At 38.5% G+C, this 72089-nt stretch overlaps 1 long non-coding RNA gene across 1 annotated transcript; it reads right to left on the bottom strand.

Moving 5' to 3' along the window:
* Positions 1–32483: 32483 nt before the first annotated feature.
* On the bottom strand, positions 32484–33294 carry LOC119765685. The gene is made up of 2 exons (XR_005276902.1): positions 32908–33294; positions 32484–32846 (listed from the first exon to the last, which is right to left on the bottom strand). It is a non-coding gene; the product is annotated as an uncharacterized LOC119765685 (long non-coding RNA).
* Positions 33295–72089: the final 38795 nt, after the last annotated feature.

Raw genomic sequence — 72089 nt, forward strand, 5'->3', positions numbered from 1 at the left:
TTGTAGGTTGGAAGAATATTCCCAAAGTTAATAATTTAAATTGTGAAAATTACTTTGCAAAAAATCATAAAAATATTTAAATGGCTGGCTATAAAAATTTATTTAAAAAATTGGTTCGGTTTATCTCCCCCACACTTATCAGCTAGATGATCGTCTGAAAGAATTGATCATCTATGGAAAGAATATTTTCGGGTGTAGTGATCGTGCGGTTTACAATTTGTTCTTCTTGTGCTTGTAAATTGTTTTATAATTATAATTGCTCTTTTGATTTTTCTACTGTAAAATTATTTTCATTACTCTTTTGATCTTCTGTCCTGTTAAATTACCTGAATTACCGTTTTGAACTTCTATATTAAAAATATTTTCGTTGAAACTGATTTAAATAAACTTGCATTTGAAATTAATTTTCATTATCTATCCTAAAAAAATCATTGCATTTTTCTCACTGTATGCAAAATTTGTTGTTGTTGTAGAGCTGTGTTGATCGGCTGGTTGTTATCGTCGTCGTCTTCCATCAAAATCGTCTTTATCGTGAGGCTATTCATTCCACAGTGACTTGGTCAATTGATCAGTTTTCGAGGCTAAGGTGTTGAATTTCGTCGATTAATGCAATTGTCGTTTCCATCATGAATTATGCTTCATAACCCAGCTGTGAGTTGACTATGGTCAGTTTTGAGAGTGCATTGACTTCTCATTTGCTGAGTAATGTGGAATTGATCGTAAATCCAATATTTTTTCAAAATTGGACTTTTCAAGTTAATTTGCACATTTGACTTTCTCGAATAATTTACATCGGTTGATGTAATTTTTTTTTCAAATGTTTAGAACATGTTGTTTGTCCAAAATTGTCTTTTCGTGTAATTTGCAACTTTGGCTTTTGTAAATTAATGACATCGGATGATGTTATCATTTGTTTATCATGATCTTCTCCTTTTCAATAGTTTCAGACGTGCAGTATGATCTCAACTTGCATTTTTTTGTTCCATAATTGATGTTTCGCATTTCAATCATCTTTACTTCGCTTAATTCCACATTTCGATTTAGTAATTTGTTTTACGTGAATGTTTCGTTACTAAACTTGCGTTTTAATTCGACTTGATCCTCATTGATATGACCTTTTACAACAACATCAACACCGTTACCTATTCAACTTCCCGCATGACTTTGCCACTCACCATCTTGCCATCACAAACTTCTGCATACGAACGCGTAGAACTTCTCAGCATACGAACGCGTCGATCATCCTTGTGTCTCTGCCATACTTCAGTTTTTTAGTTTTGTTTCTCCCACACAAATTTCTTACTTGTTCTCTTCGCATGAATATCATTTAATTTATGTGCAAAATTGAATTTAAAATTTACTTACAATTTTATAAATCTTGTTGATATTTTTATATGAAATCAGTTCTATTATTTTCAATACTAAAAAAAATCAGTTCTAATTGACTATTATTTTTATACTTGAATAAAAAATTACTCTATAAAGTTTTTAATTGATCTATACATCCTATCATCTTGTCATTGCAATACTGCGCATGTTAGAATATCCTTTCTGTTATATCAACTTTTATGAAACTTGTCTGTCACTTTGTGTTTTCAAATTTGTCAAATCCATTCAATCAATTTGTTTATTTGAGCAATTCGCAATAAAATGCTGAATCATTATGATTTTTTTATCCCTCTGAATTTTATCAGTTTAAAGGTGTTTTTCCCTTGAAGCATTTTTTTTATCCCTTGAAAATCCCTTGAAGCATTATTTATCCCTTGATTTTCCCTTGAAGCATTATTTATCCATTCCCTTTAATAATCATTTGACTATCCCCGTAAAGTGCAAATGTTTTGAAATGTTTTTAACATATTGAATCCCCCCATGGATTACAACTGTTTTGAAGCTTTATTCGACAAAAAAAACTCTCCCCATAGAGTACAATTGTCTACTTTTTAATCCCTTTGGCGTTGCTTTATCAGTTTATGTATCCCTAGATCGGAACTTTTACCGTCCTTTCCGATTCCCCACGATGTACTCACAAATTTTACCTTTCCTTGAGCTGTAGTTCATATTCGTCCTTGTTGAAATTGTTGTCTTCTTGATCGTCTTCCAATGGTTTCCTGTAAATCCTTCGTATTAGCGTATAAAAATCTGAAAATATATTCTTAATCCATTGTTAAGTAAATTATAAAACACAAGTTTACATTCAACATTCATTCTGGTTGGCCTTCCCTTGTCCAATTATTCTCACACACATTCTTACTTGCATACATGTTGTTTTGGAACATTTAATAATCACACCATCTCCATTTGCTTGTCGTTGAAATTTCATTATTGTTCAGTCCGTTTGATTTGTTTTTATTTGTAGTTAAAAATTGCGTAATTGTTTTTCTAAAACCCTGTTAACCCATTTAAGCTCAATTAAGTATATTCCCAAAATTGCAACCCAACAGCTTCTTAATTGTTTTAACGTGTTTCATCACTGCTTCATTATTATGTTTATATTTGATCATTATCGCTTCACGTGTTTTTCAAAAAAAAAATGTATAAACTCAGTACTGGTATTTTCTTAATCTGTTTCTTTTTTAAACCCCATCAATTCAATCATATAAAAATTATCTTTCATCCCCAATTCATAACATTCTTGTTTGCGCATTTTTTTGATAATAATCATTCATATTTTGTTTAACTCAACATTAATTCATTTATCATATCAAATCAATCATATATTCTTTTTTTTCATGTTTATTTTTCTATATAAAAAAATCGGTATTTGTAACACATTTGTTTTGATTCATTTAGTTCTCTTGATAACAATCGTTTTTTCTAATTCATCAATCATATCAATTCAATAAGTTTTATATTATTATTTTTTTGTTCAATATACATAAATAATCCCGTGTGTTAAAAATAAATATTTTCCTTCATTGTAGTCTTTTGATATTAATCGTTTATGATACTATGTCATTCATTGCATAAATCGCTTATTTATTTTTTTAATTGTACTGTAATAGTCATTTCAAAATATTTTTCTTGTATTAGAGCATTTGATTTTAAATTATGTTAAATGTATGTTAATACGGGTACATTGTGAACTATCATTTAGTGTTATGTTAATCATTATATTTTCTTAGTCTATTATTATGTACATCTTCAAATTTGTTTCCATTTTTAATAGTGGTCGTTTGATCGCTGTTAAATTTAACGATATCATAAGGGCCTCGCCACTTATTTTGTAACTTTTGACCAATTCCTGTCTGTACCATTTGTACCAAAACTCTATCTCCCCACATTGGTACCCAATCATTTGTCTTTTTGTCATAAATTTCCTTTCTTTTTCTTTTGACAATATTAAGTTGTTTCTAGCAGTTTCATGAGCATCCTTGAATATATTTTTCATTGAACAAATATAGTCGTCATAATTTAAATCTGAATCATTGATTTTATAAATTGTGCTTGGTATAGTAGCTTTTCTTCCATACAAAAGTTCATAGGAGAATATCCAGTTGATGAATTTTCTGTAGTGTTGTATTCAAACATAAAATATGGTATTAATTCATCCCAACATTGTGGATCTTTGCCAATAAAATTTCGTAAATAAACTTTCAACTCTCTATTTGATCTCTCTACTAAATTAGCTTGAGGATGATATGCACTTGTAACAATCTTTTTAATGTGTAATATTTTGCATGTGTGTTGCAATAATTTGCTTACAAAGTTTGTACCTCGATCGGTTACAACTTCTTTAGGAGCACCAAATTTACAAACAAAGTTTTCGACAAAAGTTCTAGCAACTGTAGTACTTTCTTGGTTTTCCATGGGAGCTACAATCAAAAATCTTGTTAAATCATCTTGTATCACAAGTCCACAATTGTTTCCATTATTAGAAATTGGTAACATAACCACATCCATATAAATTTTATCAAAGGGTTCATACGATGTTGTCGTAATTTTCATTGGCATCTTATTTGCTGGCCATATTTTATTCTTTTGACAAGAATCACATTGCTTTACATAATTCAAAACATCTCTTCGCATATTTTCCCATGTAAATAGAGGACTCATTCTTTTATCATTCGTTTACCTCCGACGTGACCACCCAACGGTGCGTCGTGAAAATCGTTAAGCACTTGATCTCTGTCTTCTGGCTTTACATAAATTCGTTCATTTTCTGTTGCATATAGTGTAAATGACTTTGAAAGTTTCATTGCAAAAATCGTAATAAGTTTAGTTCCAACTCTGTTTTAAATATTCTATGAGAAATAATTTGTATAACTGATGCATCTTTAGCAAAATCAGGATAATCTTTAAAGCTTTCAAATAAACCATCGAAAAATTCTTCATTCTTAACTGCTGAACGATATGTTCCATTCAAAATTAAACCCCAAATTTTCTTTTGCGGGAATACAAATATATTTTCTTTGGTGTAATCCTTAATACCATGTGGAAGGTCAATGTATTTACTCAATTCTTTGTGTACCGTAACACTGTTTAATATCATAAATGTAGCTTCGGCTTGTTCAAATGGTATAATATTTTTAGAAAATTTTAAAACGTTAAAATCGATATCTGTATCTTGGAAATCCTTGTAGGTAAATGTTTTATCGTTGCTATCATCGTCATTATCTAAATTTATGTCAATTTGTTGAAGTCCATTCATATTATTATTCCAATTAGTATTGTTTCTAGATGAATTCTGTCTGTTTGGAGTATTTGTTGAGTTTTGATTATCTGAAATATTTTGTCTATTTTGTTTTGCTTGTTGACGAGTTGTAATTGCTACTAATTTTGATGCTTGTTTATCATCTGCATGATCTTCATCATTATTTAAACGTGAGAGAAAATCCGCAACCACATTTTCCTTTCCTTGCTTGTAACGAATTTCACATCCAATGCCTTGGATTTTCAAACGAAGCTTTGTCAAAGTTGGTGATGTTTCCTTCAAATGCCATAGAGCTACCAATGGTCTATGATCTGTGTAAACGATAAAATCTTGGTTATAAATAAAATGTTTGAAGTGGTCTACTGCCCAAACAATAGCTAGTAGTTCTTTCTCGATAGTAAAATAATTTCTTTCAGCCCCGATAAGCGCACGACTTGCGTAAGCGATGGGGTGATCATTTGATTTCTCATTAGTAAGAACTGCCCCGATAGCATAATCGCTAGCATCAGTTGTCAAAACAAATTTGTCATTGTAGTTCGGTCTAACTAAAACTGGTTCTGAAATTAAATAGTTTTTTAATTCTTCAAAAGCATTTTCGCATTCTTCTGTCCAAATAAATTTCACATTTTTCTTTAATAATGCATTAAGTGGCTTACGTTTATCTGCAATGTTTGGAATAAATTTTCCATAAAAATTAACAGTTCCCAAAAATGATCTCACATTTTTAATCGTCTGCGGCCTTTTCATGTTTTTGATTGTATCTATATTTTCACTAGTTGGTCGAATACCTTCTTCATTAATAATATGACCCAAATATCTGACTTCTTTGCGTAAAATTTTACATTTTGATGGTTCAACTTTTAAATTATGTTCATGCAATGCATTCAAAACTTTATATAAATTTTCATTGTGTTCTTTGATAGTTCTACCGAATATAATAATATCATCCAAATATACAAACGCATTAACTGGTTGTATTTCATAAATAAGTGTGAATGTAAACTTCTGGAATGTTGCTGGACTATTTTTCAGTCCCATTGGCATTCTTAAAAATTCATAATGTCCTAGAAATGTTGAAAAAGCGGTTTTCGCAGCATCCTTCGGGTTAATTGGGATTTGATAAAATCCTGATTTCAAGTCAATGGTTGAGAAATATCGAGCTTCTCCAATACTGTCCAAAATTTCGCTAATAAGCGGTATAGGATACACAAATGGTTTAGTAATTGTATTTAGGTCTCGAAAATCCACTACAATTCTGTAGCGTTTGTTGCCTTCGGCGTCTAAGTCTTTCTTTGGGATGCATAATACCGGTGCATTCCACGGACTTTTACTTGGGCGTATTATCCCTAATTTTAGCATTTCTTCCACTTGCTCTTCAACGTGTTTCTTGGTGGCTTCAGGAAATCTATATTGTCTTTTGTTAATTGGAATTTCAGTTGTTGTCTCAATATCATGCATGGTTAAATTGGTATAAGTCAACTCGTCACCCTCTAAATAAAATATTTCATTAAAATCATGTAAAATATTATTAATTTCTTGATTGATATCACCTTTCAAGTGGTCTGTTTTAACCAATTCATAAATTTTTCTCATTCTTTCGTTGCCTGTAAGTTTCTCATGCTTCATGTTTTCAATCACATCATAATCCCGATCATTTTCTAAATTCATCTCTTTTGGGTAATCTTGGTTATCATCATCAATTTCAATTTGATCGTCATAATACTCTTCAATGCACGGTTGGATTCTGCCATTGTAGCGATTGTCATTATCATAATTATTTCCATTATTTTCATCATAATTTGTATTAAAATTTTCATAACTATTTGCTTCAATACCTGCCATATTTACTTTGTTTATATTTTCAATGTCATTGATTCTATATAAATTGGTCATTTCATGATTATTATATTGCATATTATTTGTATCAGGCGTTCGTAAAACTATGTTGTCGAAACTTTGACTAATATATAAGGTGTATTTCTTTAGAAAATGTGCTCCAAGAATTGCATCATCAGCGAAATGCTTCAAAATGTAGAACTTTTCCTCGTATTTTGAATTTCCTATAATTAAAATCATATTTACAGATCCAACTGTATCTTCTGCTATTCCATGAACTCCTCTAATGGAAATTCTATCGTTGAAATCAATGTTAGTTAAACGCATATTACTAACCACATCCCATCTTACAAAATTGTTACATGATGCGGAGTCAATTATAAATTTGTGAAATTTTGTTGGCCTTGCCAAGGTAGCAATATTTGCATAAAATATTGAATCATTATTGAAATTGATTTTTAATGTTTCATGTGGTGGAATGTATTCGTTAAATTGCATTTTAAAATTATTTGGAATTTGATTTTTATTGCGTCGACTATTTGTATAAGTTCGTTTAAAAGTGTTCTTTGCAGTATTCGTTTTATAACATTCATAAAATTTGTTAGCTTGATAATTATTTCTTTGATAAAAATTTTTATTTTTATTGTTCCAGAAATTTCTGAATTTTCTGTCAAAATTAAGGTTTGAATTTTCAGTACTAGCAAGTAACCTTTGTTCGAGAGTTCTTAAAGACTCTCTGTCCATTCGTTCATTTTCTAAAAATTCTAGCAAATTTTCCAACTTCATATGACGGTTATTAGTGGCAATTGCTTTGATTTCATTATTTATGATTCCAACTATAAAGTGGCTTTTAAGCAATAAGCTGTAAATGAATTTTCGTTGTAACTTTGATCAATTTTTATGATTTCGTATTTTATGTCAAGAACTCTTCCTGCATATGATTTAAATGATTCATCCCGTCCTTGTTTCAGAGTTTCAATTTGTTCAATTATACTACCAAAAGTAGTTTTGATACCAAACTCTCTAATTAAATTTGCCTTGGTTTCTTCCCAAGTACTTGCATAAATTCGGTTAATACGTGCTGCTGCTTTAAATTTTAGTTTCATAAAAACAATATTTAAAAATTTTCTCTGATCTTCGCCTTCAGGAATTTGATCAGCATAATAATCTATTAACATTAAAAATTGGTCCAGTGAGTCTAATGACCCATCAAATTCTGGAATAAGCTGGATTAAATCCGTCATCTCCAAATTCGCCATCTTTAACGGTGCACATCAACAAGAGCTTTTGCACCAAGATTTTTGTTACAGATATTTTAGTATTTTCGAAACTACGGGAACTATCGATATAATGTTTTATTCATCCCCTAAAGTACTGTCTACTAAGTGATTTACAACAAAATTTCCCTGTTTTTACAATCAGATTTGTGCAGGATGGGGTCCGTAAGTTTGTCAATTTTGGCATAAGAAGACAACAACTTCCTTGGTTGCTGTGCACCCTTTTAAGCGTGTTTTTAACTATTTACAACAAATTTCGGTATAACTTTTGTTTACTCACCCTAAACTGCCAGATTTCCATGGTCGTCTTCTTGGGTGTTCGATGCGGCTGAATTTCGTCTCCAGTTGATCCAGATGATCTCGTCATTGTTGAATCCCTAGTGTTGTCCATCGTTGGCCGGTTTTGAAATTTTCGATGCTTCTGCCATTGGTCGAGCCCGTTTTGATTCCATCTCGTACTGCTGCACATTTGCTTCCATCTTAGAACTCCTCACATAACATTTTCTTCAATTTAACGTTTTTTTACACTATTTTAACTGTTTGTTACTTCGCGAAATCATTTTGTTCATTAGCTTTCACACATAGTCACATTTTCAACTCTCGGTTCTGTCCAATCATAATGGCGATTCCAAACACACACAGCGTTGCTTTCCGCTAGTCACCACCTGAACGGCCCGAGCGGTTTAGGCTTTCAGGATTTTGTGATATTTACTTGTAGAGTCAAAACAGATCAGTAAACATCACTTATCTGTATATTACACTTTTGAAGATTACATTTTTGCGGTAACACTTTCAACTTCTACGCGCACGATCACATCACTTTGTATTAAAATTTTCGTCGAGCCAGTTCTCTATGTTGAAGCCAGACTTGTCCTCCAGACCTCTACGCCGAGCCATGCCAGACCCCCGAACTCCTAAGTCCCGGGTGGACTCTTCACGGCGGCTAAGTCCCGGCGGACTCTTCACGGCGGCTAAGTCCCGGCGGACTCTTCACGGCGGCTAAGTCCCGGCGGACTTCTCAAACAGCTAAGTCCCGGCGGACCGCGGCCTCCACCGCTAAGTCCGGCTGGACTGGGGCGTCTTCTGGAACTGGAACTGGACTGGAGTTGAGCTGGCTGGAACTGACTGGAACTAATTCTGGAACTAACTGCCCTCCTCAAGAATTTTGGGGTTTTTATAGTCAGTCCCCGAAAACTCTACTAAATTTTGTTCTACTAAAAGTTGTCCGTTCCGATGAGAAGCATCGATGAACCTCATGAATTAAATTGTGCAGACCTCTGCAATTCTTCATGACTTTCCGTATGGTGTAGTGAGTTCACCTCAAAATCGGAAGTCATGGGTTCGAACCATTGTCGTGAAACTTTAAATTATGTTATTGGAATATCAAAATAATGTTCCTCAAATATTCTCAAAAATGTAAGTCAATAATGAGAAGGTCGAATTCTCCATTGAACAAACATGCCAATGAATTTGGTTAAGCCACACCTTCAATTTCCCTATGGAATAACATCGCACATTCATAATTGAAAGCTTAACCATTTTTGTGATTGCCTAATAATTGGCGAAAATTAATAAAGGGCTTTTCAGGTGAGGATGACTCATGATCCACACCTGTACATAAGCTTAATTATTTGTCGCGCAACGCGAGTCGACGGGTAAAATTATTTATGCTTGCGTAAGCGCGCATGGTCAGAACTGTGGTGAGGTTCGAAAAATGGACAAATTTAATGATTTAAATTTGAGGTCGCTGCAACGGGTTAGATCCCATTTGAATTTCAAAGTCAAAGCGCCAGGTCCTGTCGCATTTAATTTCCAATGAGAATCTCACTTTTGGGAATATTTGGATCGAAGTTGCGCTGCCTGCAAACATTCATTTCATTCTTTTCCGATTTTTTTCCATACAAACATCATACTATAGATCTTCAAGTATCAGTGGGTTATTGATGATTGATTTTGCTCATATTTGGCCCATAGTCCTAAAATAGCACTAGAAAAAATATTCAGCTAGTGAAGCGAGGTATTGGAGAAATGTGCCATATTCTGGGCTGCCGATCCCTAAGTTGCTATGGGGCGCGGGATCGATTCCCGCCTTATCCTCCTGGCCTTCTATCGTATGGGGAAGTAAAACGTCGGTGCATTTGCGTAAAAGAGGTTTTGGGTGACTCATCACACATAACCTTCGGATACCTAGAAATAAGCAGAAACTTGCACAGAGCCCACAAAAGACCCGGGGGTCATTAAAGTGGATTGCTTTGCTTTTTTGCCATATTTTGGGCACCCTACTGTGCCCTGATATTTGTAAGTAGTTTATGAACATGATAGACGGCTTCAATTTAAAAGTTTTCCTAAACATTACATAGTTATTGGGCTTATCCTCTTAATAAATAGTGGTTATTTGAAAATTCAAGAGTTTTTCTTTTGAATAGGTCATATAATCATATGTAACACAATAGCTTATAGGACCTTTTCAAAAGAAAAACTCTAGAAATAAACTGCAAGAACAAAATGTTCCCCAAAAATAAAAATACATATTTTTTATTGATTGAATAATCAATACCGCGAGTTACAGCCTCAAAAAAAGAATCCTTTTTTCAGCCTGATGGAGGGAGGACAGCATCCGATACAGTACGATAGTTGTGTGGTGGGGTATGATAATCTCCTTCCTTCTTTTTACCAAATAACATCATCTTTTGCTAATGATTATATCCCGAGCAATATTCCCAGTCAAGCTGAGACGTTTCCCTGAAAAGACGAAATATCTAGTTCTTCCACCCTTAACAGCAGGTTCATTTTGCTTCAAGTGGCATAAAAAAGAAATCAATACGAATTATAATCTGTTTTTTTTTTCTCCCTTTAAACCGTGTAGTAATATACACTTGCCGTTCTATTATAAGTCGTCTAACAAATACAACTGCAAAACCCGTTGCAGCACAGGCAGTTAAAATACAACGAGATGATCTCAAACACAACCATACACTTCCGTCGTTACTGAAATTTTTATAATTCTAAACTACATTAAAAACTACCCTTATTTTTTAAATTCTCGCGCACCCTCTAATACTATGTACTTGATGGGAAATATAAAACGAAGCACCAACAAAAAAGATGCTATAACACAGTTCTATTGGAATGAGAAGCGCGGAAAATCACCCAAGCAATATAACAAAACGTGCTCACCCCTATGTACATAGTTTTCGTTATGTATTAAAAAATCTCTCTTCGAACTCTCTCATTTTTTCTACGGCTGCTGCCTTGTAAAAATTATCATCAGCGCAGGGTAAGAAAATTGAGAGAAAATAATAAAACTGTAAGAAACTACTAAAATCAAGACTAAAACTCGTAATTCTCTTGCCAAGACAAGAAGAGTTAAGAAGGGGGGCAAAAAAAACGAAAGGATCCGCGAAGGAGTCGTAGCAGGCGGGAAGAAGTAAATAGTAACCATGGTTATTTCTCGCATCCTACCGCAGTATTTTTTATCAGTTTTATTTCTCGATATGGTTACGTGTAAGCATGGTACAAGGATAGAAGTTTTAAAAATGTTTTATTATGTAATATTTCTCCAAATTATTGCGGAACATCACATCGCGAAATGGCAACGAAGGCAACGTTCCTTTCCGTTTTATTGCGTTTGAAGCTTTTTAGGAGAATATTATCTTATATTTGGTGCTGGCTTATGGGTGCCTTTTTTATACCTAAGAATTATCTCGGTAGGTTAGAAAAAAAGGATGGGAGAAAATGACATCCTCATTTTTTTATGTTTTTTTTGCATTTTGTTTAACTATATAGTATAAAAATAGATAGTGACCACAATATTATTATTTCATCTATTCAATTAGTCCTCATAAAACAATAAATAAACATACAAAGTATATCACGAACTATCCGAGATTACAACAGTTATTAGAAATGAGATTCAGTCCAGCCTACATGGAAAACTTCAAATGATCTTCGATTTTTAACTGACTATTTACGATTAAGCAAGCTGACACTAAACATAAATAAATCCAACATAATCAATACTAAAAATTCGAATCGCTCGACGGTGAATCCATTAACTTTAACTAGAACTAATTGTGCTGATATAAAAATAGTAGACGAATGTATATATCTTGGTGTCATTATAGACAATAAATTAAATTGGGCGTCACATATTAATAATTTATTGAGCAAAAACTCAACAAGATTATTGAAATTATCTAGAAAAAAAAACAAACAAATTAACTGCTAATGTACTTTTGATAATGTTTCATTCATTATTTAATTCTCACTTATCTTACATAACTTCAGTTTGGGGAAACTTCTGTAATATTTTGATTAACAAACTTCAAATAGCCCAAAATAAAATCTTAAGAATAATTTATAAAAAAGCCACCACCACCATTAACAAAAACGTCATTCCTGTCAGAGCTATTTACGTAATTCAAACATGTTGCTTCTTTTATTTATGTTTACGTGAACAAACTCACAGTAATACTAAATTCAAATTATCTAACCATCGACACTTTACCAGAAGCCATAATTTATTAGAACGACCCAATATTTCAACATTAGCCGGCGAAAGATGCATATCCTTCAAAGGGGCTCAATTATATAATTATTTTTGGAATAGATTTGGTGATTGTCAAAGCGTATCAATATTTAAAAACAAATTGCTCTCTTTTTTGAATGAACCTTCTGTTTTTGAACACATCCTTTAATCCTTTGATTTTGTTGTTACATAGTAGACTTTTTTGTTTTCTAATCTTTTTTTTTCTCTTTTTACCCCTGTAAAACTCAGTTTAAAATGTTAGTTTTCCGACACAATTATCTTTATTCTATATTTTGCTTTATCGCCATAATCTATGCACTTTCTTTTATATCATTTCAGATTTCTCTTGCCAGGATCAACCAAACTCCTTCACAGGTGGAAACCAATGGAGTTTGACCGGATATTTAAAAATTGTATTTTGTATTAAAATGATGTAGTTTTTGGTGCTACTGCTTTGGTGGCTTTTCCTACCGAATAAAAAATCAATCAATCAATCAAATCAACCCTAAATTTACATTAGACACTATTTGATCGATTACTGACTTAAATTTCTGTAATTCATTATATGGGAGCATCATGCAATTCCATCCATCCATAATGTTGTCATACCATCACTTAAACGTGCAATTACAGCTCTATAACAACCCATGTTCGCATAAATGTCCTGTATGCAAAATCAGCAAGCTGAGAAAAACGCATTTGAAGTTTGTCTCACACATAAGGTGCCCTTGATTTTTTTAAAAGCCATTTTTGGACAAAAACGTACCTCAATTTTAGACAGCTGCCAAAATGACAGGATTTATTCTAGGAACGAGACAACCCTTTTAACAGAATTTAGTTCTATTGAAAAGAACCTGAGAAATGGTAAAATCTGTAAAAAATCACTTTGACCCAATCTCACCCCCCAGACCCAATGTCACCCCCAATGACGATAGTAGAAGGTTTCTTAAGAATGAGTCGTACATTTATCCATCGATATTTACCAAGTTAAAAAAAGACAAGTCGTCTGTTGTGTGCTATCTTGTGACAACGAACATTTCGGCGCTGTCGTGCTATCTTGTCGTACGTCGATTTTGGACGTTCCGAGAAAAATGCGTTTTAAATGATTGACCTTGAATAAACCAAAACGAGACCACGCAATGTAAGCAATAACAAATATGTTTTGTTTGGTTGACCATTGTGGGAATTGCCCCGAAGCTTGATTGAATTTGTTTGCCTGAGTCTTGAAATATAATTGAAAATGTTTACGGTAGTCTAACTTGTACGTGCGTCAAACGCGTTCTGACCTGAAATCCCTTTGGCCAATTGTCGCACTTACACCAATTTTCAGGCTATGTTATTATAGCACGACAAGATTGAAACTTCTTCCATATGAAATGTGACAAAATGCACAGAGTTTTTTCGGGTTTCATTGAATATCTCAGGATTGAAATCAAATTTTGGGGATCTATGAAGGTAAAAATGGGAGGCATTGTGGGGCTGCACACAATGACGTTCTTAACTCAATTTGGTCCAAAATTTACGTACGACAAGTTAGCACGACGGCGACGACTCAGTATCTTTCGAGAAAATCGATTTTTAAAGTTTGATGGTAAATAATTTCAAAACAGAATTATGGAGTCAAACTTTTTGAAGCAACTTGTATACTATCGCTTTAAAAACTCTCCAAGTTTCAACTAATTTGGTTAAACCAGTTAAAAGATACAGTAAATTATGTAAACAAAAATCTGAAAAACATGTGTTACAAGTGTGTTTTGATTGTGAAATTGTACTATGTGTAAAAATTTTACAAGTGCACAGAAAAAAAATCTATTCTTGTAATCGTGAATCAAGTTCACGAATGTGGGAACCACGAAGGAATTAATTCATGAGTATGGTGCATTTGCACTATAAACGTGCATATATTTCTTCGTGGTTCTCGCATTCGTGAAATTAATTCACGATTTTGAGAATTGAGTTTTTTTTTCGTGTGTACACTGAATTCCCATACAAACTGAAATATGCTTAGATCAATAGTTTTACCGAGTTAATCAGTATATTTTCAAAAACAATAGATGGAATTGCTTTTAAAAAATATGTATCAACACAAATTTGTGAAAAACAAGAAAAAAAAATCCAAATTTTCCTACAACATGTATGACGTGTCACAAGTGTGCACGATCACTTAAGGAGTTTTTTGTTATTTTGAAAAGGTTCAATAAACTAATTGTCCAATTTTTGCTTTATGATGGAATTGTACAAAAATTTCATCTCTTTTTTTAGATCCGGAATAAAAAAGTACATCAATATCACTTAGGTGTACATATCTCGAGACAGGGTTGCCAGATCTTCAAAGTTTTGAACTCGTTGGAAAAGTTTTTTGATAACTAACCAACGATGGGTCGGATGGTGGAACCGGACATAGTTTACATACATTTAAGTGAGATCCGGCTTCCAAAAAGTACATCAATATCACTTAAGTGGGCATATCTCGAGACAGAGTTGCCAGATCTTCAATATTTTAGGCTCGTTGGAAAGGTCTTTTGATAAACTAACCAACGATGAATCGGATGGTGGATCCGGATATAGTTTACAAACATTTAAGTGAGATCCGGCTTCCAAAAAGTACATCAATATCACTTAAGTGGCCATATCTCGAGGCAGGGTTGCCAGATCTCCAATGATTTGAACTCGTTGGAACGGTCTTTTGATAACATAACCAACGATGTGTCGGATGATGGACCCGGACATATTCTTAACTTACTTTCAATAGGTCCTTTTAGGTGCTGTGACCAGGTAAGAACCGAGGATCGGTCAACAACTAATATATAATAATAAAAAAACTCCTTACAATCGTTAGAGATCATGTAACTGACAAGGATTACTTGGTCCAAGCGGGTCTTGCAGGTCTAGAACCTGGAGATGTACTTGGAGAAAATGCCCCACAGCTCAGCCGAACTGTAAATCACCTCCCCAGCTTCCTCCTTCGTGGCTCTACCGTCTCGGGAGCCACTGCTTCCTGCGGGTCGAGGGCAGTCCGTCGGTTTTCCGTCCGGGAATGCGCCCGGTTGTGGAGGGAACTCCGCCGGCGTGAATACCGGAACTGTGTAACCAGTGTGTCTGTAGTGTTCGATATCGTGCCATATCCGGCCCGGCAGACCAACCCCGAAACCACCAACCGTCAACCCGTTGGTCGGTACGTCGCCAAGCCGCTGCATAACCTCCGTGTCCCAAACCCGGACAATCCCGACGGAGGCGCTGCCTCGTCGAAGCCTGCAGCACCGTTACACGCGCAGGAAGGACAACCCGGCAGGCGATAGGTCCGAGATGCAGCAGCAAAAGTCGGAGGGTCCATCCGACGACCGAGAAGCCACCCCCGTTGGCGTACTGCAGGAGAAGCTCAACGGTCATCCGAACGGAACAACGAGGACCGCAGTGCAGATCGGGGCCCCGCAGCACATCATCGGTGCACAAGGAAATAGGAAAAAGGATCGTGTGAGGTAGGATCTAGGAAGTAAGGAAGTGGGAAGGGAGACGTGCTAGTGAGGAGGAAGGAAGTGCCCAACAAACTGTCGACGAACCGCGTGAAATAAAGGAGGTTTTTCTTTAGTTGATCGCGTATGTTTTCTTGGCCTAGCGTAACTTCGAGCGTCATGCCGATCATGGGTTTTTAAGGAGAGTCCCAACGGTATTTGGCTCTACCAAGCACAGCTCAGCAACCCCAAGTTGTTATAACTGCAGAACTCCACCTGTTGGCGCCTCCGGATGCAGTCCGCACGCTTGGGGCAGCTTTGGTTCGTGGCTTCGTGGGCTCCAGAGCAGACTGGCACACCATTTCGGCTGGGCTTCCTGCTGGACCCCACAGCTGTTGCACCTCCCCTTGAGGTGACAGTTCCTGGTTCCATGACTAAGCTGCAAGCAGTTCCTGCACTGAGTACGTTCGGCCGTTTGTTCCAGTAGGCCTCCCACCGGATGTGAAATGCTTTCAAGAGCTTGATTTCACTCAGCTTCTTGAGGTTGGTGTACCCCTTGGGGAACGTAACAATGTACGGGGTTCCCACCCATGAGGCGAACTCTTCTTTTCTCTTGATGGCACACACCTCCACAGCATCCAGGTTGTGCGATACCTTGAGATTCTTCTTGACGGAATCAGGTGAAGCCGGTAGAAGTCCTCTGACCTCGACGCGGAGTTGCCACTCGCTTCGTTTCTCGTGGGTATAGAAATCCACTTAGTTCGCAAACGCGGTTTCGCGGTTTCGAAACGGTCTTCTGAGATAACCCAATCAAATCGTTTTCCGCATGACGGGTTCATTCCGCTTCGAAAATTGCTTCGAAATTTTCTAAACGGAATCTCCGGTTGGACTCCGTTTGGATTCCGTTGAGCCATTTTAGCACATTAGCGACACCTGCTGGTGTACGGCAGAACCTTGATGACATTTCGCCGGAGTTCGCCGAAACGAAACGGCGTGGGTCAAACGTCAAAGTGTTGAAAAAAGGAATGCGCCAAAACTTGTTCATTCCTGTTTTGTTTTAAAACGTGCCGCGTTTTCTGGGAAAAAATCTCTGATAGATAAGGGAGCGTTCTTTTATTACGTAACGCAGTAGGGGGGGAGGGGGGTCGGAGGCCGTGTTACGCTCCATACAAAATTTTTAAAATTTGTATGGAAATTTTGTTACGAGGGGGGGGGGGGGGGGGGGTGGTCTATAAGTCCGATTTTTCGCGTTACGTAATAAAAGAACGCTCCCTAAGAGTCAATAGAGCAAGAGTCCGGAAATGGAAGTGAGATTTGCTGTGCGGGAAGTGTCAGCAGTAGTACCGGAAGGCAGACGAAGAGCTCGGTGGTGGCGTCCCGTTCCCGTCGACGTCGATGGCCTGTGTAGGAAGTACGAGCATCACGCGTGTCAATTCTAGAAGAAGCGCCATCTAGCTTTAGCCTTGAAGTCTTCTAGCGTCGTCGTCATCCTCCAGGACGGACCACGTGCCCAAGCAGGAACCGACCTAGTTAGTGCACTATTCCAGTTGCCACAAGCGGGAATCGTCCGCCGTGTACTTGCCTTCGTCATCCTCTACCGCAGCCGATCTGAGCATGATGGGAAGCGGCGGTAGCATGTCAGGAGCAACCGTAGTAGCCACCCCGGTCCTTGGAGTTTGTACTCGCCATTGCTTCCATGTGCTAGACGAAGGAGTCGAAGGGTACGGCGGAGCAGATCCCGGAAAAGGCGACGGCAGCACCGTTGTTCACCTTTATCAGCTCCCGCCCGGAGGTCCTGATTCCTCCCATCTATCATCCTGGAAACAACTCGCAGCAAGTGTCAAGCTTCTTGTACTTTCGTCTTCCAATGGCGTACGGTTCGGACGAGCAGTTCCAGTGTCGAATGTTCCGTAAACAGCCCCGAGCAGCTGAACCTGCCGACTTGGTTAATTTATGATCCATGTACGCATCCGCCCGCTTTGTAAGCGGATGATTCTGGGTTCGATTCCCATCTGCTGCAACCTTCCATCGGATGAGGAAGTAAAATGTCGGTCCCGGCCTTGGTTGTTAGGCCGTTAAGTCATTCCAGGTGTAGGAGTCGTTTCCATGCCATAAGTACAAACAACAAACCAAACCAAGCCTACTCCGGTGGAATCGCTGGCGGCGGTTGGACTCGTGTTTTTTATGAATAATTCTCGGAATAATTAATAAATTTAATCTCAAAGTTTAACAAAATCCAGTTTGTTTTTTTTTCTGGTTGAATTTCAATTCAACAAACACAAAAAAGAAACCACTATAATAAAAACAAGAAGAAGAAGCAGCTGTCAAAACTAACCCGTCCATTCCGTTTCGATTCCGTTTGAATTCCACTTGAACCGATTTGCGGCGAAAACTCAAACGGAACCGGTTGTTGCGTTTGAAACGGAATGCGTTTTAGAATCTAAAACGAACACTGTTTAGAATTCGAATCGAACTTTTTTCGCTCAAGCGGAATTCTAAACGGAATTTAAACGGAACGCGCTGAGTGGGAAACAGCATTTTGATTCCTAACGCACGGAGAAAAAAGAGTTCCCAAAATCGTGAGCAAGCGTTCATGAATGTGGGAACCACGAAGTGTTCAAATTCCATGTTACGATTTTGAAAAACGTACCATGAAATTTGAAAACTTTGTTCGTGGTTCCCATTTTCATAAACGCTTGTTCACGATTTTTGGGACTCTTTTTTCTCCGTGCGGAGTCAGCTTGTAACTTGGCTTGCTTGTGCACGATAACATTACGCTCCTCAGCTTGCGAAGCTCATATTCTTTACCACCAGAGGAGGTGGTTTCTTGGCCACTGGAACCGATGGGACGCTTCCTTTCCCAACTGGGTTACCATTGTTGTTGTTGTTGTTCCCAAGTAACTTTTTTAAACCAACTAGCCACCATTTAGTTTTATTAAGGTTCTATGGTAGCATCTTGATTGCTTAATAGTTTTATTTGGGCATTCACCGCAACCAATAAGCAAGAGCTAATGAAAAGGTTCTAACAGGGTTTTATGCCTTGGCCATAAAACCTTGTGACAATAAAAGCCAAATGGCTTTCAATAAGGTTTTATGAAAGTTTTAAGAGAGTCTCGAAAACCCAATGTCATCATGCCAACCGGTTTTATCGCATGCTTCTTTAAATCCAAGGGTGTTTTAGATGTCAAGTGCCATTAGGCAAGCAAAAAGCTAACTTAAAACCACAAGCTCCTGCGAAAGCTTTTAACGTGGCCAATAAGCAGTGCATAAATATGGCGCTAAAAAACCTGTTCTGATTGAACGTGATTGTCCACCATCTTGGTTGAAAATATAGAGAACTGAGAATGTTACGAAGGGGTCGTCAAAACGCGGAATATCGGTGGCTAACGAACACTTCTTCGATAGAAGAGTCGAGAATCAAAAAAACGCGTGAGGCTGGTTTGAACTCTATATTTCAACTTAACTTGTGAGTGGCGATCACCACGAACTTGACCTTGTCGCAAAGTAGGTAGCCAAACTCTCTCGTGATCGGGCTCGCTGGCCGAGCGTTGTGATAATGTGATAGTGTGCTAATACTAATGTAACCGAATTCAAATTCTCTCTTATCTATTCGGGCTTCGTGTTTGGGCACTAGCGTGTCCCAACATGCCGGCCCCGTTGAAAGGGTCAGCTTTCAACCAATACACGCGATCGCACCCTTCTGCCTCGTCGCAGAAGGCCAAGGTCAACTTTGTTGATGTTGTCCACAGCAGCTCTGCTTCGACTATCGACCGCTCTCCTCTCCTTACAAATTGCTGCTCCTGGTGACGTCACGGGCGATCCTCTGTGCGTTCTCGGTTGATGCTCGGTGATCGTCCGCGTTGGGCGCGCTCATGGTTGTGGGTTGGAGTCGCCATCGATGAGCCAAAAACATGCCGGGGGACAAAAAATTCATGAGCTTTTTGCAAATTCAATATTAAAACAACTTACAGGGGTCGGAGGCCCGTAGGCCTCCCGGTGCGCAATGCCGTAGCGTTGCGATGGAAGGCTCAGTCCTTTGAGCTTAATTACGAATGACGACGATTATCGGGCAGCGCCTCCTCGTCCGATTGGGTCGAAGTAACTGCTGGACTCGCCACGACGCATAGCTACGTGGTGTCGCATGTCAGCGGCAGCGATCCACCTTGATGATTCGAGTTGTGTATTTTGCTGATGATAGACACATGGGCAAGCTTCGGAGCCCTTTCCGGTCGGCCAGAACGGATTTTCCCTGATGCAACCCAACCAAAAACGGTGTTCTGAAGGATCGGCTTCTCAGATCCCAGTTTGATGAATCCATCAAGCAGTAGGTCAAAGTAGAGTTCCATGCCGATAAGTAGATCTACTGATCTGGGTTCAGCAAGCCTTGGGTCTGCTAAGTTGACGTTAGTTGGTAGTTTCCACGAAGAGGTGTCGATAATTCTAGATGGAAGATCTTGGGTAATCTTCTCCAGAATGTGGAAGGTTTGTACAGCCCTGAAGTTCGTGTTCGTGTAAGATCCCAGTGCAATGTGAACAGCGTGAGACGAAATGACGGTTGAGTTACCGACTCCACCAATCGGCTGGTGGCACGGGTAGCGGCGCAGCTTTAATTTCTGGACTAGATCTTCAGAAATTAGGTTTAATTGCGATGCTGGATCTAGGAGGGCTCGAGCCGACTGATGTTGGGATCGAGAATTTAGCACCTTGACGATAGCCGTCTGCAGCAGCACAGTGGCAGGAATCTTCCGAGCTCCAACAACGTTGGTGGACACGAGGCTAGTGGCTAGTGGATGCTGGGACTCAGGCGGTGGCGGTGATGACGAGTAAGGTTGTGGGTAGGACTGGTGGGGCGAATTCGAGCGAGAATTTGCTGGGCTGGTTGAAGTGGACGATCGTTCGTTTGAAGATAGGTGGAGCATAGTGTGATGCATGCGGTGACATCCTTCGACCCTGCATGTACCGGAGGGACATTTACGCACCATGTGTTCTGGAGATAAGCAATTTAGGCAGAGATTCCTCGTCCTCACCAAGTCAAGGCGTTGCGAAACTGACAAGCCTTGAAAGTAGTCACATTTGAAAGGCGAGTGGGATGGCTGCGAACAAAACGGACACAAGCTGGTCGCTGGACTAGTGACAGCGTAGGTGGTCTTTGGGATCAGCGATCGGTGTTCGTGTTTGTGAGACTCCGATTTCGACGATGGCAATGACTGCAGGACGGAAAGTTGACCACGTAGGAACGCCATCAGGTCATTGTATTCAGGAACTTCAGTGGAACGATAGTGTGACTCCCACTGCTTCAATGTAGAATGATCAAGTCGACAGCATACCATGTGACTCAGAACCGCACCCCAACCGTCCGTTGAGATGTCCAACTTCTTTATCATGTTCAGGTTACGCTCAAAGCCGTCGACTAGCTGCGCCAGGCACTCGTAACATTCCTTGCGCATCGGCTCGATCGCAAAGAGAGCATCCATGTACGCCTTAAAAATAAGCTTCTTGTTTTCAAATAACTCTTCCAGTGCCTGCCAGGCGATAGGATAGTTAGCAGCACTAACATCGATGTTGTCAATCCTCTCCCTCGCCTTCGGCGTCATCGATCCTATCAAATACATGAATTTGTCGAAAGGCGACAGCTCGACGTTAGAGTGAATCAGTGATTTGAATGAATCACGAAATGTGATCCATTCCAAGATCGAACCATCAAACATGGGAAGTGTGACGTCAGGAAGCTTGACTCGCGAGCGCCCAGGTGAGACAGGGTCGACGTTCGCTTGGGGGACTATGGTTTGTTTCTGGATCTCGTTGACCAGAAAGCTATACACAAGAACATAGTCCAGTTCGAATTTCTTGCGTATAAGTCGATTGCTTTCTTCAGAAGCATCCTTGTCGGCTTCCTCTGTAGCTTGCGCAGCAGCATCATCGGTCTTCTTCGTCGCCTTGTCCGTATCATCGTCCAGCGATAGTTCGATGGCAAGACGGTTAGCATGGAATTTGTCATCAAGACCGTCGATTCGCTGCTTCCATCCCGCTAGTTGTCCACTATGCTGAGCCTCTTTGTAGGCCTCCACAAACTGCTTGGCGTTGGTAAGTGTGTTCAGATAAAACCGCTCTTGGTGGAACAACGCACGTAATCCAGGAGCCATGTCCCAAAGCGACTAGCAGTGCTCAATCAAGCCCAAAAAAATGCGGAAATTCCAACCACGCTGCACACACTACCAACCAGCCCGAGATTTGCAGTATTGACGATCGCACGCAAAGACCAATCCAGTTAAACCACCACAACACACATGTCGTACTCACGTGTGCAACGATGACCTTTGATCTAGTCCAGGCCCTTTATCCTCCTCGCACAATACAGCCCAAGCCACGTCGTGCCACGCGGTGACCTCGCGGTGCTTGATGCGGTAGATCGAAGAAATTCGGCAGGCAATCAGCAGCAATTTTTGTAGCACTTATCACTGTTCATCGAGCATAGGGCACAAGTTTCTTCAGCGCATGGTTTGCCGCGACAGTACAGTCAGCGCAATATTATTTTTTCACTTTTCACCCACTACACACGCGGCGTGGTTCTCGAGAGCCACACAATCCGAAAAGTCCACTTTTGACGCCAGCGACAAGTTCAGCGAGAAATGTCCGCGATTGTCCGTGATAAATCGCGCACATCCGGCAATCGAAGGACCAAATGTTACGAAGGGGTCGTCAAAACGCGGAATATCGGTGGCTAACGAACACTTCTTCGATAGAAGAGTCGAGAATCAAAAAAACGCGTGAGGCTGGTTTGAACTCTATATTTCAACTCAACTTGTGAGTGGCGATCACCACGAACTTGACCTTGTCGCAAAGTAGGTAGCCAAATTCTCTCGTGATCGGGCCGCTGGCCGAGCGTTGTGATAATGTGATAGTGTGCTAATACTAATGTAACCGAATTCAAATTCTCTCTTATCTATTCGGGCTTCGTGTTTGGGCACTAGCGTGTCCCAACAGAGAATTTTGATTTAAATTTGACTAAAACACTCTGTAAAGAATTGGTCTGCCACTCGAAGCTAGTCCGTCCCATATGTAATTTCATCAATTTTGAGGTAATGATGCAGTTTGGTTCAAAATCATGTAAACTATCAGAAAAACCAATAAAATGTAGTACTTTGTTCTCGAAAGCCGGAAAAAAATCCACTTTTTCGTGAAATTCTAACACGTAGCTTTATGGGCGGGACAAATTTGACACGCGTTTTTCTCGGCTTGCTGTTTTGCCTTCCTCACCTTACTGAGGAAAGGCTATAAAATCACTCGAAAACTGAACTTCTCAATTAGACCTCCTAGACCCACCTTCATGTATACCTATCGACTCAGAATCGAATTCTGAGCAAATGTCTGTGTGTGTGTGTGTGTGTGTGTGTGTGCACCAAAAAATATGCACTCGATTATCTCAGCACTGGCTTAACCGATTTGGACCGTTTTGGTCTCATTCGATTCGTCTTGGGGTCCCATAAGTCCCTATTGAAAATTATGAAGTTTAGTAAAGCACTTCAAAAGTTATGCTAAAAAAACGATTTTGACTAAAGTCCGGAAGATTGTAAAAAGGGTGGTTTTTGTAAGAAACCCCAGCATGTTATACATTTTTAGAAAAGTATTTAAAAGACCTTTCCAACGCGACCAATACATTGAAGATCTGACAACCCTATCAAAAGTTATTAGCAATTAAGTGTTATTTATGCACTTTTTGGAAGCCGGATCTCAGATATCACGATGAAAACGTTGTCCGGATCTATCAAGCAACCCGTCGTTGAATAGGTAATCAAAAGACCTTTCCAACGCGTCCAAAACATTGAAAATCTGACAACCCTATCAAAAGTTATAAGCACTTAAGAGTTATTTATACACTTTTTGGAGGCTAGTTCTCAGATATTTAGATGAAAACGTATTCCAAATATATCATGCGACCTATCTTTGGATAGGTAATTTAAAGACCTTCCCACGAGCGTGTCTATTTTGGATAGCATTACCCTTTGAATGAGAGGAAGGCACCAACCACCTAAGGGTGGATTAAGTTACGTTTTTACATATAAGACGGACACTATTAGAGCGGCAGTGGTAGAGGTAAGCAAAAGAGACGACTAATGATGTACTGTGGTACGCGCGGCTGCTGGTGCTACTTCGCGCAGTACTTATCCTCGCCTGTTTAGGTGGCAGTTCTGAAGGCGCTCTTTCTCTCTAATTTTATTTTCTCTGTGGTCCCACTCTAACCAAATTAACCCTCCCAGCTTACTGCGATCGGTGGCGCGAAGATGGATGGATGGATCAGATGGATAGATCAGATCGGTGCATCCATATATGTTCCATGTAATTTGTAATTAGATCCCAATAAAGTGTCCGTTGGAGAAGTTCGTTGTGTTCGAGTAGAGCAAATAAAGTTCGTTTTGTTTCTACGCTCCGCGGTTTTAATTTGTCCGGAACGATCCAGAGTGATCCGGCCCCCATCCGGTTCTGTACACACTCATTTAGGCTGAATTTCTGATATAATTAATATAGGTGTTTTAAAATCCCTGAAGGTGAGGTCAAATACATCGAAACGTCGGAAGTACACCCAAAGGAAAAATATATCTCAAAATCTGCAACATTGGATTTGCTGTAGAAAATGTCATATTTTATAACATTTTTTGCAGCAAGCCCGTAGATCATTTTTGCCCGCGTGTAAAAATTTCAGCGATCTGCAGTTCTCACCAACACATATAATGCTGGCCTGTCCCCGAGCAACACTCCAAAGAGAAGCATATGTTGGTGCTCTTTCACTCAGCGTCCATGGCGCGGTGGTAGCGTGTCGGATCAATATCCAAGAAGTTGGTGGTTCAATCCTCGTTCTGCTTAGTGTTTTTTTTTGTGAAATTAAACCAAAAAGTCATCGGTAATGTCGATAATTGTCGGTAACGGGCAAAAATGTCATACTCCTATATCGCAAAAAATGCATGAGGACAGATTTCATGCAGATTCTGATATACTTTCATGCCGCCATGCATCACAATCACCGCGCCATGGACGCTTGGTGAAAAGCAGGGTTGCGAATGAGCGAGCGAGCCAGAATCCGTGCTCGCTCATTCATGAGCATGAGGACTTAACAGGTAGCTCGTGCTCGCTCATGCTCAACGCATGCGCTCGCGCTCAATGAGCGCTCATCAGCAAATCAGGTAGATTTTTAGTATTGTTTATGAATCTGGCACAGGCCAAATGGATTGCCACTTTTGAAGATAATTTCATCGCGAAAAAGGGACATGAACTCATCAAAATTGCATTGGTAATTTAATTTTGGTTAACCGCGGTAAATTCATCAAATTATTCGTTGGCGTCGAACTGTCAAAAATTGATCGCGGTGGATTGCGGGGGATGTGGTAATGGTAAATTTATGAAACTTTAATGTTGTCAGCCTATATATTTTTTTCAGAGTTTGATAATTTAGAAAACTAGTTTTGATTAATTTCCCGATAAATGAAAAATTGCTGACACGCAAGTAAAGTGTCTTAATTTGCTAAGAATCCCAGACACTCTTTTTAGCTTATTTCACTTTCAAATTTAGTGTAAACTGTCAAGGAACGGAATTTTTAGGTCTTAAATAAGCTGTAAATAGGATGGTAATCGATTTTTTTATATTAAAACATGTTTTTACTTGTGAGCAAACTCATTTCTCATTTATTTATTTGGATCGACTCTAGCATATGAATAAGATAATTGATGTGAAAATTATCTAAGACACAGATTTGACATTTATTATGCAAAATAATTTATAAATAATTGACTAAACAAGATGAGGTGCCCAGGAATTAAAACATGACTAAACGAATTACCAAGAAAACATATTTATATTCCTTAAAAGATACTTTTCAGCTTTATTTAATAGTTCACTATCACATATTATCAACTTTTTTTTTTATTAATCGAAATATTTCTACACAGTAAAAAAGTGTACATTTGGAAGTTGTAATTTTGTAAGGTTGAATATTACCTTTTGAATGTTATAATTTTACCTCGATTTACCTTGCATTACACCAGAAAAGTGGCAAAATTACACATTTTCAGAAGTAAAATTACGCATTTTTCTAACATAAAAGACGTACTTCCCAGATGTAACATTTCTATGTTTTTTTTTATGTGTACAGATCTTAATGAAACACTTTTACCCCTTAACTCTGACTCCAAAACAAGTTTCAAAACAAAAAAAAATACAAATAACTTCATCCAATATTATTAAGATAAGCCTATTCAAGTCTCCATTAAAAAAAACAACCTCGAAGCTCTGCTGAAAAAAAAGTTATTATCGTTTACCAGTTACAGGTAAAAAATACCGCTCATTTTGCTCAATGAGCAAAAATGAGTGCGAGCGCGAGCAATGAGCATTTTCGCTCATAAAATAAATGAGCAAACACGAGCACGAGCAAACGTGAGATAGCTCGCGTCGCGCTCCTCCTCACGAATGAGCGAAAAATGCTCGCTCATGAGCGGATGAGCGCTCAAAATCGCAACACTGGTGAAAAGTGAGTGAAAGAGCACCAACATATTCTTCTCTTTTGAGTGTTGCTTGGGGACGGGTCAGCATAGGGGGATGGCGTCGCTATTTTTAGACCACGTTTTCCACTTTTTCTCCATCGAAACCGACTACTTTATCGACTTCATTTTGCTGGGCGAGATAGGACGCCGTCTATTTTTAGACGATGACTGAGCACTTTTCCACTCTAACACTTCAAAAAACCAGATGGCAGCACGATGTAACGCCACGTCCCTATTATATGTGTTGGTGAGAACTGCAGATCGCTGAAATGTTTACACGCGGGCAAAAATGATCTACGAGCTTGCTGCAAAAAAAGTTATAAAATGTGACATTTTCTGCAGCAAATCCACTGTTGCAAATTTTGCGATATATTTTCCTTTGGGTGCATTTTATCATTTGGCAAGACAAAACTTTTTTTGCCAGAATAAAACCTAGGGGAACTTTACCCTTTTTCAGCGTATTTCTATTATCTGATCATAAATTACAGCCTTCATAAAGTGTTTTTGACTGTTCCAAAGTAATAAATAGCTCAAATAAAAGTGAGCAAGCAACTCTCCATTGTTGATACATCTGAAAATGTTGATTTAATATCGGAAAACGGCAAAAGTGATGAGAATTGGTCGAACGGCTTAGAGTGATTAAAATTGGTATATTTCCCCTATTTGGCATAAGACGTTTGAAGACGAATGAAATGTCATTTTTCCTTAACTCCTGACTAGGTTTTAACAAAGGTTTTATCAAGGCTTTGAGGATGTTGTTAGGATTCAGTTGTAAAGCCTTGAACTCCTATGTAGGTTTTATAAATAGGCCGTGACAACCTTCGGCGGAGGTCCTTTTGGGTTTTAGGTGAGGTTTATCGGGGTTCTAGGAAGGCTGTTACGACTTGTTGGTTTTGACTGATAGGTTTTACAGCGGTTGTGACAGCTTTGATATAGCCTAAATTGTCACTTGGGTTGTTCGCCACCAGCGGGCTAAACTTGTTGTTGTTGAGAAGCTGTTCCTCGTTGCCATTTCCAACGTCGGCTCCGTCGTCACTTGTCTTCTTCCGCTTCCGCGTTCCAACAACGGGAAGAAAATCGTCGTCGGAGGAATCTTCTACCTCCAAACAACAACAGACGAAGTGCGGAAAAAACATGCGAAATCAAGTTTTGCAAAATGTTGATAACAACATTATTTTTAATTCAGGAAAAGGCCCTTTGAATTTGCTTTTTAGGAAAACGTTTGTTTTCCCGCTTAAATATTTATTTCCATCAAGATAAGTGTCAAATCCCAATATAGTATCGAAAGGTGTAAATATTTAGCACTTGTATCGAAAAATACTCTGCAGAGCCTAATTTTATAAATGTACGATCATTAATAATGACGTTTCGTCAAACTCAACAAACTTAACAAGATGGTGTCTTTCCCTTTTGTGGCAATGACTGTTTCAGTTCCCGGATGTCTTAAAATACACCTATAGGTCTATAGATGATATTTTTGTTTGGTTTGAGAACATTGTGAAAATGACTTTGATCAATTGCAGTATACCCATATTATCAAAGATTTCAAAACATTATCATTTAGAGTAGCGGTCTTTGCCAGACTTTTCAGTATGCCCCAATCAGGTATGATTCCTAGAATGAAATCAACAACCTTACTGGGGTTTTTTTGCCACATCTCTTTAGGGCTTAAAATGACTTGTTGAGACTCTACCTTCGTTTTGTAGATAGTGCGCTGTAGTCACATAATAAATGTTTTGATATTTCAGTTCCACAGTCACAGAACCGACAGTCGACTCCGGGAATCGAACCAGAGACCTTTGACAGACTAACCCAATGATTTAACTGCCTCGGCCACTACAGCTTGGTAACTCAGAAGTGGTCAGATGTCAATGTATGACACGTACTGGAGATTAACGGTTTCAATTGACGAATGAACACATTTGTTATGATGGTGTGAGTGGGTAGCATTATTCTTTCGATTTTGACACCGAGCCCTCAATCAATTTTGAGGGAACGATTCTAGCGACTCTAAATTTTGGGTGCAGCAATTTTAGAAAAAAAAAATCTATGAAAAAGGAACTCTAGCCTGGTTGGTTTTTTGTTAGCTTAAAAGGATTGATACTCCATATTTTCATAATTGAGCCAATGCTAAAATTCAGTTTTCGAGTTAAAAAAACTTAATCGTTAAATAAAATAAATCCTCTCTGGAAACATTATCAAAATTTTGGCAAGCACACATGAGCACAAAATTTGAATGGTAAATGTTCGTTTTGCTCTTAAAACAACCCACACCCATCTGAATGCGCACAGCATCCATCCTTATATGAGCGTGTGTAAGTGTGTATTCAAATATCCTAGCTAACTCGGTTATATCAGACTTTTTCCTCGCTGTTTAATTGTGCTCTTGATTCTAAGCCAAAACCATTCTAACGTTAGCGATTTTTCGCTGTGTGTTTTTCCGAGGGGGGTGATGCTGGATGCTGGAGAGGCCTGGAGATGCCTTTTTTATGTGCTCGTCGTGCCCGAAAAAAGTACCGCGCCGCGGCGCGTGTATGTATATAATTTCCGAACGCTGCCTGCGCGGACTATAATGTATGTACGACAAATACATTTTCATGTGGCAAGCGAAAAAAAAAAGTCTGCATAAAAACTACCCTCTAAAATGTAATAAAATAAACATAAAAAATCTAACTACCTCCATAAAGAGTGAAGAGCTATTCGTGTACAGTGTAATAATGTATTACAGGGTGGCGCGCGAATGGAGCATAAAGTGACGCGAAATGTTGTGGGGAAGGGGGGAGTAGGTGGGGGTGGTATTCAAGTGGTGGGGAGAGGAAATGGAAATTTTTTATATAATATATAAATAATAATATGAGGCAGCGAAAAATGACGAAAAATAAAGCATGCTGCGGGGAAACGAAAAAACACATTTTTGCGCATCACCAAAAAAGTCTATTACATATATATCACTCTTTTTTTTTCAAATTATTAACATTAAAAAAAACTAGTGAAGGAGGTGGGTAATGAAAGTTATTATAATGATTTATACATATGCTGCTCGGTTCGAGTCTAATTTCCCTGACAGGATCGACATACGGCCATACTTCACCTTCTAAGGATGCTTCAGTCAGTTTGTGTTGGGTTAACGACAAGTGCTTTTTTACTTCGCGGGCACCCTGGGAAGAATCTAATGACAACGTGTGTGTAATTTCATTTGTATGAATATTAAAACAAAATTTGTACATAAATTAAGATTCCGCTACATATATGCCCGAATAAATACATCAACATGGTTTGAAATGGGGGGATTTCAGGGGAATTTTTAATATCAAGCATAAAAAAATCAAAGGGGGGGTAGTTTGGGGTGCAATATTTTTGTATGTGCCCTCTCGTGTACACACTTTTTTTATTATTTAAAATTAAAAATCTATCTCTACACAAACGTGATGTGAGTGTGCGCCCGCTTTTATGTGTACTCACATCATCAGCGTTATTACTTTATTTTAATTTTTCTCATTCGACTTTTTTCATTTAGAATATGCATGAGCGTTAAATTTCTATACATTTGAAACTGAATTTTCGGCATCCATACCCACCGAAAACATCAACCGTGCTGGACCAATCGTCGACCAGGACATTCGTAAATACATATTGTTGTAGGTGCAACACACCACGGTAATTCTTTTCCCGGGCTCCGGCATCCGTTCCGGTTTAGATAGTTGAACGGCGGTAATAATAGATGATGGGACACAGCCGCTATCATTGTACCGTTAATTGATATAGTTCCAGTAGTGAACAAAAGCATTTATATCGTATTTTTCCAAGTGTTGAAATTTTTGCAAATTTGTTTGAAATGCAAAAAGCAAACATCATAGTTATGTTAATTTGTTAAAAATCAGTAAGACGTCCATAAAGTATGTCACGTCAAAATTAGCCAGCTTTGTCAAGTCCTAAAACCTCCCCAAAACCCATCACATCCAATCTCTCGGACGATCTGTTGGCGACTGAGTCTGAGCGTTAAAGAACCCTGCAACAATAAACAGAGAAGAGCTTCAAATGCTACTTTCGACTCGGTCACATGCTATCAGGCAAAATTCGAGTTGATGATTGGGCTATATGATCGGTAATGATCTCTAGATGGGTCAAAAATATATAAGGTTTTCCTTCAATCTCGCTCATCTCCACATCCGCGGATTGGTTTTGATTGGAAAAAATATGAGTTAAGTTTATCAAAGATTACATTTTTAAAATGTTCAGGGTAGGATAGTCATCAATGAGACACTTTTGGTTTTCAACTTTCAACGAATTTTCTAATTTTTTCATCAGCATGTCTTAATGAGCTTTTTGTTGCATTATCTTTCTTTTAATGTGTTCTATCATTGACCAAAATATGAGATCGATTCGACATCTACAACCAGAGTTATTCAACTGTCTCATTGTAGACGCACTTGGCAGGAACAATGAGACAGCTGGGGAACAATGAGACACTCTACGAAAATCAACATTTTTCTAGCAAAACATCATGTTTTTGTATTGTTCCATTGCAGGTGACTTGCCTTGAACATTTTAGAGCAATTTTGCCAACATGAAACTTTTAATAACAAAAGTTACACTAAAAAGTATTTAAATTTTGTAAAATCCATATATTAATACCAAATAACTTTGTATTTTTGGTTAAATGAAGTTTAAACCCTATAAATATGCCAAAAATCACTTTTAATTCATGTTTTAAAAGATTTCCATCGTTTTTGAAAAGTTTATTGAAGAAAAATCAAAGTGTCTCATTGTTACCCATGGGCTGAAATGAGTGGGGAACAATGAGACAGTCCTGGATTCTGGATGTATTCTAAATTTTGTCCAAATCTTATGAAAGGACATTGTAGCCCAACTTAATCCCTATGGAACGTCAAAAGAAATTTGAAGAAATATTAGTTTTGGTGTAAATGGCAGCCTACGAGCGAAAAAGTATTTTTTGTCCATAATTTACTTTTACACCCCAGAATCAAACATTTATGAATAACTTTTCAAGGAAGCGTCCATAACCAAAGCCACTTATATGGCAGACGTGTATCCAGTAGACACACCTTTCCCCCAAATATGAGCCTGATTGGTTGAAACTACGACTTGTGAGAGCCATTTTATCATTGTTCCCCGTGTCTCATTGATGACTACTCTACCCTAAGACTTAATTTTCAGTATACAAGAAATGATCTAGCGTGACGTCACAGTCTTACAGACTCCCCCCTCCTCTCCCTCTTGGCACACCTTGCCACTCTTGCGAACAACCCCCCGCCTTATAGCGTGGCGTACTTTATGGATCACGCCTAACCATTTTATCGACATCTGAAATATATTTCAGTACCATAAAGTACTACACTAAAACTCCGTTTTAAGGCGTTCTACACCTCCAATTTACAAACCCCTAAAAATAACGCTACCCCGATTTGTGCCCAAAAACCCCACAAATGACGCTCATAAAGGAACAACTTTGAGTATTTTTTTCAGATTTTATGAATCTTTCTATCTTTTTTAAAGCACAACAATTAAACGTGTCTAAAAAGTTCTCCAAAAATTTTACTTAAATTGAAAATATAAATTTTGCTTCATTACTAACACATTTTAGCTGTAAAATTACATATTTTTCTAACATAAAAGATGTACTCGTTCCTAGATGTAATATTACCATGATTTTTTGTATATATAAAAGTGTGTACACCTCTTGGGCACAAGTTCAACCACAAAAGGTTCATAAAAAGATAATTCCATTAAAAGTTTCATAACAAATAGTTTTAAAACGTTACTTAATCCACCTATAGGTGGTTGGTGCCTTCCTCACATATAAAGGTACTATCCAGAAAAAGACACAAAAAGCGGTGTTTTTCAGTGTTTTATCAATTCGACACATTATTCATTATTCTAGATTTGATAGTCAAATCTTTATATTGCAGGGCACTTATAGTCAGATCTACAATCCAATTCATGCTCATTGAAAAGGTCTTTTAATTACCTTTCCAAAGATAGGTCGCATGATAGATCCGGACAACGTTTTCATAAAAATATCTGAGATCCGGCCTTCAAAAAGTGCATAAATATCACTTAAGTGCTTATAACTATTGATAGGGTTGTCAGATCTTCAATGTCTTAGATGCGTTGGAAAGGTCTTTCAAATACCGTTCTGCATTCAATACAGCATTAAACATTAAATCAAAATTCTAAATTCACTCTACACACTCAGTTTTTTATGCCGAACTTCGGCAGAATTCTGCCGAAAACAGAACAACTGAGCGCTCGGCAGAGAGTTCGGCAGAAAATTCATCTGCCGAAGTCTCGGCAAAAATAATTTTGACAGCCAGCTTTTTTGTGCCGAAAATCTCGGCATCCCTGAAACGAATTCAACCGAAAATCTCGGAATTTATCATAATAAAACCAAATCGAGATTCTCGCAATTAATTTAAAGCTTTAAAACAATATGCATGCATGCTTTTTTATATTTATTGCTCTTTTTATGTATAATCTAATACAATCTGAACCAGAATGAATCCTATACTTCTACCAAGCACCATCGTCATGCATTTCCTTGGTAAAAGCTGCAAATGAAAGACCCTTTAGATATTATTTTTCCTAACAGATGTTATTAAAAATGTTTACCTTTCAAGTAGAAATCCAAGCAGAAATCCTGTAGAAATTCAAGTATAAATCCCGATTTATCCAAAGTTCCGGAACTTACTTCAGTGAGCACTACTCATATCGAAAACAAATATGGCTACCTCAACATCTAACCGAACAGCTCGGCACTTTCTAGCAAATTTGACAGTTGAATTGCCGAACTCGGTAGATTTTGGACATGCCGAGATTTTCGTTAAATTTAACTGACGAACTTCGGCATTTTGCTTAGATCTGCCGAACTATCGGTTAAATTTAACCGAGAATATTGGAACAATGAATTTTCTGCCGAGATTTCGGCAGAATATCACTTTGCCGAGCACGTTCGGCAGATATTTCTGCCGAAGTCGAATCTTCATTCTGAGTGTGTAACAAAGCATTCCCGGTACGTTTATACTTTAAATAGTCTTTTAAAATGCTTTGAAACATTCATGGCATGAAAAATTATTGCGTACTCTATAAGGCCGATGCAAATATTTAAAAAAGTTTTTGTCCCTCGGCCCTGGCCGAGGTCAAGGGGGGGGGGGCAAAAAAATAAAAAAATATAAAAATTTAAATAACAAGCCATAGTCTTCACATTTAAATGAAAAAAGTGTTTTAAAATGCATTTTACACTAGTTCAGTTGTTTTGCAATCATTCGTTTTCAAAAAATCTAAGATCTGACAAAAACAAAAATTGTATCGAAAAAAAGATTTTGCATCGAAAATTTTCTAAAAATCTTAAGATTTTTTAATAAACCCAAACATGCTAAAAATGATTTTAAACGCAGGAGAATGTATTTTAATTTGATTTCAGTTGGTTGCACTTGAATTTTCATTGAAATTTTGAAGTTTATTGTAAAAATATTTTTTTTGCCCCCTGATTTTTCGGACCAGTTTTGAAGGGGGTGACAAAAACTTTTAAAAATATTTGTACCAGCCTAATAACATATAGATCAGCCATTTAGAGCTTTGAAGCATTTGGCATAAAAATGTTTCAAAGCATTAATAGCAGCTTTTTATTTCACCATTTTTTTCTGTATGTGAAGCCGTTGATCATTTTCGAAGAAATTTGATCATCGCTATAAAATATTCTGTATTAAATTCAATTTAACCAATTTCAGCACCAAAAGGAATCAGCATGTGCCGGTTGTTGCCATCTTGAAGCCACTGAAGGAATTGTATCGCTAGAACCGCGGTGACAATTTTTTCTCGTCATTTTTCAAGCTCTTCCCAGCAGCTATTATTTGCCGCGCGTGGTCTTGTAAATACAATTGTCTTTTTGCGGTGTTACCTTTGCTCTGATCTGGACAATGTGACTGGACTGCAGTGCAATACCGATCGGCTGGGCATTATTTACATGCGAAGACACGAGGAAAGTATTTTGGGAAGAGGCGCGAAGGAATAACCCAAAAACCCATGACTTTCCGCTTATGAGGCGAAACCCGTAATCATTCGGCCACAGGAAGTTGGTATTTCACACTAAAACTAAATCAACTTCAAAAAATGTTTCGAAGCTGTGACACTTCTTTCAAAGTTTTAAGCCCTCCTTGTTATCGTAGCCAATAAAACAACAAATTACAATTTAGTGGAGAAAGATTTGCGGCATTAAATTGAAGCACATCCACATGAATGATCCGTTCGACAAATAGCTTCCGGGATATCAACTGTTCAGATGGGGGAGATGGATGGCGCGCCGGTCCTCAACTGATACTTGCAAATTAGCGAAAGCTGCTAATAGAAAGAGGAGCCCGAGCATGGGTAAATAACAAGGGAAATGCAAAATAATACCATTCAAAATGGTATCAATACCAAATGTTGGTTTTCGCGAGCCCTTGAAAAAATGTCTTAAGTGTAAGTTAATACCAATCTCTGGTATTATACCAAATTTTGGTATTGTTTTGTTCTTGAGCAAATGTTAGAAAAATATCGAATTTTGACATATTGTTACTTACTTACATACTTAAAAACGCAAATCTACTCCAAATTAAAGCCAACTATTTTATTTTTGTCTAAAAGAGTCATTTGGTGATCTTTATAAACCTTTGGCAGATGTCGTTGACGAAGAGAATGTAGATCAGCGGTCCCAGATGGCTTCCTTGGGGGACTCCAGATGGAATCGGGAAATTCCTCGATTGGACGCCACCGAGACGGACGTAGCCAAACCGCCCCGAAAGGTACGAACGGATCCATGCTGTCAGCCACCTTGGGAACCCAGCCGGTCTAACTTAGCGATAATAAGCGTGTGGGGTACCTTGTCGAACGCTTTGGCGAAGTCGAAGTAGATCGCGTCAGTTTGCTTGAACTTTTCGAGGTTTTCATTCAGTGCGCTGACGTACGCCATGATACGCCATGACATTATTTTATATTGTAAAGGTATTTTAAATAAAAATATTATAAAATAAAGGTGATTCATAAAAAATCTATTTTAAATGATGTTTAACATTCTTAAAAGTATGCTGATACATTTGAAATTGATAAGAAAAACATTTATATATTTAGACGATTAACTTTACGACAACAATAGGTTTAACGTGAAAAAAAATTAAATTTTAGAATGGATTTTATTTAACATTGTGTGCCTTTTGCGTCATAATTGATAAACTCAAAAAAAAGTAATGTCAATCTTTGTTAATTTGATGAAATAACTCTTTCAATACCAAAACGTTGGTATGCATGTGGTATTCGAAGTTCGTTCTAAAATCCTTTTAATATTGAATTTGTGTTGAATCCTATTCAGTTGGAATCATGCATCCTCAAAAATCTCACGAAAAATGCCACGCTGCCTGGGCTATAGCCTTTCTCGTTCTGGTTTAGTTTGTTTCTCTTTCGTTGAATTTCCTGATATTTTTGCCTGCAGCTAAAACATGTTGATGCAGCAGCAGCTCGTTTTCAACAAGCGTTGATAGCTCAGTTGGTAAACGGGTAGCTAAAATGGTGTCTGCACATTACCTGTCATGAGTTCGATACCAGTATTCCTCTAGTTTTCTTTACCTGATATTTTTGGCTCTCCAAGCAAGACTGTTCGAAGAATTTAAATATAGCATCAAAATTCTACCCATATCTCATTGAAATCCCATTAGCCAAATTGAATTCCCGTTGTAATTCTATAGAAAATTCTCATTTGTTTTTGTCCAAAAAGATTTTTATTTACCCGGAAAGTTGTAATTTGTCTGGTATTCATTTGCCCTTGGAATGGCACGTTTTGGTATTGCTTTGGTCTTCCCCATACAGTTTTTTGGTATGATTTCATGGTATTATACCATCTATTACTGGGCAACCAAGGGCACATTTTGGTATTTGTTATTATACCAAGTAATACCAAAATATGGTATTCCCGTGTTATTTACCCCTGTAGAATGTAGAAAGCTTTTTGACACCGTCACCCAAGTGTCGGTAATGTAGTATTTTGTTGTTTTTCTGTACATTACGCTTTAATTCCACTCTACAAGGGGATATAAAGTTAAAAAGGGGATATAAAGTTATGCCACTGTAAATAGCTTACTTTATATTTTGATAAAGAGTACACGGAGAGACTGTGCCCAGAAATTTTAACAATTAAAATTGCTGATTTTACTTTCGTAAATTTTAACAAAAACGTACTTGTCACTGCCAATTTTCAGTTAAATTAACCAAAATTCAGTATTAATTTAATAACCTGTTTGTTGAAAAAGCTAAAGGCAAAAAGCTAACAGATTTCCCGAACTCTTATAAACGTGCTTGACTGTTAGCTCTGGTTTTAGGAAAATCAAAAATTTTGTTGGTTGAATATAATTAACAATTGGTTGAATATTTAAAAGATAAACTTGGGTTTGTTTACGTCTGTCATTTGAAGTCAGGATTCGAACGAGAGCGGTCGATTTGTTGAGTTTGTGTTGTTGATTATGAAGTGAGAGGATGTGAAAGGTGAAAATTACACTATTTTGCTAATGTTGAAGTGGCAAATCAAAGTGTTGCAACTGGGGAGGTGGAATTGGTGGTTAGGTTTGTTGATGATTTCTTTGCAGGTGATAAACTATGAAGAGCAAGAGGACGACCTTCGCCATGAGGACCTCTAATGCGAGTGAGTTGAACACGTTATAAGAATGTTTGATGGAAAGAGAGGGCAGTAGAAGGGAGATGCGGGCCAACTCTTAACGGATAGAGCAGCCCGGGCTAATTTAACAAAATGTTGGTTAATCCAAGTATGTATGAGTTTATTTTTTCACAATAATTTATCTTATGTGATTCTTATTAGAAAACTGAATACCAATAAACCACTCTTTTTTCAGAATCATCAATTATAAAATACATAGAAAAATAGAGATGAAGTTAACTATCAAAAAATAAAAATATATAAAAGAAGATAATTATTATCTTGAACGTTTTGTTGCAATACGACTGCAATACGACTGCATGCTCAATGAACTGGTAAGTTAAACTCAAAATATTTTTTTCAGGAATCGGAGTACGCTGAATAAATCAAATCAAATGCAGTGAAAGTGTGTTGCCAAAAGTAATTGTTAAATTAATGCAAGCTTGGTAAGTAGCATTATTGATATTTCTTCTTTTCTCATTATGATTATTTTTATTTACGTTCCTTTTTCAGTTTATAACCGAAATTAAGAATTTTGTATTAAATTCCTAATAAATTTCACATGTGTCTATTTGCAGCAAATGGTTCACTTTGGTGAAAATTATGTGTCCCACCACAAGAAAAATAACTAAACCTGAGACCTGTGAATTTGTAATATGTTTTTTTATTGTTTTTTTTTTAGATTAATGCAACGTAATTGTTTTAAACATTAGTCAAACTTTACATATTTTATAATAACAGTTAAAAAAAGTTTTGTTTTGATGCTTTTCAACAGTAATTTAACAAAATAATGCAAAAAAAAATAGTACAAAACGTAAAATTTTAGGCAGAATAAATGCGAAAATAAAAAAAAACTCAGCATTAATTTGTAGGCATTATTACATAATTTACTACACATTCAATAAAAATATTGCTAACAACAGCTAATTATTGACTACATGTACGAATATTTTTCTGTATTCAAGTAAGACATTAGTTAAAATATTTGCTAGAAATTCGGCCCAGCCTATATTGTTAGATAATTAAAGATAATATAAATCAACACTTACATAAATTAAGTCTTATTAATCTAATAATTCTAATAGCATGCAAAAATATTTCGGTTGAATCAACGAAAAAAAAATTGTTGAAAAACAGTTGAAAAATATGTCCCAGCCAGTTTTTAACAGAATATTCCACAATATTTCAGCTAAAAACAAGAAATTTTTAGTAAATTTTTTGAAAAAAAAAAATATTCTAGCAGCCGACCGCTAAAATTTTTTTGGGCCATTTAACCAACAAAAATGGCAATTCCAACTATTTTTTTTTTGTTAATTTCAGTTACTGGTGGTCAGCAATTTCGGGTTAACAAAATCAACAATCGATTGTTTAAAAAAAGCTGTGTAAAAAATTAACCCGTACTTTTTGTTAAATTAACCAAGATTTTCTTAGATTTGCCCCGGCCGGTCTCTCCGTGTGGGACCACTTCGCGACGAACTTCTTGTGAGTCAACAAAAGGTCGGATTCTACACAAGCACGCGTTTCCTTCGATTCCCTGTGCGAGTCGACAGCGGGAGTGGGCCAGTCCTCGGCCAGCTCCGCCACAATCACCGGAATCACGGAGGATTAAGTACTTGGTCGGTTACTCCCTGCCGTAGATTGCAGCGAGTTGTTCGGAAGGATCAACAGCGGGACTTGACCAGTTCCCGGTCCAGTACTACTCGGTAAATCTTCCCGGTCAATCGGATGCAACAGTTCTCACCTTTTTTCGTAACAGATTTGCACACAGAAAAAGTGATGTTTCTTGACTTTTTGGTGTAAACAAACAGACAACACCAATACTGCTATACTTACAGAGTCCACGCAGTAGTATTAGTGAAGAGCCCACGATAAACAACGTGGGCTCTTCACTAATACTACTACGTGGGCTCTTCGAGGATTTGGTGACTGTCAAACGTTCTAACCATAGAGCTTTATGACGTTTCGCGTACACACACTAGCGCACCATTTGATTTTGCTGGCCGGACAAAATTTAACCTCAATCTTTTTCGTGTACGTACACGCAATACATGCGCACGTAGATAACTCTATTGTAGCCAGAGGGTTGGGATGTACAGTTGGGTACACTGAGACCTCGGTGGTTGGACACCAATTATTGTCACGAACGGGGTCACTTTTAAGTTTGACACCCTCTTCAGTCTTCAGATAGTTCCGTGTAAAAAATGACAGTTTATAGTTTGACTTTGTCAAATCTACAGGGTTCAAACTAAAAAGTGTCAAACGAAAAAATGACCAACCACTGGGGGTTGAGTGTACCACGATTTCACGATTCGATAACTAAAATCAGTTCAAATTTTCATTATAAACTGATCAATTGAGTCCCGTTTGCGTGAGATATTTGATTTTCAGAAATTTAAAATTTAGAACATCTTAAGATATTTCTCCCCAAAAAAAACTGATCATGAGACAAACAAACAGTTCAGTTGCCGTCGCGTTACTCCTAGTTAACACTTTTTAGCAGACGAAAACCAGACAGACTGGCAAGTTGAATGGGAATCACCAACTAGCAGTATGTGATGGCTATAATGTGCAAAAAATCACGTCTGGTTGCGTCATTCAGTCATTTTGCGGTCAAAAATTTACTTCCATTAACAAATCTACACACTATCATCTACAACTAGTGATGTCTTCATGTTTGCCTTCCTGACTGAGGGAAAGGCCTCAAAATCAATCTATAAATGAACTTCTTAATTTTACCTCTTAGACTCACCTTTACGTAGGGTAGAGTAGTTTTACACGATTTCACGGAAGCTACGTAATCCGTGAAATTCGCCGTTGGCCATGAAATTTGGGAAATACCGTGAAATGCAGCGAAATTTGAAATATTCAATTGATAAATCGCAACTCAATTTTAAGCTTTAGGGGAGAGTGGGGAGACTTGATCCCCTTTTTTTGTATCGCACATAACTCTGTCAATTTCTCACAAAACTATAAACTTTTTGCATGAAATGAAAGCTTAAACATTCATCTATGTTTGGCTAATAAGGGTATTTCATCAGATGAACTCTTCGAATCATGCCAAGCGTTTTAAAAAAATATTTTAAACCGGCATTTTAAAAATGTTAGGGTAACTTGATCCCCTTTCAACATTTTGAAGAAATCTTAAGCAAAATGTTTCTTATTCATCCAAACTTTTAATTTTCTTTAAGTTACAGCAATTTTACATAAAACCTGTACGTTTGTGTTCAAAATATAACAAGTTTATTATGTTAAATATTTAAAAACTTAAAATATTATTTTTTAGATCAAAATTAAGCATGTTTACAAAAGCTGGAAATTTTTGTTTACGAAACTTTTGAAAAATGGTTCAAACTGCAGTAAGTTATGTACAACTATACTAAAGGAAACTATGTTTGAAAACCCAGCTCAATTAATTAATCTTGAGGCTGATTCCAGTGACTGTAAAAATGCAGGGATCAAGTCTCCCTAAACGCACTTTTTTAAACAATTGATTGTAAAAATAGTATGACGATAAATTTAACATCAAATGCGTAAGGGTTTTGGAGTTGATAAGTTTATCAAACAATTCATGTATAAAAATATTTTTTTGAATAATTTTTGAGTGTTTTCTATACATATCAACACAAAGAAAAAAAGATCTCTTGGAAGTTTTTTGCATCTCGTTTTAGAAAAATGTGTGTAACTGAATCTAAACATTTTTTAATTTTTTTCTTTGTTTTCTAGAATGAGTTTTAGTTAATTTGGCACGACTTTCTAGAACAAAGCTAATTGTTTTACCCACATGCTGACGAGATACAGGCTTGGGATCAAGTGTCCCCGGGGATCAAGTCTCCCCACTCTCCCCTATTTGTTTATTTCAAACATTTAAAAAGATTTTTATCATATCAGATCTACAATTATTTTTTGAAGATATTGTTCATTAGAATATACAACAAAATGCAGATAGTTTCTTTATTCCACAAAATTCCAAAAGATTTTAAAAGAACATTCATCAACACTTCTTTAAAAGACAACGCAAAAAATACCTTTATTATTTTTAAATTTTTGTTAAATTTATTTTAATTGATCAACTAATAACGAGGAACAAATTGCATTTGAATATTTTGAATATACATTATGTGTTTTGATTCAATTGAATACATATTGAAATCATATTTGTTTACCATTTTGCAATGGATTATATTTTTCTTTAATCATCAATAAATGTAAAAACTGCTTTTAATGAAGTTTTGCCTGAACTTTATTTGAAAAAAAAAAATTAAAATTTCTCTATTGCTGAAATTAAACAAAAACTGTAAAGCACTTATTTTAATGCTTCTGGTTTTGATGAATTAGAGATTCAGGACTGGCTTCGTTTTGGAAGGATTTAAGCAAATAAATTTTATAAAATCTCAATAAAATTAAAACAGCTGAATCATAAATTCTTGACTTTTTTATTAGGTCCTATAAACAAATGTTAACATTGAGTGTATCCCTTTCACACCTAATGTCAATGTTTATTAGAGTAACCGGGATACCCTCAATGTTTACATTTGTTTGTAAGACCTTATAAAATAATCTACAATACATCTGACAGAAATTCTTCAAAATTTCCCAAGATTAATTTAATACTCCTTTTTTCAGATAAATCACTTGTGTCAGGGGGTTTTAAACGCGTTTTATTTTGTATCTAAAACTACTGCTTACTTACTTAAGACAGTTTTCTGTTAATAATTTTGCTAAAAGAATACATTTTAACGTTTATTTTGAGCAGTTTTGAAATTGCCGTGAAATTTCAATGTTTTGTAATTGGCATGCCACGTAATTTTGTTTTTTTCGCCGTGAAAAATCACTAGCCCTAGTAGTTATAAATAAGACACGGGAAACCATGATTAAATGTTTCTCACAAATCGTAGTTTCAACAAGTCAGGGTCATATTTAGGGGAAAGGTGTGGGAAAGGCTGGGTCCGGTGGTGTAGTGGTTAGCGTGGTAGCCTATCACCCCAGTAAGGCCTGGGTTCAATCCCAGACGGACCCGGTGGCATTTTTCGAGACGACATTTGCCTGATCATCCCTTCTACCGGATGGGGAAGTAAAACGTCCATCTGCGTAAAAAAAGGTTTTGGGTGACTCATAATAACCTTCGGACGCCTAGAAATGAGCAGAAACTTTCACAGCGACCACAAAAGATCCGGGGGTCGTTAAAGTGGATTGCTTTGCTTTTTTTTTGTGTGTATACTGGATACCCTCCTTCCATAGCAGTGGCTTTGGTTATAGACGCTGCTATGCAAAGTAATTCTTTAAAGTTTGATTTTGAAATTTAAAAGTTAATTATTTGAAAAGTATCATTTTTGCTATGAGACATTTAGACTATTCAAAATCTCTGGAAATTTTCCATAACAAGACTTGAAAACATGTTATGGCACATTCTGAGTTTTAACTACATTTAACTAAAGCAATAATGTTATTTGATATTAATATACGAATTTTACAATATTTTATTCCATTTGTAACGTTGGACGTTGAGCATGCCTGTGTTAGTTGTTGCTATTTTTGATAAATGTGAAGAAGGAATCAACTACCTAAAGATGGATGTATTGCTCGTCTCCTTGCACACACTGCCTTGATGCATTTCGGCTTGCCACAAATTGTAAAGGAGGAGGAACAGAGCACCGGTTCATGATACCGTAGGTAAGGGTTAAGTAGTACCTTTGTTTGTTGTTCGTTGTAATGCAATTGCAGAAATAATTGATTAAAGATGGTTGCATTTGATAGATTAATTTTATTTTTTAAATGAGTGAAGCACAGGCTAGGGTAAGGATTGATAATTGAACACAAAGTAGCACCAAAGGTCGTCGTCATTTGCTTGATGTTCTCGCGAGGCAGTTCGTTGTTCCGTTTATTGATGTGCAAACAAAAAAAGCGAATCTAAGCCCACATATCGCGCGCATGTCGGGCGCGAATAGAAGAACCAGTCAGTCTGTTCATTCGACGTTGGAATCGCGTCACCAACACCATTCGCTCCATTCGTCGCGGCCCAGACTTAACTATTTCGTGTGTTTGTATAGTCGTCTGCGATTCTATTTTTATCTGACGCATTTGCATTTTCAATGTCAAGTTTTCTTATCGTTCACGACTACGTACCGTAGTGTGGCTCAAAAATGGTTTTGGGCAGTCTCTTTTTAAAATAAATTACAATTTTTAGTAATATTTTTTGTGTAATAATTTGTAAACTTGGTTACTTATTTTAAAATTCTACTGTGTATACATGTTTTTTCCATAATTCAGAGCTTGAGGGCGTGGGGTTAATGAACTATCTTGTACAATTTTACGCCTAACTGGATATCCTTCACTAAATTTGGAAAATGCGAATTTCCATTCATTTTTTTTAAACCTCTCCCGTTTTAGATAATTAACTAATCTAATCAAACATAGGGAAACTGCATCCAATTCCATCGTGCCTCCAATGTTGGCATATCAGCAATTTGACTTTCAATTAGAGCTCATAAGAAGTGATAAATAACTCAACAGGAAGTGAGCATGCAAGTTTCTATCAACAGTTTTACAAAATAAGTTGTTTAAATAGTGAACATCAGCAAAATGGATGAAGTTAGGAGCGAGTGTTTAACCAGCCATACAAATGAGAATTCCCCCTAAACCGATTCGATGGTTTGTTTACATTTTCGCATCAAAAGAAATCATCTTAGTTTTGACAACTAGGGTAAGTTCCCTTTATAAACTAAACATTCAAATCTGATTTGAAATCATTGTACTTAAAGTTACAGTAAAACCTTCTTACACAGGTGTTTTGCAGCTATCCTTATAAATAAGGCTACCAACTGTACGGATTTTTTCCTTACCATACGGATTTTCGAACCTCTTCTTGGATAAAAACTTCAAATTTTAATTAGTTTTTTATTTAACACCAGTTTAAAAAAATCCTCTTCACAGTTTTATACGCTTCTTTGCAATGGTGTTTAATCTTCATGCTTCCACACCACTCGTTTGCAAGCACGGTGTAATTGATTCCGTAAAAAAAAACAAAAACGTTTGGAAAGAAAAGAATGTTTCTGGACTCAACAGTCATGTTTCAAAAACATTTGAAGCAATAACACCACAATTGAATAAAAAAGACAAAACAAAGAATTAAAGAAGCACCGAGTCCAATATTTTTTTTATTTTACATTTTAATGAAAATAATTCAAAAGGAAAAGCATAACTTTCAAAAGTATTTCTGATAATTTTGTGATTCAAATGTCGATCACAGTAAAAACATATATTAATATTACATTTGGGAATGTGACAGTTTTTGTGACAAAAAATGTGAAAATGTATATCAGGAACTGGTAAATTTTCACCATTCAGCCGTATTTTTGGACAGCAGGTTTTTAAGCACTTAAAAGCTTGAAATTTGGAAATCGATGCACTATTTTTGTTAATCTGTATCTATCCGAAACCAATCAAAAATATCCAATTAGGCTTCATCCATAAAGTACGTCACGCTAAAATCAGCCAATATTTACCCCCCTCCCTCCCTTTGTCACGCTTTTCCTATACTTATAACATGCAATGTCACACTTCCTCAGACCCTCCCCTCCCCCCTAGAGCGTGACATACTTTATGGATGACGCCTTATTGCGCAGTAACATGGCTAAAACAGTTGTTCCAATTCGCCCCAGATGACGGTACAAAGAAAAAAATTGGCTGGTTGAAAATAATCTCTTTTTTGACTAATTTGACTTAAAAAATGTGTAAAAATGTGAAATTACAGAACTATGTATACGTTTTTTGACACAAAATCTATCCCCATTGTGTGTATATTGCTTAAAATGGCAGAAAAGTCTATAACATGTGAAATATCTTTGAAGATAAAAAGGTTCAAATTTCGTCATCTGGAAAAATTGAAAACAAATTACGCAGTTTCAAAATTCACCTGTGTGATTCAAATATATTGCACAATGCTGTGCAACTGTTCTATTCCTTTATCATTGACATGAAAGTTATGCTTAAAAAAGTAAAAAAAGGCACTCAAATGTTAATTTACATTTGTAGAAAAAAAGAAAAGCAAAATGTCTTTTATTACGATATTTTTACTGCGTATTGACAATTCGAAGAAAGGTCAATTTCTGGAGTTTTTTTTTGAAAAGGACCAATAAACCAAATTTCCAGGTTTTGCTTTTTGGGTGTTTTTGAAACCGCCTTGAGTCAGGGGTATTAAAAACACCCAAAATGCAAAAACTGGAAATTTGGTTTATTGGACCTTTTAAAAAAAAACTCCAGATTTGTTCTTGTTTGAAGAATTTGATTGATCCCTAGAATATCTTTAAAGGGTGTGCAGGAAATGCAACATCTGAACATGTTCGAATTCTTGATGTCAACAAGCAGTTCAATAGTGGAAGCTAAATTCGCTAGTCAAACAGCGTGAACCAGCCGTTGTAAGCCCTTCCAACGTGGACATGGAACCACCATGAGCGTCGTCGTCGACGGCGTTCTAATATTTCAACCCGAGAAAATAAGTGCAGTGATGCAGTTTTTTGAAACACACTTTTTCTTCATGAGGCAAAGCTGGGACGACTAGCCAACGTCTACAAAGGTCATCGACATTCAAAACTTGATGTATTCATTTTACGTTCTTTTTTCATGTGTGTATATTTTAAAGATTATAATGCGAATTGAACTGACAGACTAGCAGCAACAGTTAACGAACGAAGTAGGCTGTGTGGTTGTGTTGTGCCCGTGTTACAGTGTGGTATCGAAATAATGCATATTCTATGTGTGTGCAAAAAGCAAAGAATTGGGGAAAAGGAAAAATAACACGCAGGCCGTGGAAGAAAACACGCAAAACTGGCTTGCTTTGTGCAACGGGCCATTTAGCTTATATTTTCGGAAACGGGCGATAGTGTGACACAGTAGAAAAGGCTGGATCACCTCCAAAAGTAAGCGAGAGAAACATGCACACGGCTAAGGATCTTGATCTGTTCCATAGGAACAAGTCAGAGTGGGGTGGACCACAGCGGAATGGGGAGAAAAAAGGAAGACGGCATTTTACAGCTCTCTTCATCTTGTTATGGCTAGCTGCTTCGCGAAAAATGTATTTGAGAGCATCCGTCAGTCGTGTCCGGCTGCGTGTGTATCCACAAAGCGCATTTAGGCCACCAAAACAAGAAAAAAAAGTACACAAACCACTTCAATCAAACCTGATCGTGTGGTGTTAATACATAAACAGACATTTTTTCGTACAATAATCAACGCATACATTCGCCAATTTCGTTGCACTTTTTTCCTCCTAAAGTTTTGTTTATATATACACACAAACACACATACATGCACACAAAGACTAGTATATATAATGTAGTTACCCCCAAAAAATGGGTTGGAGACGAAATGTAAGATTTCGGTGCATCCAACTTTTTGGAGAGGGGGAAATGTAGAGTAATTTTAGAAGAATACGATTCATCTCTGGCACAAGTTTCGTGCTCTTTGTTTCTTGTTGCAGCTCAACTTGACTTGCGGGAACTTGGGACCTGAGACTGACTGGGGAGAAACGCACAAAAAAAAACTTGTTGCTGGAATTGTTGGCTGCTGCCTGGCCGGCCCTGTCAACGAAACCTTAAAATGAACAAATTTGTACAGCTCCACTGAATTGTGCACTGGGCGAGTCTCGTTGCTCGATACTTGATACAATCTCTTGGGCTCGATTTTTAGAACGGGATTGCGTTACCAATGGTGGTGGTGGTAACTACAAAACATGATTTCCATCAATGTTTAAAAATACACCTGTCATTAAAAAACAAAAAGAATGCATTTTAGTTTTTATTGGTAGATACATCTACATCTAATAAACTTAAATGTAAAACAATAATAAAAATGTTAGGGCGACGGAAATACGGAAATGATAATCCGAAATTAGATTATCAAAATATTGACGAAGAGAAGCGAATGTTGAATAAAAAATGATTCTCTAATTTTTATTTTTGAAGTCAAATTTTAGTTCAAATTAGTCGACTTGATGGTTGCCAGTTACAGTATCTCAAGCATACACAATAAGAGCACTTTGGAGCATTTTCGAAATCAGAGACCCAAAATTGAATCACGATTTTTTTTATTTTTGAGCAATTCCAAACCAATATTTTTATCGGAAAGCTCGTCCAATTTCCCATAAGTTTGTCTTTGACAGCATTTCAGTTGAATGTATGGGCTTACAGATATAAGCTTCATTACATTGCTCATAACTTTTATATAAAATTGTCTGGGGAATCGATTCCCACTAAAGGTTTTTGAAAATTTTGACGTTTAGACCACTTTTCAAAAATCAGTTTTAGTAAATGATTTTTGTATTTTTTAAGGAGAGACATACCATCCTTCATTTTTCGTGAGTCTTTTTGACACTTTTAGGCTATTTTCACAATAAAAAAATTGACGAAAAAAATCGTGACATCACTCTAAAATTTAACTTTTAAACTTAAAAATTGAAAAATCTCATAGAATTGGCATGCACTTTTTTCAGCGTATTTTTTCAGAAAGCTCGTCTAATTTCCTACAAGTTTGCCCATTTTTTGATACAATGCAACGGCTCCGAGATACAGCAATATTTGAATTACAAAATACAAAAAATATTGAAAACTCTTACGCCCTTCTCAAATGTCATGATCGAGTGCAACTGGCTCCATATACACAAAAATGGCTTTTATAGGCCTAGAATAACAATTCATTGAAATCGGAGGGGGTCGCGAACAAAAGTATCAGAAAAATCTTGATTTGAGCTGAAATTGTTCAAAAATAAAAATTTCGTGATTCAATTTTCCAGAAATTTGAATCCTAAGTGAAATTTTGTCGAGAACTTCAGATAATCGAGTACGGACTGTTTATAATTGTTTATGCATTAAAAGTCGAGTTAATTGAAACCATTTCTTGGAAGGCTCATCGTGGGTTGTTCGATATTTTATATATCCTCAATAAGCACCATATTGACACCGCAACTCTTATAATTTTTTTAAAGCATATTTAAGGAAAATACCGTAACTTACGAAGTTCTGTTTTTTGCAGACGCAAAATAAGTCGATAGCTAGTAATCTGTCGAGTTTAAAAATGGATTATATGTAAATTACAGCTGTCCTTCCCACACCCAAAGGAAAAATATAAATCAAAATCTGCCACAGTAGATTTGCTGCAGAAAATGTTATGGATGAAAACGGCAGGTTGAAGATGGGTTGTTTCCAGACATTTTGAGATCTGAATCGACATATTGCATTTGGAGGTCTAAAGCAACTTTTTCATCAACATTGAAAGACTCAAATAACATTTATACCAATATTTGAACACCTCTGTAAAAGTTTAAAAACCCGTATTTTAAAATTGAATGATTTTCCAAACAAAATATAAAAAAATATTGTTCAACTGATCGTAAAGATACATTAAAGTATTCCTGATTACGAATTTGAGCATTTCAAAATGCCTAACTTGGAAAATTATACCAAGAAAAACTACTAAATAGGGGTTATATACCCATTCTCAGCCTAATACGCTGTCGTGTCTAAATGATGCTGGATAATCTGGAGTGTTCCTTGAAATTTATTAAACCAAGTACACCAACCAGTAGAGCAGCTTTTGCCTTTCTTACTAAAGAAAGGTATAGGTTTTACTTTATGGCTGGACGTCATTTTCATCTTCGTAAATAAGACGATACAGCATGAATATTAATCGGAAAAATCGTCAAAACATCACACTGCATTGATTTTCGACGCTTTATCGATTCATCTTGACAGAACTCGTCTATCTCCAACACTCGAATTTTGAGAAAATAAATTCCGTGGTGATTGACTGATGTTCGTGTGTGGTAAAATTTTGCCAAATTTTGTGTCGCGTCGTTCTCAGCTCCCCTGAATCCGATTTTGATTCTTCTGAATGCAGATGAAAGCTAGTGTGCAGAACCTGGGCGAGTTGCCGCTCAAATTTCGGAATATCTATCTGTTTTCGGATGTGGCCAGACTTTTCTACAAAATACACAGTTTTCAAATGGAAATATGGTCAAAAATTTTCATTTTCATATCTTTTATTTATCTCAAAAATCGAGCTCTAAAACCTCCCAAATTTTCATCAAGATTCATAATATGGTTCTGGAGTTAGAGCCGTTTGATTAACCTACCATAAGAAAAAAAATATCTAAAAAAAAGGTAAAAGCCCACCTGGTGACCTTCGCCAACATTTATCGTTACTAATTTTATCCGAAATTTCTTCCTACATTCAAAGTACAGACCATGAGTGAGCATCTGAAACAAATTTGACATCTATCGGCAATCCCGATCAATTTTAAAACGATTTACTTTGTGCCTTTCTTACTAAAGAAAGGTGTAGGTTTTACTTTATGGCTGGACGTCATTTTCATGTTCAAAATATGACGATTCAGCATGAATATTAATCGGAAAAATCGCTAAAAAATCACACTGCATCGATTTTCGACGCTTCGTCGCCAAGTCGACAAGTTGTCAAGTTGAGCTTCGAATACTGGCGCATATATGTTTTGGCTCGACTTATACTCGTTTGTAGTAGCTTGTCTACCGATGTTTCCTTCAACATGTAAGATATCGTAGCTTTTCGGTTTCTTTTGCTCTGTCCGTTTTAGCATAACTGTCCAATGTTTATGCAAAAACTTTTGTGACATAGGACATTCATCCGGGTACAAACAATTTGTTTCCCGTGTGCTCCTAAAATAGCCTTTAAATAGGCTTTATTTTGTCGTGATTTTATTTAACAGTTTATTTAACAGAGTTCATTGGACTCCAATAGGAGCTTTCTAAGCTTTTTATCGTTTTCAAAGTTTTCAATGCTCGCGACGCCAATGGCTATCTACCTAAGGTATTGCGATTGAGTTTGTAGTGGTGCGGTTGTAAAAATAGCTATCTCTGACTCTCTCACTTTCGTAGATGCTGAATGGCAAGCTTCCCATTGTGCGTTTAACTCGGTTTTGCTTTGCGCCTGCTTTGTTCGGATTTTGGGCTCGTACCAAAACTAGATAACCAAAACCGCGGTGTGCGTCGTCACTGGCGCATGGGAAGCTTGCCATGCTTGCGTTTGTCATAAACGCTTGTTTGATTAAGAATTTGTACGATTGAAAATATTCTCCTGGTGAAAATTGCGTTTTCAATTTCTTTTGGAAAACACATCATTAATAATACCTTGCTTTCATCATAAGATTTTTGTATCAAGTCGATGTTATGAATTGAAAAAAGTTACCCCTGGTGGGATTAAATTGAGTTTTTGTGAAAATTTCTGTTAAATTTGACGTCTCAAAATCAAAAAATCAAACCATCCACATTAACGACCCCGGGTCTTTTGTGGTCTCTATTGCAAGTTTCTGCTCGAACCTAGGAGTCCGAAGGCTTGAATGGGGAGAGCACCCAAACCTCTTTCTACTCCAAGGAACCTTCCACCCCAGTGTTTGAACTGACGACCTTCAGATTGCGAGTCCAACCGCCGCCAGCGATTCCACTGGAGTAGGCTTGGTATGGTGTGTTGTTTGTACTTATGGCATGGAGACGACTCCTACACCTGGAATGACTTAACGGCCTAACAACCAAGGCCGGGACCGACATTTTACTTCCTCATCCGATGGAAGGTTACAGCAGATGGGAATCGAACAAATTTGACGTCTATTTTTAGAAAATATTTAAAAGTCCTTTCCAATGAGCCCAAACCATTGAAGATTCAATAACCCTATCAAAAGTTGTGAGCACTTAAATTAATTACAGTCCAGACTCGATTATCCGAATGCCTTGGAAAAAAATCACTTCGGATAATCGAATCACAAAAAAAATCGTTGTCTTATTTTTTACTGTCGAGCTTTAGTATGACCCCTGAACTACTCTAAAGTGATTAATATTTTTTTTAATCCAAGATGGCGGCCAAAATGGCGGTGATTGAATATTGAAAAAGAAATGCATATCAGAACCCTTCCAATGAATCCAAAATATTAAAGATCTGACAACCCTATCAGAAGTTATGAGTATATGATGATTAAATTTAATTTAGTATTTGTATCGCTATTTTAGAACAAAAAAAAACTAAAATAATGCGAGGAAGGCATCACATACTTCTTGCGATAATAAACATTAGAATTTTCAAAAATTAAAAAAAATCAGGTCAACCCAAACATGCTAAAAAATATTCTAAACGCAGGGGAATGCAATTTAAATTCAGCTGATTGCACTTAAAATTCCAATGAAATTTTGAAGTTTTTTGAAAAAAATAAATTTGTTGCCCCCTGATTTTTTGGGCCAATTTTTGAGGCGGGGGGGGGGGGGGGGGGGGTAGACCAAAACTTTAAATATTAAATAAAATGTGTACCAGCCTTACTCCATGTTATCTGAAACACTCCAACGAATCACGCAGAAAAATAAGGCATATTTGAATCAACAAAACGTTTTGTTGATTTGAAAATCAAGATTTTTGTTGAATCAACTCTAAACGTCAAAGCAACTTTTTCAAACAACAAAAGATTTTTGTTGAATTGAGAAAATCAAGATTTGTTTCAACGCAAAATCAGCGTTGATTATATTCAACAAAAATTTTGTTGAATCAAACCTCGTACAGACTGATTCTACAAAATATTTTTCTGTGTGATGATTACACATAGCGAGAGCAGGATACACTGAATGTTTACATAAGGTTCTAAGGTCCTCTTGCAATAAATCCAAAAACGATGAAGAAAAACACCTATTTATTATTTTATGTAAAAATGGTTAAATGAAAAACCAAAGTTTTGATGTTTTAAAAAATATATTGTCTGAAATTAGTAAAAAATCATAAAGTCTGTTACTTTAAAATTCAAATTTGATCAACTGCGCAATTCACTCAGCCTTGTGTCGCGACCAAAAACGTGAGCAATTCTTTGCGGATGAAATCATAACTTTGGCTCCAGTCGAACGATCCTAGTTTCTAAAAATGAGTTTTGCGTTGCATTTTCGTCTGTTTTTTTAATTCCACTTTCAGGACGTTGACCTCCCGGGTCCGGCCATTTCTTGTTGTTCACGAAAATCTTGAGAGAATTTTGCAAGGCATGTGCATCGACATGCCGCGCGCGCTGGTTCAGTGTGCATCGGACTTAAAAATTGCATATGTATGTAAGTCGTTGGTCGGTCCCCATCAGTGCAATTCTGGGTCTGGAAGAACGACAGAGATGGAAAAAGAATGAAGGGAGCAGTATAAGAGAAAAAAAAACGCAAGATGTGGTTATTTAACTCCCGGTCGAATTTTTTTAGGTTGCGCTAAGAACTAACACTAAAACGAAAAATCCCCCCGAAAAAAGAGGCAATCTATGTGCGTTAGTTGTGTACTCGGCCTGCGCTGACTTATGTACACTTTGATGATGTTCCTTTGCAAAAGCGGACAGCGCAAACCTCTTAAGTTTGTGCGGAAAATGATTCGATCAGGAGTGAGAAAGGAAGAACACTCGCACACACACATATCAGTTAGAGAGTCTGATTTGTAGTAGAATAGCAAATTTTGTATATGCTTCTGCGCAACTTCTTTCTTTTTTCTTCATTCGAATCGGCTCAGCTCCACAGCTATAAACACAAAACTGCATTTTTGCTGCTCCTTCTCCCCAAAATTCAAGATAATGACCTCTCTTGTACTCTATAATGTATTAAGGTCGTGAAGGAACAGAAAATGTTAACTTGGCTTTCGTTGATGATATTTTGGCAACACGCAATATAGCACGATCGACCATCACATGATTTGTTAGTTGAATTTCAAAATAAGTTCATTATTATTTAGTTTGAGTTAAATACGAAAAACCTAATTTAATGTGATTATCAACAAGTGCAGGGTACCATTCTGAACTACAAACGAAGACCATGTTTGCGTTTTGCCTATCTACTACCAACAAGCTCGCTTGACACAGCTGTAAATGGTAAGACTTCCATTCAAAGTGCTTCGGTTCTAATCGTGAGTAAATGAGCATAATTTTTTATGGGTTTCAAAATAGAATTATTGCAAATTTGGTGGGATCGAAACACATCGGATGTCAAAGTGTCGTCTTCTGACATCCATTTACAGAACTTGCAGATTTTGCAGCTTAAGTTTGGGTGTAGCTTAGGGTAACAATAATAGAATCGTCATCAGGGATACCCCCTGACTCAATTCTTTAGGTAAAAATAAGTAACTGTGCCAATTTTGAGCCAAATCGTTTAAGATTTAAGCACTGGTTTAAGGATCGCTATCGAGAAATTAAAAGTGAGAGTATGTGCAACATGGAGTTAAACTTTCTGTGAAGTTGCTGTGAAGATTATCATGACACTTTGACAAGTTTAACTCCATGTTGCACGCACACACTCGCGATCCTAGCGATCCTTAAACCAGTGCTTAAATCTTTCAAAGTCTATGTTGCCCCCCCCCTTCAAATTTGGTCCGAAAAATCAGGGGACAAAAAATTTCAATGGGAATTGAAGTCTATTCAATTTAAATGCCTTTTTCTGCATTGATAATCATATTTAGCATGTCTGGGCTCGTTTAAAAATATTTTGAACTTTTTTGAAATTACAATGTACAGCACATTTATTCTCGCTATAATAAAATTTTCGTCAATACTTTTGGAAATTAATGATTTCAAAACAACTGGACTGGTGTATAATGCATTTTAAAACACCCCAGAGCCCCCCTCTGGGGGGCTCGGCTTTGATCAGAGTCGAGGGACATAAACTTCAAAAAATATTTGCAACGGCCTAACTCGTCAGAGTTAACTCGGATCGTTTTGCAGTCTTCGACAAAGTTGTTTAACATAAAATTTTACATAAGAATCACACACTGGACTATGATCCGACACATTTAACGTCACCTTTTGGTGGTATTTAGGAATTTTTGCTTTTCCTATGCATTTTTTCGACTACTTGACTAACTATATATATAGCCTTTTTTGACTACTTCAAGCGACCCTTAAAACTTAAATATTTGTCTTCTTAAAATTTTCCAAAATTTTCAATGTTTCTTGTCACCCTAGTGTAGCTTAAATGCTTGAAATTTGACTTTTTTTTCATCATACCATCGTTAATATTCTAATAAATATATTATTATAAATAGCTAATTCCATGAACAGAACAATCATCAAATGAAAATGTATCCACAATAACAAAATTCACTACTGAGCTACAGTGAAATAATAGAAACACGATAAATTTGTTATTTCAAGGTAGGTATCGAATAAAAATTGTCTCTCAAGTGAGCAATTCTCTACCAAAACCGGAAATGGATTTTATTTGTATTTTTTGATTTGGCTCAGACTTTGTGGGGGCCTTTCCTCTGACCAAATAAGCTATTTTGTGTCATTGGTTCACCCATACAAGTCTCCATACAATTTTGGCTGCTGTCCATACAAAAATGGTAAGTAAATATTCAAACAGCTGTAGCTTTTGAGTGAATTTTCTGATCAATTTGGTGTCTTCGGCAAAGTTGTAGGTATTGTTGAGGACTTTTGAGAAAAAAATAGGTACACGGAAAAAAAATTGTAGATTTTTTAATCAACTTTTTTTTCACTAAAACTCAATTTCCCAAAATACGTATTTTTTGAATTTCGAGATTTTTTGATATGTTTTAGGGGACAAAAATCCGCAACTTTTGAGCCATAGAGAAACATGGTCAAAAAATCTGACGCCGAGTTATGAACTTTTTAAAAATAGCGATTTTTTGAAAAAATCAAAGTTTCATGCAAAAACAAGTTTGACATTATTTTTTAATGCAAAATTGAATTTGCAATCGAAAAGTACTTCACAGATTTTTTGATAAAGGGCTCCGTGTACCTATTTTTTTCTCAAAAGTCCTCAACAATACCTACAACTTTGCCGAAGACACCAAATTGATCAGAAAATTCACTCAAAAGTTACAGTTGTTTGAATATTTACATACCATTTTTGTATGGACAGCCGCCAAAATTGTATGGAGACTTGTATGGGTGAACCAATGACACAAAATAGCTTCTTTGGTTAAAGGGAAGGCCCCAACAAAGTTTGAGCCAAATCAAAAAATACAAAAAATAAAAATGGTCGAAATCGGCCGATTTCGTAGAGAGTTGCTCAAGTACTGCATCCAAAACTTTAATTTTTATTCCGAGAATTAGATAAACCCAAAGGGTCGACCCAATTTTGCCCCAGAAAAAAAGTTAGATGTTAGAAGCATAAATAACCATGCATCCGATCTTCCTGGAAATGGCATCTATTCAGCCGAACAATGCAGTCATCACGAACGATTTGGCTTCATGCAGTGGGTTGTGTTGCTACTCCAAAGAATTAGCGGTCTCTAAAACTAGTTTCAAGGTTGTCTGAATCTGCAGTCAACTTCCATTTTTAAGGATCGTTTTTTGCTGCTGCGGCGGCCGCGCTGCTGCTCTTGACGATGCTATTTTTCTCCAGCAAATATATCGGACAAAGCGGTTGCAACGTGACCTAAATATATATTTTGCCAGACACGGCACGACGCGAGTGGCAAAATACGGGAACGGAAGAAGAAAAAAAGAAAATCAAACCACCACAAATGCGAAAGAGCTGCTGCCTGGCAGTGATGATGGTGAGACCCGTCTGCTGATCGACGACGATAGAGGCGTCGTATAAGAACCTAGAAGTGCGAACCCGCGCGATTCTCCCCATGTAGGTGAGTCGCCACCCTTCCATGAATGATGCCTCATTTGATTAATAGGAATTTGGTGCGGTCCATAATAAAAGTGCAACAAGCAACAAAATGAGTGACCCTACCTTTCCTTGTCTTGATACATAGTGGAAACTAACATGATATAGTTACCAAATAAATTACAATTACAATTTTTCAGCACGAGTCGTACCATCATTTGGATAAATACGACTAGTGCTGGAAAAGTCGAGTTTTGCTACGAGATGCATAACACATTTTTCCAATTCTGAAAGACACTTTTGAATAGGAATTTTCAGTGAAATTTTTGTTTCCCAGTTTGGTTTTGCGTCACTGAAACCCAAAACAGTACTAAAAACTTGTCTGCACTCCAATGATTGTTAATCTGCAATATTAGCAAAACGAAATTGCAAAAATATTTTATTAATATTGAATCGTTCACTGCATTGACTCTACCTGACGCATCTTTGTGGCTAAAAAAGCAAAGCAATCCACTTTAACGACCCCCGGGTCTTTTGTGGGCTCTGTTGCAAGTTTCTGCTCATTTCCAGGCGTCCGAAGGTTATGTGTGGTGAGTCACTCAAAACCTCTTTTACGCAAATGGACCGACGTTTTACTTCCCCATCCGATAGAAGGCCAGGAGGATAAGGCGGGAATCGAACCCGCGCCCCATAGTAACTTAGGGATCGGCAGCCGAAGCCGCTAACCACCGCGCCACGAGGCCCTCTTTGTGGGTGTCAATATCGAAAATATAAACATTTTAACTGGGGTAAGCTCAAAATGATAACCTTCATGAGCAAAACTAAATGGCTTCAGGTGGGGAAAATATTTTTATTTTTTTACAAATCACAAATTTTATCGAGTGATAAAAAACAAAAACGTAGAAAAAATATCTGTAAATAGTGCGTCCATCCCGGGAATTCCCGGGACAAAAATCCCGGGATTTTCTCTAAACTGGGAATTCCCGAATCTCGAGATTTTTTATATTTTGTCCCGGGAATTCCCGAAATTGATAAAATAAATCAATTTTTGGTCTGGAAACTTAGATTTGGTTGTGGAAATAGATGAACAGTTAAATACTTAGTAATCGAAAAGAATTTCAAAGCATTAGCAAATTTGTATTCGGAACATATCAACATTTATTTGGCTTATAAGAGAAAATTATAAAAATTTAAATGAACGGATCGGAAAATGCCAATGCCGCTTTAAATATTTTCCGTTAAATTTCATTTATTTAATAAAACTAACGTTTTCATCAAACATCGGCATCTGGGGTAGATTAGGACAACAGTAACGAATTAAGACAACTGTTTAAGCCAATATTTTTCGCATAATGTTCTGATTTTTTTCTAATAAACAAAACAATTACTACACCGATTTTCAAATTTATTGCTCTAAAATATGTAAAAGATGTTTTTTGTAAAACACGTATAAACTTTTCTTTCTTTTTACATTGGATAGTTTATATTTTTTTGCTTTCGTTTCTTTTTTTTACAGTTTCGATGAATTTTTTTAAGCATTTGCAGTCATTTCATGAAAAAAAATATTAAGAATTTTAAGATTGTTAATATAAAATAATTTAAATTACATTGGCTTTAAAACTATGATTCAAATTTAAATAAATGTAGATTTTATGACTGTTTAAAAAATTTCCCGGGATCCCGGGAAATCCCAGTATTTCAAAAATATTTTTCCCGTTTCCCGGGAAATTCAAAACCTGGGTTAATTGGACGCCCTATCTGTAAATCTACTTCAAAAAATTTAACTGCTCAAACTAAAACAAAAAATAAAGTAAACGATCAAAATCAAGGTTCATATTTAGGGCGAAGACTTGTTAAGCTAGTCCCGTATGCATGACGAAGATCGAGTTTTAAAGTTTTACTTTGTGTGCAATATGTACAAAAAACTGCTTTATTTTTCCATGCAAGCTTTGGAGCAAACAATTCGGACCTCCCATAATAGCGTGATCCGTTTGGCAAATAGTTCCTCAGATAGATCTGAATAGGCCGATGTCCGCAATTTGAGCAAAACTCATGCAGGGGATCCTATCACCAAGGAGTTATTAGTTTTGGCCTTGTTTTAAAATTTATATTTTTTCGATTTTGTAGTTTTCAATCAAAGTAGGCATCATATGGGTCAAAATATTTCCCTGGTGAAATTTTCAGCCAAATTGTTGCAAATTTGGCGGTTTTGAAGAACGAAATCATTTTTTTAATATTAGATTTTTTTAATTCACTAATTTTACTTAAAAATTGTCAATTTTGTTCCACAAAATCGCATCGAACACATCGAATCGATCACTAAATGTTCAGATCGATCCAAGGAACTTTTTGCATAACGGATCACGCTACTCCCATATTATTATGGGATACTCAAAAGACTTAGTGTAACTTCGTTTAAAAACAAACAAAGGAAAGGAGTAAACTCTGGAAATATTTCTTCGGGATTCGGCATTCGCAATTCAGTTATTACAATGCAGGATACTTAAATATCAAGAGCTGCAAAATTGCACACTTTACAATTTTGTCTGCAATGTGACATGTTTACGACTACTTTTTTTTACTTTTGAGACTATACTTATGAATCCTTGAGCAAAAGGTCAATACATTTTTTGTTAATTGAATGACAAAAGAAGAAGTTTTATCGGATTTAATGGAAGAAGGAATATTTCGTTGGATTTAGGCTGTGAAGAACAAAAGAATTGTTTAAAAAATATAAGAATAGCATGATACAATTTAAAAATCAAAATAAAGGTAAACTGTATATTGGAGCATTTCTTATCCGACAAGTATAAATCACGTTATAAGCATAATATTCGAATATTGAACGATAATTTTGCTGATGTATATTGAAATTTAAAAAAAAATATACTCCCTAAGCAATTTGTGTATCGAGTCAGCCCGGAAACCCAAACCGTATGCAGCGGTAAATTGTGTTAACGACACGAAATTTATGGAAGCTCCCCGATTTTTACCACTTTTTGTCGTCATTCTGCTTCGATTCAGCAGCTCTTGAGTCTAGCAGATTTTTTGTGTGCTGCCTCTCTTGATGTGCATACAACGAACAACTGTGTGTGAGCGACGACGACTAGAGTAACTACTTGATCGCCGTGGTTCGGTAATATAATCCGAATAACGAAGAGAAGAATGAAGAATATAGCGTTCTGCGGGATGCGATCGTAATAGAAGTCTAGACGTGTTTTTTTGTGGTTGGTGTAGCCTGCTATAAAGTACGTGTGTTCGTAACCATACATGACTTGCTCGGAAGAAGCAAAAACTCAAACCACTGCCAAGCACCCTGGCCTACTGCGATGCACCGCTTGGTGTACCAATGTCAGGGGTTTGGTCCGGGTGGAAAATCATGTCAGATCTAGTACTCAATGAAAACTGAACGTAAACACAGGAAAAAGAAGGCTAGAAAAAAGTTTCATTCATGAAGTCGATTTACGATGGCATTGGCCCTTACTCTATTGGATCGTAGTGCCAGAGGAGCGGTACTTTACCGCCCTAGAACGAGTGGCACCGTTCGTTCGTCGTCGGTCGTACCGAGCGGGAAAATGCACGCCGGAGCAAACAAGACACCACATGCGATGCGATGGAAAAGCCGTCGCTTGGCGCTTGGCGCAATGAAAAAAAAAGAACCAAAACCCACTCTCGGAACATTTTCCATCCGTAGGAGAAAACGGGGCAGGCGTTGAGCCGTCATGGCACAGGTCTTTTCCTGATGCGCGCACACTTCCCGTGCCGGCATGACGATGCACACACGAGGTTGTGACCAAAAAGATTTTTTTATTTTTGCATGTGCCAACACTTTTCGGTCGCTTTGTTTTATTTGCAGTGCCTACTATTGACCACACTATACCGTGTAGCATTCAACAGGTGACTTCTCTAGCCGCAAAACTGATGACACGCCACTTTGAATCACCGACTGTACTGTACAATAGCATCAAATTGAAATTGGACCAGTTTTGACTTACCGAAATATTTTCCAGTTACTCTTTTTATTTTTCCAGTTACACTTTTTTTCACTACATTATACTTTTTATGGAATAGTGACTCTCTTATGCTTCTAGTTGTTCAGTTAGTCTGAATAAATAACAGTTCTTTTTGTGACACTCACTCCTTAAACAGTTTAAATTGAAAACATTTTAAAATTGCACATTTTTCGTCCTAGTTGACCTTAGTAAAACGTTTTCTTAGTTCATTTTTCACACGATCTTTTCAACACCACCCTATCACGTATCACGTGAAGTCTCTGCACACAAAGTAAGCTTGGCTTCGTTCGGCTTTCCCGCAACAAGTTTACCTAGGTTTACTAGGTTTACTAGGATGATGCCGTTCAGCCCCAAAAGCACACCACACTAAGAGAGTCCACTATACTAGTCTTCCTTCACTGGGTGCCACCACACAGATGAGCTGCCGAAAAACGCAGCAAGCGAATGCAACAAGAGAGTCCGCACTATGAGCACGACCTGTCCAAACGCTTTCTTCTTTTGGTCTAAAACACTATCAAATATTTTGGCAATATTATTCGAATGTTTAAACGTTGCACTAATGCAAACAGGCAACACATAAAAGCCCCGAAAATAATACACGAAAAAAAAGCGCCTGTCAGACAACAGCCCGCGCGCGTATAATGCAATTCGTTTTATTTCATTGTTATGTTTTGCTGACTCTTTTTCTCGCTCTCGTCTCATATAATATTTTGGATATTATATATTATTATATAAATTGACCCCTCTCACCTAGTCCTCGTATTGGTCCTCTCTAAAAAAACAACATTATAAAAATTTGCTGGTTCAAAAAATTTTCAATTGCACCTCCTTTCCTATCTTTCTCTTTACATTAATCGGTGGGTCCTATATTTTTGTTTGTAACACTATGCATTTTTTCCCCAAACCAATACATGCTTATCGCCGAACCCCGAAAAAAGTTCGTACATGCATATGTGGTACATACATTTAAAAAACTAAAACCTGCATGCTCCATGCGACCCAAACTGACGCGCGCGGCGAGGTGATGGTATTCTGTAATACAACGTTGAGTATTGCAATTTTTGCACATATACATATTTAATTAAATTATCATTATAATTTAAACACAAAATCCACACGAAAATAAAAATTGTCGAAAAAGAGCGGGCCAAATAAAAATAAAACAAACGCACACACAGCCAAACCTCCAAAAAAATAACGTAAAAAATGCACTCAACCACCCAGATCGAAAGTCCGTAAACCAACGATGTTTTGTAAGGCAACGATGTTTTTCGAAATTTTCGATGAACTGTATGCTACGCGTTAGAGCGAAAGAGAAAGCATGCTTGTGATTTTCATCGAAGTTTCGCTAAGCATGCTATCTCGCTCGTTCAAGATTGCGAAAATTCGGAAGAACTGTCAAACTGCCAAACAAGAAACAACGATTTTTTCTTGGACAAATTTTTTCAAGTCACGTGGTGTTGGATTTTTTAAAAATAATTCTAGTTTTACGGTGAGTTAATCCTCCTAAGTATTTCTTTTAGTTTGTTTATTTAAAGTCCTTCTATTTCAAGCCATGCCAATCTGCTGCTGAAGGAACAAGTCTGTCCCTGCATCATCGACCGGACCAGCCGGCAAGTTGTGACTCCCGGGTGGACACGAAACCAGCAACGGTTCCCGTTCCGGCAGCTGCCATCAGCGATTCCAACTGAACATACCCCATGAGTATGCCGGTGAAAGAATCTGCCGGATGCAAAATGTTCCGGTGTGGTCAACCTGCTGAGAACGGCACAGATTCGTTTTCGGCAGTCAGTTGTTCGCCAAAAGTTATCCCCGAAAAGTGACCGATATCTTCGACGCGTGAGAAATGCCACGATCCTGGAGCTGGCTTCACTGTAAAGCGGTCAATTGGTCGATTGAATCTCGTCCTCACCGGCTCCAAGATTGATAACGGGACCACCACCTCCACTGCGAAAGTGGCACAGCGCAGGAATAATCGATGGCAGCGGAATTGGTGATGTTGAAGGAAATCAACCGATGACTGCTTTGCCGTGTGGCACAGGTTCGAGGGGTTTGGTGCAACGAGCTTAATGAACTTGAATCCGTCCACGAAGATGAGTCTGCTGCAGGAATTCCAACACCTGGTGCTGTTCAAATTGCTGGTGGTCAACCGGAACGAGGAACTATCGTGGTCACAAACAATAATTCCAACTGGTGAGTTTGTTTTTGAAGCAAAACTTTTTTTTTGTAATTCTTTATTTTCTCATTAAATAGGCTGATGCCGTCCGGAACCGGCACGCAGGGCGTTTATGGATCTACATGTTCCCTCAGAAAATACGAACGGAGCTGTGCGAATCTCCGGAATTACCACGTGGGATGGCCATGGCACAGGAAGTGCCCTCGGAAAGACGCTACTCAAGATCAAACTTGAAGACGGGCACGACGGGTGGGGTGCTGCACTTTGCGCCCAGTTCAAGCATTTGGAACGAAAGTGCAGGGACAGAAACGAAAGTCACCACGAAGCTGGTCGAACGATGACTTAACAGGGCGACGGAATGACGATTCCGGCCATTCCGCAACAGCAAAGAAAAGATATTCCAACCCAGGCCTCCCGTTTTCTGGTGAGTTAACTGTTTGGCTTCAGATTAAATTGAGTTCAAATTTCTAATTATCCTTTTCCAGAGTGTGAGCGCGAAATACTTTTATACTAAGTACCCTGCAAAGTAGTCCATCATAAAGTGCACCGTTGGTGGTGTCCGTCAAAGCTGCTGAGTGGTCCAAGCGAGGTTTTCTGAACGCCGCAGCGTCGTGCTTCGCAGAATATCTCCGTTACGCAGACAGACATTTCCCCAGGAAAGACCGACAGCATTATCCGGCCACACCGAAAGCAAGGGAGGAACCAGTAACTACTGGAACAGTTCCTGCTGACTGGTTGGCACCACGGTGGTGCCAAGACTTGCGATTGACGTGAGACTTCTGGGAGCGTGCACCTACGCCACCTCCGAGTTAGTCTATCTGGAATCTGTGCCACTGAAGGACAGGTAGAACATTGATATTTGAATATTTCAACCCAAGCTAATGTTTCCCTCTTCTAGCTCAATAGTTTCGAGTGGTTCGGAAGCTTTAACAACACATGGCGCTGTTCAAAGTATTCGCCAACGCAACCGGGTGATAGTTATCTCGACTCGTACCGAGTATGCGATCACGGCCCTCGCGGACAAACGCAACCTCTAAGGTTAGCCAACTAGCAGCAGCGATACCAGCACCGGAATCACGACGGTAACCGGCGGGACTCTTCGTCAGTGGCGGCTCCGTTCATGGAGCCGGAGATTGTCGTTCAGCGGTCTATAATCCAGGACGAGGAGCTGCGGCAACAACTCCACCATCAGGAAGAGGACGAGCGCATGGCTTGGAGTCGCGAAGTGGAACCCGAGCAGGACCGAGTGGAGCAAGAGCAACGCGAACGGCAAGAGAGTGAATCCGCCGTTTATCAACCGATGCCGCCCTCGCAACGGAATGGCTACGTCCCGTCCCGAGATGGATCCCAAGCAGGCCGCAGCCAGGAAGCTACAGGAACTGGAGCAGTAGCTGAAAAGTAAGAAGGTTGAAGGCAAAATCCTTCCGGAAATAATCTCCAGGGAAGTCAACCGCGGGGTAGATGGTTACGGTAGTCGGGATCAGACCAATAATCGTAGCGCTGCAGATGGTGCACCGGGCCAGTATTAGAAGCAAGGTGAAGGCAAGAGCTTTCCGTTTGTGCAGCAGTACGATCCGCGGTTTATCCACACCCAGGAAAGCTACGGCAAGGGTCAACCGGCGGGTCAGAAGTGCCGTTGAATGGATGGAGTTTCAGCAGCCGTGACCGGAAGTCCTATGGCAAGATGAACAGCGGTGATGACCGTACCACGTCGCAGTTGAATCGTCAAATACCGGACAAGCTGGAGTCGTCGAAGATGGAAGAGCAGAAGCCCAGCGAACCCGTTTGGCTGATGTCGGAGCCTTTGTAGAATTCGGTAGAAGCTGCGGAGGAACGAGCAAGTCAATTGAGCCTCCTTGGAAGCGATGACGGATAAAAATAACGCTTCCGAATTGGATTTTGGCGAACACGACAACGACAGTTTGTCTGCGGACCGTACGGGTGTACTCGATTGAGCTCACTAATATCTGTTCAAACTGGCAGTTCAGTTTAAGAAGCACGGGACCTTCAATCCCCTCGGTCACTTCTAAGCTCGCGGAAGTCCCCCTGAATCTTGCCAAAAGCTGCCGTTTGAGCAGGTGTCCAGGTTTTCAACGACCGCAAAGTTAATGTCCCGAGCAGCCACACGATTCACGAATCCCGGAAGAATCTCCGGAACCGTGTTCCTAGGATTTTCCCCCTCAAAAGTGGCCAGTACCAGTTCAAAATGCGGTCCACGTTCCTAAAATCTCACTCCAGCCGCAATCCGGAATTGTCACGTGTGACGGTTACGAGGCCAAGGAACGTCTCAAGTTGCGTCGCGAGAACCAGCGAGAAAGATAAAACGTGACCAGGAAGCTTCAGGAGCAGGACGATCGCTTCTGCAGCAATAGCCGGGTGTCGGCCAACAATTTCAGAATCGCCCTAGCACGCCCAAATATAGATCGAGCGGAACCGGTCCACGTTTCTAGAACTTTCCCTCAACTGCTATCCGGAAATGCCCCCCGGGACGGCCATGATCTTGAAGGAGACGACGAAGGCAACGCTGCACGAAACTAACCCTGAAAGTGTCCTCGGAACAACGCTCGGAACGACGAACGCGTCCGGGTCCAGATCAATCGAATCCGGTCCACGATCCTGGACTATTGCTTTCAAATTACGGTAATTTATTCGTAACATTTTCTTGATTCAGTTCACTAATAGTTTATTATTATTTTTCTAACAGGTTCATGCAATCCGGAGTTGCCATGTGTAACGGCAATGGACTTTGAGGTTCCCTCGGAAAGAGGCAGCACGGAACAGGCTCGATGGATGGTCGCCAACCTGGAAGTGCCCTTGGAACGATACTGAACGAAATGGCTCGACGGTCGCCAACCTGAAAGTTCCCCAACGCTGCACGGAACAGGCTCGCCGGCGGTCGATAAAACCTCAAGGTTGGCCAACCAGCAGCAGCAAGACCAGCACTGGGATCACGACGATGATCGGTGGGACTCTTCGTCGGCGGTGGCTCCCTTTATGGAGCCGGAGATATTCGTTCAGCGGAGTCAATCAGAAGCTAGTTTTCAGACGACGAGTCGGAACCGAGTCCGCCGAAGGATATGCCGGGGCCAACAACAGCAACAACGTCACCAGCAGGAAGAGGACAGGGAGATGGTTTGGAGTCGCGAAGTGTAACCCGAGCAGGACCGAGTGGAACAGGAGCAACGCGAACGCCAAGAAAATGAATCGGCCGTCCGTCAACAGCTGCCGCCCTCGCAACAGAATGGTCACGTCGCATCAGAGGTGTGACGGCGGTGACATGGTTCCTCGGAAGATCATGAACAGGCCGATATCGGCCGGAACTGGTACGCGGGATGACTCTGACAATGCCAGGGATGTTGGAACGACGACGCCTGGAACAAGCCCGAAAAAAGCCCACAGGTGCCTCAGGAGCAACGAGTGTCCAGGTCCTGAGCAAATGGAACGTTCCAGGAACTCGCCCTCCTCTCAACACATTCCGGAACTGTCACGCCGGAAGGCCACGTCCCTACAGATGCCTTCTGTACGACGCACCACGGAACAGGATGAACAGGAACGACGGACTGCTGTCGCGATGCAAGTGCCCTTGGAGCGGTTGCTGAACGAATGCGTTCAACTCCAATTCAACCGGAGCAGGTTCCCCTCGTGTAGATCATTCCTTTGAACACCGTTTCTGCCGGGAACTCGTCCCAATGTCGGTGATGCGGAGGAACTAAACTAATTGCAGCTAAATAAATAAATTTAAACCTGAAAATAACTGTTTTAATCAAAACAAACCCAATGACAGATGACAGAAAAAGAAGAAGAAGAGCTCAAAAAAGGGGTTGATGCGCGTCCGATTTTTCACCCTTACGTCGTTCTTACATCGGCCACGCACGTAGGCCTCCCGCGATGTTCGAACAACCTTGACAGGTTGACGTTTCGGGTGCAAAATACCTTGATTCGGGTCTGATGCGTGTCTCAAAATCAGACCCGCATCGGCCCCTGTAGGTCTGATCGTCGCTCTTACGATCAGACCCGATCGGCCCCGTTTTTTTTACTGGGCAGCAGCAGCAACAGCAGTGGTGGTCGTAGCACGGCGTGCCCAAAAAGGATTGTTTTTTGAGGTTAAGCTAGCTTTGCCTAGACTAAACTAGGATCATATTTCTTTTAACCTTCCAAGTGTTAACAAATGTCCCATATGCAAAAACAGAATGCTATATGGAACATTTATGTGAACCCTGTTCACATAAATGTTCCAGTACAAGGCTTAAGAAGCGTTATTTTGTTACGAAACGTAAAGAAATATGTTTGTACACCCTCCCCTTTTGTCAAAATATTTGTATGGACATAACTCATCCTTTAACCCCAGCCTAAACTTACTGAATATTAAAAATAAGGTATAATTTATTCACCGCGACCCGCGGTGTAGGGGTAAGCGTGGTTGCCTCTCACCCAGTCGGCCTGGGTTCGATCTCAGAAAGTAACGGTGGCATTTTTCGAGACGAGATTTGTCGGATCACGCCTTCCGTCCGGAGTCGTCTCCCTGGATCCTGTCTTCGGAGGAGTCGCTGGTAGGCAGTTGGACTAACAATCCAAAGGTCGTCAGTTCGAATCCCGGGTTGGATGGAGGCTTAGGTGTAAAAAGAGGTTTGCAATTGCCTCAACAATTAAAGCCTTCGGACACCTAGTTTCGAGTAGGAATCTAGCAATCGAGAACGCCAAGGCAATGATGTAGAGCGAACAATTTATTTATTTTTTTATTCATCTAAATGAATATTAAAGAAACGTTCAAATTTTATGCTTATGATTCTAAGTGATTATTAGCAACTAAAACATAATTCATGCATTTTTTTTCTCTTTGACTGTAGTGGTAACGCTTCCACCTCGTAAGCGGCAGATTGGGGTTCAAATTCCGGCTTTGACCAACACAACTGGTGATCTTTTTCTTTCTGGATTCGATTGCTTAGTAAAGGGAAGGTAGTGTATCGTCACAAGCTGGACCTTTTTACGACACCTTAGGGAAGGCGACCTATGGAATGTTAACATTAATTTTTACATGTTAACATTAAGTTAAGAAATAGTCACTGAATCCGCTTTGTACATGAGGCCCCGAAACTCTAACGAATCGGTTTTTTAATGTTGCGATGTATAAGACCTATAAAAACAATATTTTTTTTAATCCGACTCACGCATTCCAATGGTTCTTATCAATCATTTCCTTAGTCAGTTACACTTTCTCCACCTACCCTTACTAAAAAAAAATACCGTCACTCACAAAAACTCTGTATTATTTTAAATTCAACCAGGGTCGGTGATGAAGTGCTCAAGTGATTGTCTCTCACTCCATATGTCTTGGTTTCACTCCCAGTCGATCCCGGGAGGCATTTTTAAACCTTTATTTCATTTTAATCGAGTATCTGCACCAAAATTAATCAGCATGTCGGCGCCTCTGTGCTCTTTTCTGCTAACTACATAGGAATTCCAGCAAGCTTAGTACAAGCGAGCACAGAGGCATCGACATGTCGGATGAACCCTTCTTGAAGGCACTGAAGGAATTTTTTCGAAAACAAATACAGTATGTAAAAAAAGTATTTACACCCCTTGGGCACAATGCACATTTTGTGATGAAACATGTTAACAATTTAAAGTTTGTCAGAAACCTAGTACTAAGTTTTGTTCAGAAACTCATGCCGAACATTTTGCTACAAAAAGCTCATGAAAAGATGATTTCTATAAAATGTTATCTAACAAATACTATCACAAAAATCAAAAAAGGTGCAAAAAAAGTTTGTACACCTTTCGAAAAATTTACATAAATAAAGTTATTTGTTGACAAATCACCATGAATCCAGTCTCCCAACTCCAAATAGGCATCCTTGATTGATTAAAGAAATTATTTGGATTGAATATAAAGTTTACTAACTACTTGTATAAAAGTTTATAAAACTCTGGAAGTTCTATATAAAACTTATTAAAACCTAATTTTGCAAACTTTTAATTTAACTAAATGTCAATATATTACCATAGTAAACCTATGTGGCATCGGAAAGGGCTTAACATTTCCGATCTTTGGATACCCATACATCTAGGGTTTCTATAAAACCCACGTTTTTAAATACCTGAGCAAAAAGTAAGTTTTATCCACAAGAACAAAAATTACGAAATTCCATACATTTTTGGCCGGTTGCTTAAACGAAACCATAAAAACGTTTTTACCCTAGATGTTTGGGTATCAAAAGATAGGAAATTTTATGCCCTTTACGATGGCATATAGGTTGACTTGTAAATCGTGGACCGGTTCGGATGCCGGCGGATTTTCTGACGACATAATTCCGGGTTGGTACGAAATTCCAACGATAAATCTATTCTATCGATACAAAGACCTCCAAAACGGTGTTATACCCACTCCAAAATGTTTATTTAGCAATTCTGGAGTTTTTTTTTGAAAAGGTCCAATAAACCAAAATTTAAGTTTTTGCTTTTTGGGTGTTTTTTAATACCCCTAACTCAAGGCGGTTTCAAAAACACCCAAAAAGCAAAAACTGCAAATTTGGTTTATTGGACCTTTTCAAAAAAAACTCCAGAATTCTACTTTCCATCGGATGAGGAAGTAAAATGTCGGTCCCGGCCTTGGTTGTTAGGCCGTTAAGTCATTCCAGGTGTAGGAGTCGTCTCCATGCCATAAGTACAAACAACATACCAAACCAAGCCTACTCCGGTGGAATCGCTGGCGGCGGTTGGACTCGCAATCCAAAGGGTCGTCAGTTCAAACACACTGGGGTGGAAGGTTCCTTGGAGTAGAAAGAGGTTTGGGTGCTCTCCCCATTCAAGCCTTCGGACTCCTAGGTTCGAGCAGAAACTTGCAATAGAGACCACAAAAGACCCGGGGGTCGTTAATGTGGATGGTTTGATTTTTTTGGTAATATATTGACATTTAGTTAAATTAAAAGTTTTCAAAATTCAGTTTGAATAAATTTTATATATAATTTACAGAGTTATATAAACTTGTATACTAAGTAGTTAGTAAACTTTATATTCAATCCAAATTATTTTTTTAATCAGTCAAGGATGCCTATTTGCACAGTAAAAAATAATGTAAATTTGGAAGCTGTAATTTTGGAATGTTGAATATTACCTCTTTTATGATGTAATTTTACCTTATTTTAGACTGAAAAAGTGGCATTACACCAGAAAAAGTGGTAAAATTAGACATTTCCAGAGGTAAAATTACACTTTTTTTCTGACATAAATGATGTACCCCTTCCCAGATGTAATATTACCATGATTTTTTTTTTCTGTGTGGAGTTGGGAGACTGGATTTATGGTAATTTGTCAACAAATGATTTTATTTATGTTAATTTTTCGAAAGGTGTACAAACTTTTTTTGCACCTTTTTTTATTTTTGTAATAGTATTTGTTACATAACTTTTTATAGAAATCATTTTTTCATGAGCTTTTTGTAGCAAAATGTTTGGCATGAGTTTCTGAACAAAACGTAGTACTAGGTTTCTGTCAAACATTAAATTGTTAACATGTTTCATCACAAAATGTGCATTGTGCCCAAGGGGTGTAAATACTTTTTTTACATACTGTATGTCTCAAAATTTACATAATTTGTATTGCAATCATTCTCGTCTAAGTCGGCCACAACCGATTAAATATGTCTTCAAGGAAAATCGCCATCAAAATTAATCACGAGATTTTGGGTACGATTTAAAACAACTCGTAGAAGGAATTATGTCAAAATATTGTCAGGGAAGCAATACACCCAAAAGTTGGCAGCGCTCGTCCGAAAGAATAATGGCCTCGAACCTAGAGAATAGTGATACCATTTACGGACACAGAGAACACAGCTCGAGATGGGTGAGAGAATTATTCCCATACATACCATACCAAACAGCTTAGAACACCATACGCGGTGCCCGTGCTGTATCAAGAAGGTAGTTCCATGTTGCTCGGTTCTGGGCTGCAGCTCGCCAGTCTCCTAGGTTGCAGATCTTTCTTAAGTCCGCCTCGATCTGATTACCCCATCGTGCACGCTGCGCTCCTGCTCTTCGGCCAGTGCCGCCATCCGGTCGCGCGCGGTCAAAGAGCATCCTGACAGGATGGTCTTCGTCCATCCTCGCGACATGGCCGGCCCACCTGAGCCTCCCGATTCTCGCCAGGGTGACGATGGTCGGTTCTCCCAGCAGCGCGTGCAGTTCGTGGTTCATGCGCCTTCGCCACTCGTTCTGAGCTGTACGTACTCCACCGTAGATCGTTCGCAGCACCTTCCGTTCGAAAACTCCAAGGGCTCGTTCGTCCTCTTGCCGCAGCGTCCAGGTCTCGTGGCCATAGAGGGCAACCGGTCTAATCAGTGTCTTGTACAGGGTCAGCTTCGTGGCGCGTTGCACTCGATCAGATGTCAAGGTTTTCCGTAATCCAAAGTAGGCGCGATTCGCGGAGTGGATACGAGTCCGGTTCTCTAAGCTGGTGTCGTTGTCGGCCGTTACCAGCGATCCCAAGTACACGAATTCGCTCACCTCCTCCAGCACATCGCCATCCACAGCTAGAGGGGTGAGTCTTGGAGGGTCAACGTCCTTTGAGCCCCTCCCTTTCATGTACTTTGTTTTCGTCGTATTCATGGCCAATCCAATTCGTCCTGCTTGCGTCTTTAAGGCGGTGTAAACCCTTTTCACCGTCTCTAGGTCTCTCGCTATAATATCAATGTCGTCCGCATAAGCAAGAAGTTGGACTGTCCTGTTGCAAATCGTGCCTCTATAGACACGAGGCACCCGCTCTTCGCACAACTCCCTCAAGTCCGATGTTGAACAGCGCATTGGATAAGCCGTCACCTTGTCGTAACCCTTGATGCGATTGGAAGGGGTCCGCTAGCTCCCCTGCCACTCGCACGTGACACATCACACGATCCAAGGTAGCCTTGATCAGCCGAGTCAGTTTGTCCGGAAATCCGTTCTCGTGCATGATCTGCCATAGCTGTTCGCGGTCGACTGTATCGTACGCTGCCTTGAAATCGATGAAGATGTGATGTGTGGGCACGTTGTACTCACGGCATTTCTCGAGGATCTGCTGGAGCGAGAAAATTTGATCCGTGGTGGCCCGAGCGCCAGTAAACCCCGCTTGATAGGGGCCCACGAACCTCCGTGCGTACGGTGTCAGCAGACGGCAGAGGATCTGGGAGAGGATTTTATAGGCCGCGTTGATAAGCGTGATGCCGCGGTAGTTGCCGCAGTCCAGCTTATCGCCCTTTTTGTAGATGGGGCACACGACACCATCCATCCATTCTGCTGGTAGTTTCTCCTCCCTCCAGATCTTAGAAATCACCAAGTGGATCGCCCTCGCCAACTGCTCTCCTCCATATTTGAAGAGCTCACCGGGTAACCGATCTTTACCGGCGGCCCTGTTGTTCTTCAGCTGCCTGATCTCCTTCTTCACCGTCTCCAGATCAGGTGCCGGGAACTGTTCGTCGGCAGCAGGCGGTCCAAGTTGGGCTTCAAAGCCGTCTCCATGCACTACATCGCCGTTGAGGTGCTCGTTGAAGAACTGCTGCCACCTGTTCAACACCTCGCGTTTGTCCATAAGAAGGTTTCCCTCGGCGTCCCGACAAGTGTTGGCTTGCGGCGCATAGCCTTTGCGGGACCGGTTAACTTTCTCGTAGAACTTACGCGTCTCGTTCTGCCGGAACAGCTGCTCCATTTCGGCGTGATCGCGATCTTCCAGCTGGCGCTTCTTGAGCTTGAAGACCGTTCTCTGCTGTTTCAGCGCTTGTTTGTATCTGGCCACGTTCTCATCAGTTGCAGCTCTCAGCTTCACCGCATAAGCTGCTTTCTTCTCGTCAAGTAGCCGCTGGCACTCCTCGTCGAACCAGCGCTGCTTTCCAACTCGGACCGTACTACCTAGCGCGGCTTCAGCGGCACTGCCGATGGCCGAGCATATTCTGCTCCATCCATCGTTGAGCGAGGCAGCGCCGAGTTCCTCCTCCGTTGACAGGCTCGCTTCCAGCTGCTGCACGTAGTGCTGAGCCGCAGCCGTGTCCTGCAGCCGCTCGGTGTTGAACGGCGGTGGGAGCCGGCTCCGTCGTCGGTGATACGTCGTCGACAATTTTGAGTGCATGCTTGCACCCACCAGGTAGTGGTCCGAGAATTATTCCCTCGAGGTTCATTTGTAAAAAAGAGTTCATCCGTCAAAACAATAAACAAAAAGTGTCGATTACGGGAATCGAACCAGAGACCTTTAACAGACAAACCCAGTGAATTGACTGCCTCAGCCACCACAGCTTGGTGACAAAGGAGTGGTCAGAAGTCGGTGAAAACTTGTTGGAGATTCATTGTTTCAATTACCGAATGAACACA

The sequence above is a fragment of the Culex quinquefasciatus genome, chromosome 1 (assembly GCF_015732765.1).
Source record: "Culex quinquefasciatus strain JHB chromosome 1, VPISU_Cqui_1.0_pri_paternal, whole genome shotgun sequence".
NCBI lineage: Eukaryota > Metazoa > Arthropoda > Insecta > Diptera > Culicidae > Culex > Culex quinquefasciatus.